The sequence below is a fragment of the Salmo trutta genome, chromosome 27, assembly GCF_901001165.1.
Source record: "Salmo trutta chromosome 27, fSalTru1.1, whole genome shotgun sequence".
In the NCBI taxonomy this organism is placed as follows: Eukaryota; Metazoa; Chordata; class Actinopteri; order Salmoniformes; family Salmonidae; genus Salmo; species Salmo trutta.
In genome coordinates this window covers 32,995,369-33,067,457 of record NC_042983.1, presented here as the reverse complement: position 1 = coordinate 33,067,457, position 72,089 = coordinate 32,995,369, and the positions used below count along the sequence as shown (strand labels likewise).

The 72,089-nt window shown below is 42.7% G+C and overlaps 3 protein-coding genes across 5 annotated transcripts in view; 1 reads left to right on the top strand and 2 right to left on the bottom strand.

Annotated features, from left to right (window-relative positions):
• The window catches only part of LOC115164918 (multiple C2 and transmembrane domain-containing protein 1-like), a 260,651-nt gene extending 253,949 nt beyond the window's left edge, over nt 1–6,702 (bottom strand). For all 3 annotated transcript variants that reach the window (XM_029717838.1, XM_029717841.1, XM_029717840.1), the window contains exon 1: nt 5,715–6,702. In XM_029717838.1, coding sequence (XP_029573698.1) covers nt 5,715–6,224 — 510 coding nt within the window. In that variant the 5' untranslated portion in view covers nt 6,225–6,702. The remainder of the gene's footprint in view (nt 1–5,714) is intronic.
• A 27,804-nt stretch (nt 6,703–34,506) lies between these two features.
• Nucleotides 34,507–36,535, top strand: gig2p (grass carp reovirus (GCRV)-induced gene 2p). Its single transcript, XM_029717837.1, has 2 exons — nt 34,507–34,755; nt 35,567–36,535. The coding sequence occupies exon 2, from the start codon at nt 35,568–35,570 to the stop codon at nt 36,246–36,248; it is 681 nt and encodes a 226-aa protein (XP_029573697.1). The 5' UTR covers nt 34,507–34,755; nt 35,567; the 3' UTR covers nt 36,249–36,535.
• A 1,776-nt stretch (nt 36,536–38,311) lies between these two features.
• On the bottom strand, nt 38,312–67,364 carry skic3 (SKI3 subunit of superkiller complex). Its single transcript, XM_029717836.1, has 41 exons — nt 67,239–67,364; nt 64,582–64,676; nt 64,307–64,450; nt 62,918–63,009; nt 62,741–62,816; nt 62,510–62,650; nt 61,017–61,115; nt 60,788–60,896; nt 60,412–60,552; nt 60,233–60,334; nt 59,875–59,999; nt 59,656–59,742; nt 59,421–59,524; nt 59,011–59,137; nt 58,491–58,670; nt 56,375–56,499; nt 56,033–56,283; nt 54,019–54,121; nt 53,456–53,638; nt 53,125–53,275; nt 52,868–52,946; nt 52,588–52,649; nt 51,897–51,953; nt 51,611–51,679; nt 51,377–51,451; nt 51,041–51,182; nt 50,782–50,875; nt 50,527–50,604; nt 50,308–50,432; nt 50,106–50,229; nt 49,770–49,994; nt 46,679–46,751; nt 46,533–46,586; nt 46,249–46,360; nt 45,977–46,105; nt 45,685–45,809; nt 42,486–42,650; nt 42,219–42,371; nt 40,735–40,865; nt 40,159–40,288; nt 38,312–39,599 (listed from the first exon to the last, which is right to left on the bottom strand). Exons 2-41 carry the CDS (start codon nt 64,669–64,671, stop codon nt 39,525–39,527), a joined length of 4,707 nt encoding a protein of 1,568 aa, XP_029573696.1. The 5' UTR covers nt 64,672–64,676; nt 67,239–67,364; the 3' UTR covers nt 38,312–39,524.
• Nucleotides 67,365–72,089: the final 4,725 nt, after the last annotated feature.

Genomic DNA, 72,089 nt, shown 5'->3' with positions numbered 1-72,089 from the left:
AGTATGTGATATCAACAGAGAAGTATATTTTCTGGGTTAATTGTCAGTCAACCTACCTGGGTAGTTACAAACAGCACAGGAATTAAAAAATGTATTGATCACATCTTTACTAACGCTGCAGATATTTGCTTTGAAGCAGTGTCCAAATCCATAGGATGTAGTGATCACAATATAATAGCCATATATAGGAAAACCAAAGTTCCAAAGGCTGGGCCTAATATAGTGTTTAAGAGGTCATACAATAAGTTTTGGAGTGATTCATCTGTTGATGATGTAAAGAATATTTGCTGGTCTGTGGTGGGTAATGAGGAGCAACCAGACGCTGCACTTGACGCATTTATGAAACTACTTATTCCAGTTACTAATAAGCATGCACCCATTAAGAAAAGGACTGTAAGAACTGTTAAATCCCCTTGGATTGATGAGGAATTGAAAAATTGTATGGTTGAGAGGGATGAGGCAAAAGGTATGGCAATTAAGTCTGGCAGCCCAACTGATTGGCAAACGTACCGCACATTAAGAAATCATGTGACTAAACTAAAAAAAACTAATCTACACTATGAAACAAAGATAAATTATATAAAGAATGATAGTAAAAAGCTTTGGGGCACCTTAAATTACATTTTGGGGGAAAAGCCAACTAGGCTCCATTATTGAATCAGATGGCTCATTCATCACAAAGCCCACTGATATTGCAAACTACTTTAATTACTTTTTCATTGACAAGATAAGCAAACTTAGGGATGACATGCCAGCAACAAATGCTGACACCGCACATCCAAGTATATCGGACCAAATTATGAAAGACAAGAATTGTACTTTTGAATTCCGTAAAATCAGTGTGGATGAAGTGAAAACATTATTGTTGTCTATCAACAATGACAAGCCACCGGGGTCTGACAATCTGGATGGAAAAATACTGAGGATAATAGCAGATGAAATTGCCACTCCTATTTGCCACATCTTCAATTTAAGCCTACTACAGAGCATGTGCCCTCAGGCCTGTAGGGGAACTAAAGTCATTCCTAGCTCTTAATATTTTAAGAGCTTTAACTGTACATTTGGTCACATGTAGAAGTGAAATGTTGTATTGGTACTCTTGAATATTATACCTACTTTTTTTGCCAGGGGGGTTTAAATCGCGTTATGTGACGCGTTATGTATCAAAAAAGTTACGATCAAGTGTAAAAAAACACAAAATAGCTGAATTTGTCATGAGCCCCTAAGACGGCTGCCTTCCACTGCAGCGCCATCTAAGCATACATGGCCTACACATATGTCCTCTGCCTCGACGACGATGGCAGTATTATCAGCATCACCTGTATTTCTACTAAAGAAATGCGTTAACTTATGTAATTTTTCTGTTTAAATGAAATCATTTCTACATTTTCTTTTCTCTGCCCCTGCTCTGAAAGCGCCTCATTGTAGCAGCTTAATTTCAATGAAAGTCATGTTTACAATCATATCGCGTGAAGCATTGCAATACAACTCTGTCAGGGTGGAACAGTCTATTATTATGAAATAGTCCATGGGTGGTTAATGACAGTAGTTTCTACGATTATAAGAAAACCATGGATTATATTCGTATGAAATATATGTACATTTATGGAAAGCAATTATCAATCTATTTTTCAGCTGTATGGTATAATTTATTTTCTTGGAGGCCTTTTTTGTCAACAGTGTGGTCTCATTAAGGCACTGCATCTCAGTACAAGAGGTGTCACTGTAGTCCCTGGTTCGAATCCAGGCTGCATCACATCCGGCTGTGATTGGGAGTCCCATAGGGCGGTGCACAATTGGCCAGGGTAAGTCATTGTAAATAAGAATTTGTTCTTAACTGACCTGCCTATTTAAATAAAGGTTAAATAAAACAAATGTAAAAAATAATTAACCTGGGCACAGTTCCCAGGCAAAACCCCCCTCCATTTCCTTTGCAACTCTGAAGCTTCAAAGGAAGCATTTCCTCAATGGCTGATGGCAATGCCATCTGATGGCTATAGTGTAGAAGGGCTGTAAGTCGCACTGGATAAGAGTGTCTACTAAATGACTAAAATGTAAATCCAGATCATTTTTCTTGAAGTACCCTTCACCCTGTCACCTGAATGCAGTGTGTCTCAAAGATTAAATGGATAAGAGGTCCTTGGCACAGGGGAAAAGTGCACTTCAGTTAGTATGTGTGCCAAACCGCTTACACAAGCACCTGGATGTCAGACTTGTATACAACAAGTCTACTGTTCTGTAGAGGCTAAAGCCAGAAACACTGGGGAGAGGTGGGAGTCTACTCTTGGCTGAATGGACCTTGTCTACAGCAGGGTTCAAAAAGTTCCTATAAAATGTAGGCATAGGACCCTCCCAAGATAAGCTTTGTTGCCCCATTAGATTTTGTGGAAGTGTAATAATGAGATGGGAATTAAAGGCAATTCATGTTCTGCCACAAGTAGCCTAACATTCACAGCCACAAAATTGAGAGTCGACAATAGGCCTACCATGATGGCGCTGACATCAAAGCAAGTTACCTGACTGGTTGTGCATCACGTCACTGAAACTTGCATTTAGTCTACCTGTCCTTACCGGCCGTTTACGGTAGAGATCCTTTGAACGAATTGGGGGCGATGAAACAATGGAGCCCCATTCATTTTCATTGAAGGGAAGCAAAGAGGGCGGGGACCATTGGGAGCTTGAACAGAGTGGAACTTAAGTTGGGGAAAGCTGAACTTTTGTCGCATACTCCACAATATCGCGTTGCAATTGACCAATCGAAGCTCACTATAGTTTCATGCCCCTACTGGATTGGCTGTTGATACCTAGCACTACCTACCCTGCTTGCTAGCACCGACATGAGGGCGAAGCTAGCATGGCTATCCGAATTAATGTGTTCAAAGGATCTCGGCCATCACATTATACAGCCGGCAATCACCTAGCCAGCTAGCCTCACCCTGATGTGGGTGCTAACAACCTAGCAAGCAAGCTAGGTAGTGATAAGTATCAACAGCCATTGTCAGACAATCCAGAAGAGGTTGGAAGCTATGGTGAGCTTTGATTGGTCACTCGTTCAGCTTTCCCCAACTTTAGTCCAGCCCTGTTCAAATATAACATTGTTCAAAGGTCCCCTGCCCAATCCGCAACTCTGAAAAGGGTGAAATTGAGGCCCACAATTCGGGGCATTCCTGCATGTGGGCATTCCTGTCAGGAACTGTTTTCCCGCAGTTCTGTTAAAGACAGCGAGAGCAAGTGTTCGGCAGGCGGGAGCGTAGGACAATGTGTGCTAGCTTAGCCAGCTAGTCCTAAAGGGGACTCCGGTACACAACAGGCGGGAGGCGGGGGCGACACCGAGTGCTAACTACCTATAAAGCTAGCTAGCACAGGGTGTCACTAACTATCAACCTGGCTAACACACAGTGTCACTTACTATCAAGCTAGCCAGTACATGGTGTCGCCCTAGCCTCCTGTCTGCTGTGCTAGCGGGAGGCGGGGACGACCGGTAGACAGTGTCCTTCGCCTCTGTCTGTCGGGCACAGTTTACTCCCTTACACAGCAGGCAGAAAGTGGGGGAGACACCGTGTGCTAGCTAGCAAGCTAGCACACGGTGTCGTTAACTTAACTAGCCAGCTATCTAGCACATGGTGTCACCCCAGCCTCCAGCCTGCTGTGCTAGTGGAAGGCGGGGGACGACCGGTAGACAGTGTCCTTCGGTCCTGCCTGTCGGTCACCGTTTTCCCGCTCCTGCCAGTCTACCGGTGTCACTCCCGCTAGCTAGCAAGGGCGTTTATGCAGGAACCAATGGGGTGCCCGACAGGGGGGTGGTCCTGCAGATGCAGGAATGCCTCAAATTGCGGGCTGCAGTTGCACACTATTGGCATCTCTAGCTTTCCTTCCATTGAAGGTGAACCGCTTCAGATGTTTCACCATGGGATGCAACTGTATCGTGTGAAATTAGCCAGTGGCGGTCAGTGCCGTTTAAGATTAGCCTTAATTCTATTACAGCATATTGGATGACTGTCATTCATATTCCATTCACCCAGCTCAATGTAACAGTGATAGGTTTAAGCTACTACATGATACTCAAAATGTTCATATACCCATCATGATGTTGCTACAACCTAGTCTACGAATGAAAGTTTATAAACAGGTGCACAGGTCAAGAGACAAATTGGAATGATCATGGTGAAAGGTTGTGGCACATTCAATGCCATCTTGCACACTCTTGCCTGCATCTAGCTGATCAAGGGTGTAATTATTAGTCCAACAGTTGCAAACAAGTGTTTCTATTGGACAAATTCAGGTGGATTTATCCCAGTTTCGTTCTGTTTGCTTCTGTTTAAGAAACGTTTTTCAACAGAATCGGCAGAATGAATACACTGCTGATCACCACCGGCACACACAGTTCACTTTCATAGCATAGCACAGCATGATCACTTTGCTTGTTGTATAATTCCCACTTGCATCTACTCGCTCTCCTCCTCTCACCTATTCTTTTTGCTTGTGGACTTCAGTGCACAACACAACAGCCGTCTGTGACCAGGCAGAAAAACCTTTCCAAGCCACAGCGGTTATGGTATGAAGGTGTGTCTTGGAAATGTTTTTCTGCCTGGTCACAGACAGCTGTCTGCCTTTCACCACAGCCTACATTGTTGTCAATATCACCATATTAGCTAGCGTCATAGTCAACATCTACTAGAACTAATGTGTTAGTAAACACGCTACAATCATGCAATACAGTTTACAGCAAGCAGTTTAGCAGTTACACCGGCAGGCCCCAGTGGCAATAAATTAATACAACCTTACCTTGACTTGGAAGAGTTCCAGTATTGGCTAGCCAGCTAGCTAACATAAATAGCATTCCTCTCTGTTTGAGCCAGGTGTTTGGGTAGGCTAAATTAGTTAGCTGCATTAGCTAGCTCAGTAAGTGAAAGTGAATAAAATACAATGAAATATAGCTAGATCTCTTTCTCACTCTGCTGCTTTTTCTTACTTTTTGAGGAAATGAATTTGTTAAAAACTGTTCAACTATTGACTTTCTCTCTTTTTGAGTCAACTACTCACCACATTTCATGCACTGCAATACTAGCTAGCTAACTAGCTAGCTTTAGCTTATGCTTTAGATTAATTCTCAGATTCTTTGATTGGGTGGACAACATGTCAGTTCATGCTGCAAAAGCTCTGATAGGTTGGAGGACGTCCTCCGGAAGTCATCATATTTACTGTGCAAGTCTATGGAAGGGGGTGAGAACCATGAACCTTCTAGATTTTGAATTGAAGTCAGTGTACCCAGAGGAGGACAGCTCCGGCTACACTGTGGTGCTACCCCAGAGAGTGCTGTTGAGGCTACTGTAGACCTTCATTGCAAAACAGTGTTTTTTAATCAGTTATTTGGTGACATGTGAATATATTTTGTATAGTTTTATCTACAAATTATACAAATTATGAAACATTAAAAAAGTTATGAAATTCACTGAGTAGGATGGTGATCCCCTTCCTCCTCTGAGGAGGCTCCACTGCTGTTAGCCTACAATAACCACCTTTTTTAGGAGCATGAATATTGTGTTTAAGCTGAGTTCAAATTGCACAATAACAAAGGTGATTATCCATAAACTGACACTTTAACTGCCTTTTCCATTTTATTAAAATGTAAATTAATATTTATTCACAAATTTCCTGAAGGTCGCTTTTGGAGATGTGTGGCACGCTGTTTATATTCATGTTAGCCTACTCACAGAAACACTGGCGTTTTTGCACAACTGTTCCTCCTCTCCAACGACCGAAGATTCTACTACCAGCTTCTCGAAGCATGCAGAGCCGAGAGAGGAGCTCTTCTGATGGGACAGGATTAAATGGGAGACGATGAGCTTCGGGCTGTCATGTCCCGTTAGATCTGGCTTGCTCGCGGACGCTCTATCAGCCCCCAGTAGCTGATGCAGAGGTTGCCCGGTGCTGCTGCTCCCAGGCGCTGTACCGCCGAGGGACTGGTCAGCCGGGAAAGATGCCGGGGTAGAGCAGCAGAGATTGGGCTGTGAGGATGAAAAGAAACGGTCTAGCTCTTTCTTTTTCCTTTTAAACATCCATAACCCGGTCTCCTTTTTACTGTCGGGACTGCGACGCCCAGAGCCCAATTTGGGGCTCAAAAACGGTTTGGTTTTGTCTTGGAAATTCTTCCACATCCTTCGTTGGTAGGAAATCGATTCCTGTCCCTTCGCTGCGCTATCATCCTTGGGGTTGTCCTCCATAGTGCTAGTACAGCAACCTGCCAGTCTGGGCGCGCAGTTTAGTGAATGTCACCGTTGGCTAATGATAGGCTACAGCAGTACTTCTACTGATCAATTTCCAGCGCCAAGGAGCAAGGAGCCGCATTGACAAAGGGTGTGTGTGTGTGTATTGTTCTTCGGGAGCGCGTCTTCCCTGAATATGTGCAGCTGAAGTGTGAATTTCGTGACAAACGTGGTGTGCAGCTGTCAAACGTTAAAATGATGGCCGTTGCGGGTGCAATAATTGAGAAGTTCACACAGGCTGCTTGGACAGAACAACCACATTGGAGACAAGTGACAACAAATAAACATACTATGGCTTTTAATAACTTGTTATGCTTTGGTTGTTACTATTTACACTTTTTTTTGTGTTTTCAATATCAATTTCCAATAGAGATAGAGCATTTCATGTAATGAAGACTGAACACATTAAAAGCTGAGATGCGCCTCCACCTGGTCAACCCATGTCAGTGGGTGTAAATTATCTACATGAGCTGATTGCATTGCATAATTGATGCCATTGATTCGTCTCCCTAGGCAGACAGGTTGCCTTCCACATTAACAATGTCCTAGCAACATATTAGTGATGTTGCCCTAGGTCTGGGATTTCTGATATGCAACAGATTATGTTTAGCATTTTGCAAGAGGTTTGGGTAATGAATATCAGCCTAATAAATTAAGCCTTTTGATGTGTTACCTAATCCTTTCCTCTCTGCTGTCTGAGAGAAAGGCACTCGGATGACCATTTTGGGTGAGCTCCAGAATCATCACATTGAACAGCTGCTGGCTCTCATTGGAAGATCGCCCTAACTTTAGCTGTGCTGAAACTCCAACCACAATGCCAGGCACCTTACAGTAAACCTCAATATTGTGTGGAATGTGATTCAATATGCTTTTAAGTTCAATTGTTAGTAGGCTTTAAGCAACTTATATTATACCTTATATTACAACTTATATTGTAACTCATTTAACAACATGTAAGTAATGCTGGTTGTGCGATAGGCATACCCAGTGGAAATATACTATGAATCTCTTTATGTTTCCATCCATTTCTAATGGTTTTGTTAATGTTATTTAAGCATTTTTTACTTCAGGTTTACCATAAATATCCGCTGGTGCAAGCAGATGTTTGACAGAGGTGCATCTGCTTTTTGTCTTCTGAAGGCCCTGAAAATTGCTAAAGACTCCAGCCACTCCAGTCATAGACTGTTCTCTCTGCTACCGCACGGCAAGCAGTACCGGAGCATCAAGTCTAGGTCCAAAAGGCTTCTTAACAGCTTCTACCCCCAAGCCATAAGCCTTCTACCCCCAAGCCATAATCAAATGGCTACCCGGACTATTTGCATTGACCCCCCCCCCTTTTTTTATGCTGCTGCTACTCGCTGTTTATTATCGATGCATAGTCACTTTACCCCTACCTACATGTACAAATCACTTTGACTAACCTGTACCCCCTAAATATAGCCTCAGTATTGTTATTTTATTGTGTTACTTTTTATTGTATTTTTTACATTATTTAGTAAATATTTTCTTAACTCTATTTCTTGAACTGCATTGTTGGTTAAGGGCTTGTAAGTAAGCATTTCACAGTAAGGTCTACACCTGTTGTATTCGGCGCATGTGACTAATACAATTTGATTTGACTTGAAAACCTGTAAGATTCCTCATTAACACTTGTCCCTAGGCCTTGTATCGTCTCAACATTGGTGTCTGTATGACCTGGATATCACTGTTCTTACCTATGTACACAAACCAAGTCAGACAGGGCCGCTCTCTCTCTGTCTGTCTGTCTGCCTGTCTGTCTGTGTTATTCTTTTTCCCTCTTATCTTTCTTACACTCTCTTTTAACACACACACTCACACATTGCTTTTACACCTAGATGGTGGCATTAAAATGGTGATTGCGAGGATGAATATTGTATCTGGTGCAATTTCACTGCCAATAAATGACGGACAGGCCAAGGACCAGGAAGTAGATTTATTGGCGAGGGAATTCAGTATCACCTGAGGACATTGGGGATATGAGGTGAGACAGGTCGATGATCTGATGAATTGCTTGTTCATTTAGTGGACCTGAAGCACATCGCCTTCAACCCCTATCACAATTGACACACTTGAAAAATAACCTAAATACTTAATCCAAACTCTGCTACAACTTCAACTCACATGTAAAGGTTGTTTCTCAGACTATGGATGGTGCAGGGACTTGGAGACAGACTGGCCTTTTCTCGATTTCATTTGCTCAACATTTGCATCCTCTGCTCCGTCAAAGTTAATCGAGGAGCGGCGGCGAGGAGAGTGAACATGGATGAAAATGTGCTTGTATGAAATGAGAAGCTCCTTTTCCATTCCGTGTTATCAGGCAAATGACATTAAGGGTAGAATCCCAAAATACATTTATAAAGTGATAAAAGCAAATGTATAAAGTCGTGCAAGACATTTTATAGATAAAAGGATAAGTAGCATATCGTTTTAAATTGTTGGCATGCTTTTCTCCTTCGAGAAAACAGCTGATTCAAAAGTGGTGCGGCAGATTTCAAAACTCTTCCATGAAGGACTCAGATAAGATACACTTGTGCTTCCTCACCAAAAGGAGAGTAACGAGGAGGGAAGGACCGTCTTCCATTTGCCTACTAACGAATTGACACACTCCTCGACCACTCAACCACTTATCGGTTTCCGGGTCACGGAGGAGAGCGGACTGAGGAAAGAAGATGCCCAAATGAGAAATCCCCCTGTCTTCTGTCCCGTTGGAAAATTAACCACCATCTTTAAAGATGGAGTCTGCAGTAGGGGAAACAGTGCCACTGTCCGCCCCATGGCCATTGTTATTGTTTTTATTTTGTTGAGGAAGCAAAGGTAAAGAGCATCACACAACGTGGTAAAATGTCCAAGGGGAAAATATAATCAAATCAAATTTTATTTGTCACGTGCCGAATACAACAGGTGTTGTACAGTGAAATGCTTACCTACAAGCCCTTAACCAACAATGCAGTTTTAAGAAAAATAAGGGTTAAGTAAAAAAAGATAAGTACAAAAATGTAAGTACAAGAAACAAATCATTAGAGAGCAGTAGTAAAATAACAATAGCAAGGCTATATACAGGGGGTACCAGTATAGAGTCAATGTGCGGTGGCACATAGTTGAGGTAATTGAGGTAATATGTACATGTAGGTAGAGTTAACGTGACTATGCATAAATAATAAACAGAGAGTAGCAGCAGCATAAAAGGGGGGGCAATGCAAATAGTCTGGGTAGCTATTTGATTAGCTGTTCAGGAGTCTTATGGCTTGGGGGTAGAAGCTGCTGGCTCTCAGGTACTGCTTGCCGTGAGATAGCAGAGGGGACAGTCCATGACTAGGGTGGCTGGAGTGTTTGACAATTTTTAGGGCCTTCCTCTGACACTGCTTGGTATAGAAGTCCTGGATGGCAGGAAGCTTGGCTACAGTGATGTACTGGGCCGTACGCACTACCCTCTGTAGTGCCTTGTGGTCGGAGGCCGAGCAGTTGTCATACCAGGCAGTGATGCAACCAGTCAGGATGCTCTCGATGGTGCAGCTGAAGAACTTTTTGAGGATCTGAGGACCCATGCCAAATCTTTTCAGTCTCCTGAGGGGGAATAGGCTTTGTCGTGCCCTCTTCATGACTGCCTTGGTGTGTTTGGACCATGATTCTTTGTTGGAGATGTGGACACCAAGGAACTTGAAGTTCTCAACCTGCTCCACTACAGCCCTGTCGATGAGAATGGGGGCGTGCTCAGTCCTCCTTTTCCTGTAGTCCACAATCATTTCCTTTGTCTTGATCACGTTGAAGGAGAGGTTGTTGTCCTGGAACCACACGGCCAGGTCTCTGACCTCCACCCTAGAGGCTGTCTCATCGATGTCAGTGATCAGGCCTACCACTGTTGTGTCATCTGCAAACTAAATGATGGTGTTGGAGTCGTGCCTGGCCATACAGTCATGAGGGAACAGGGAGTACAGGAGGGAGCTGAACACTCACCCCTGAGGGGCCCCCGTGTTGAGGATCAGCGTGGCGGGTGTGTTGTTACCTACCCTTTCATCTGGTGGCGGCCCGTCAGAAAGTCCAGGATCCAGTTACAGAGGGAGGTGTTTAGTCCCAGGGTCCTTTGCTTAGTAATGAGCTTTGAGGGCACTATGGTGTTGAACACTGAGTTGTAGTCAATGAATAGCATTCTCACATAGGTGTTCCTTTTGTACAGGTGAGAATGGGCAGTGTGGAGTGCAATAGAGATTGCATCATCTGTGGATCTGTTGGGGCGGTATGCAAATTGAAGTGGGTCTAGGGTTTCTGGGATAATGGTGTTGATGTGAGCCATGACCAGCCTTTCAAAGCACTTCATAGCTACAGACGTGAGTGCAAAGGGTCTGTAGTCATTTAGGCAGGTTACCTTAGTTGAAAGATTAGAGGAATCTGTGTGGGTAGCTGGACAGGTAGGATGACTGACAGTGAGGGTGAACAGGTGGTCACGGGTCAGGTGACAGAGGAATGGATGAGACTGAGGCAGGAATTCTTTTAACCATAAAGTGGTATATTTACTGAGTAGTCTGTGCTGCATAACAAAGGAAACAGAATAACGTGTATCCAATCAAATCCATCATCACAAAGATCTAATCATAACAATCCTTCATTATTAACATCATTTAGGGAATTCAACAATCCAGTTCATTAATAAGTCAATAGGAACCATCGGTGAGCAATTTAGGCTCGTAACTATTTATCATAAATCATGAAAGAATAATACAAACAGTGATCGGTTGGTTATTCAATCTATAATCGGCATTAGTTGGATCAGAGCCGATCAGTTCAACAAACAATGACTTTCTTATTTCACCCCTTCAAGTGTCTTCATGCGTACACGTAATTTCATTACATATTAACCATACCAATTGCATAATTGGCCTATTATGTTCCGTAGGGCCGGGATCATTGACCATTCACATTACACAAAATGTTTGAAGCGTGCGCTCCAAGCCGCGCTCCGCGATAATAAGTTCAAACAACAACTGATAGCCCACTCTCCCGATCGCAACAGATAGTTCAGATGAAAGTTCAGATGAAAGGTAACAGAGTCGGTGGACTTACGTGGATTCATGGACGCACAGAACTTCTGGATTAGACAGAGTGAAGGAAGAGAAAGCAGCGCGATCAGGCAATGGTGATTTCCTCCTTTTATGGAGTGGAGATCTGTCGGACATTTCCACCTGACCTAATTAAAGCGCCCCTGGCCCAGCTGAGTAAGTGGCAATGAATTAAAGGATTATTACACCAACTCCATGGGCTTTTCTACATTAGTGTTCTTGGGCACAGGGACTATGGTGTTCTGCTTGTTGGTATTACAGACTCAGTCAGGGAGAGGTTGAAAATGTCAGTGAAGTAACTTGCCAGTTGGTCAGTGCATGCACACGTCCTGCTAATCTATCTGGTCCTGCAACCTTGTGAATTTTAACCTGTTTAAAGGTCTTACTCACATCGGCTACGGAGAGCATTATCACACAGTCGTCCGGAACAGCTGATGCTCTCATGCATGTTTCAGTGTTACTTGCCTCGAAGCGAGCATAGAAGTGATTTAGCTCGTCTGTTAGGCTCGTGTCACTGGGCAGCTCGTGGCTGTGCCTCCCTTTGTAGTCTGTAATAGTTACACAAGACCTGCCACATCCGACGACCATCAGAGCCGGTGTAGTACGATTCAGTCTGAGTCCTGTAGGAGAGCATAGCGGGATTTCTTATAAGCTTCCAAGTTAGAGTCCCGCTCCTTGAAAACGGCAGCTCTACCATTTAGATCAGTGTGGATGTTGCCTGTAATCCATGGCTTCTGGTTGGGGTTTGTACATACAGTCACTTTGGGGACAACATCATCAATGCACATATTGATGAAGCCAGTGACTGATGTGGTGTGCTCCTCAATGCCATCGGAAGAATCCCGGAACATATTCCTGTCTGTGCAAGCAAAACAGTCCTGTAGCTTAGCATCTGCTTCATCTGACCACTTTTTTATTGACCGAGTCACTGGTGCTTCCTGCTTTAGTGTTTGCTTGTAAGCATGAATCGGGAGGATAGAATTATGGTCATATTTGCCAAATGGAGGGCGAGGGTTATATCCTACCTGTTTGGCCCTGTCCGGGGGTTTCATCGGATGGGGCCACAGTTTCTCCTGACCCCTCCTGTCTCAGCCTCCAGTATTTATGCTGCAGTAGTTTATGTGTCGGGGGGCTAGTCTGACCTACAAACTATTATGATCAATGGAAAGGGGAGACTCTCACGAACACGATGGTGTTCTCTGTTTTGTCTATTACCCCCACAAGTGTCACGGAGGTAACAGGTACCTTAGAAGTATAAAGGTAGTTTTGTGCCTACCCCGAAAAAGGGTAAAAAAAAATGGATGTATTTCCTGAGTTATTTTTATATCTCCTAGATTTAGGACATACACTTCAAAACTTTTTTTTTCACCTTTATTTAACCAGGTAGGCCAGTTGAGAACAAGTTCTAATTTATAGCTGCGACCTGGCCAAACCTGACCAAACGTACAGTCAATAACACAATAGAAAAATCTGTATACGGTGTGCAAATGAAGGAAGGAGGTAAGAAAATAAATAGGTAATTACAATTTAGCAATTTACACTGGAGTGATATATGTGCAGATGAGGATGTGCAAGTAGATATATTGGTGTGCAAAAGAGCAGAAAAAGAAAAACAAATATGGGGATGAGGTAAGTAGTTGGTTGGATGGGCTATTTACAGATGGGCTGTGTACAGCTGCAGCGACGGTATGCTGCTCTGACAGCTGACGCTTAAAGTTAGTGAGGGAGATATGTCTCCAACTTCAGTGATTTTTGCAATTCGTTCCAGTCATTGGCAGCAGAGAACTGGAAGGAAAGGCGGCCAAAGGAGGTGTGGGCTTTGGGGATGACCAGTGAAATATACCTGCTGGAGCACGTGCTACGGGTGGGTGTTGCTATGGTGACCAGTGAGCTGAGATAAGGCGGAGCTTTACCAAGCAAAGACTTAGAGATGACCTGGAGCCAGTGGGTTTGGCGATGAATATGTAGCGAGGACCAGTCAACGAGAGCATACAGGTCGCAGTGGTGGGTAGTATAAGGGGCTTTGGTGACAAAACGGATGGCACTGTGATAGACTACATCCAATTTGCTGAGTAGAGTGTTGGAGGTTATTTTGTAAATGACATCGCCGAAGTCAAGGATCGGTAGGATAGTTATTTTACGAGGGTATGTTTGGCAGCATGAGTGAAGGAGGCTTTGTTTGCGAAATAGGAAGCAAATTCTAGATTTAACTTTGAATTGGAGATGCTTAATGTGAGTCTGGAAGGAGAGTTTACAGTCTAGCCAGACACCTAGGTATTTATAGTTGTCCACATATTCGAAGTCAGAACCGCCCAGAGTAAGGATGCCAGTCGGGCGGGTGGGTGCGGGCAGCGATCGGTTGAAGAGCATGCATTTCGTTTTACTAGCATTTAAGAGCAGTTGGAGGCCAAGGAAGGAGTGTTGTATGGCATTGAAGCTCGTTTGGAGGTTTGTTAACACAGTGTCCAAAGAAGGGCCAGATTGTTTCTTATGATACATTTTTTTACTGTCTTTTTTTTGCCATTTATTAATGTGTTATTCAATGCATTTCTATGGGCTTTAGTAGTAAAGGCCAACATCTATATTTTAGAAAATCATTTGTATATAAACTCAGCAAAAAAAGAAACATCCCTTTTTCAGGACCCTGTCTTTCAAATATAATCTGTAAAAATCCAAATAACTTCACAGATCTTCATTGTAAAGGGTTTAAACACTGTTTCCCATGCTTGTGCAATGAACTATAAACGATTAATGAACATGCACCTGTGGAACGGTCGTTAAGACACTAACAGCTTACAGACGGTAGGCAATTAAGGTCACAGTTATGAAAACTTAGGACACTGAAGAGGCCTTTCTACTGACTCTGAAAAACACCGAAAGAAAGATGCCCAGGATCCCTGCTCATCTGTGTGAACATGCCTTAGGCATGCTGCAAGGAGGCATGAGGACTGCAGATGTGGCCAGGGCAAAAAATGGCAATGTCCATACTGTGAGACACCTAAGACAGCGCTACAGGGAGACAGGACGGACAGCTGATCGTCCTCGCAGTGGCAGTCCATGTGTAACAACACCTGCACAGGATCGGTACATCAGGTACACAGTTGACAGTGAGAGGATGTTTCTTTTTTAGTTGAGTTTAAAAATATTTGTTATACCTCAATAGGTCCTGAAATTCAAAATCAAATATCTAAATAATTCATAGTATGACCATCTTCAAACAATTCCAAATGTCAGTTTAGCACTGACATATCCTCTGAGTAGATATTAGCATTTAGTCTTGGAAGTGACACTTTAGCACAAGTTTGCAAATATGTCATTGGCTTGTTACAGATGCTAAGTAGGCTCTGCTACAGCAGCAGTTTTCATTGAAGGAGATGGCAAGAGTTGAATACTAGCAGACATAGTACCTAATCAAACAAACCGTTTTGAATATATATCCAGATTTAATTGCTGTGAAATTAGCACTCCAGTTCAAGCCAATACATTTTATAGTCTCGATAAAAACCCAAATTGAAAAGTGCAGATTATTATCATTATTATTATTATAATTTTGTCAACCACTACACAAATATTGTAAATTCCATTACTCTAATGTTAAATTACTATACTTTAACCACTAAGTATTAGATAAAGTTAAGTTGGTTTGCTTGATGAGCTCAGCTACTAACACGACAGCATCAATCCCTCATCATCACGTTGCCAAGTCTACATTGGCACACCCCATTCAGCTTTACTGCAGTACACAAGTGACCAGCACAAACACATTCATCACAACATATTGTGGACCAGCCATCGATGTGTAAGTATCCTGCATTTTCTCTTGTAAGTTTACTTGATGAATACCACTTAATAAAAGGGTATGCAACGGAGGAGAATGGACATCTCAGACAGGTTAATAAGTAGGATGATAAGTACGGGGTTGAAATAAGGTTTATGGGAATAGCATGACTAGTATCCTGTGCTTAAATTGAAGAGAAGCCTCCCGTGACCCCATTTCCACTTACTTTAACAGGGAATTGAATAGTCAAAACATAACTGTGCTTTAAAGGTGGAAGCTGTTCTGCGTGTTTAACATTACATTACATTTACATTTTAGTCATTTAGCAGACGCTCTTATCCAGAGCGACTTACAGTAGTGAATGCATACATTTTTTTCCTTCTTTTTTTTCTTCTTTTTTTCTGTAACAAAATGTCACATCTTCTTCTTTTCATAACAGAAGCCTGTTATTTAAAGGAACCGTGTCACATGGGTTGATGTTACAGCCGTACCAGCCTTATGACAAGTGAGTTATACCTAAGTGTTTCAAAACTGACCTTCAAAAAGTCCCTCACATTTCCTTTCTGTAGCAACCGTGATTAAATCAGTGCTGTGGAGACACAATTAGTTTGCGCCATAGTGTGTCAGTGAGCAAAAGGCCTAGTAATCGACACAGGCCTATCTCACTGCTCACTTTCACCTTGATCAAATTAATCTCTAATCCATGAAAACATCTCACAGGCACAGCCGGAAGAGGCAGCTAATCGATGGGAAATGTAGTTTGTGAAAGGCCAGAGCATATAGTAACAAGCACATTATGCAGATTCCCATAAAAAAATATAAATAAATCAAGCTTCAGACTTGGAATGCAACGCAATGTGCTTTACAGGAAAATAAATAAATAAAACTGAAAATAAAAGCTGAAATATTTACTACACCACAAACATAACATTTAAAAAAAAGAATGACACAAACTGAACAACGTAAAAGCACCCCAAGGAAAAGCAAAGCTAAGAAGATGTGTTTTAAGATCTCTTTTATATATGTCCACAGTTTCAGCCCCCTCAGCTTGACTGGCAGGTTATTCCAGAGGCTGGGGGCATAGTAACTATGTATTCGGGGTGCACAATCGTGGATGGATTTAAAAAACAATATAATAATCTTTAAATTAATTTTAAAACTCACAGGCAGCCAGTGCAGAGACCTTAAAACCAGTGTAATGTGTGCTCTCTGTCTGGTCTTGGTCAGTACCCATGCTGCAGCATTTGTTATGTTTTGCATTTGACCAATGGCTTTCTTGAGTAGACCAGACAGGAGAGTATTACAGTAATCAAGCCTGCTTATAATAAAATCATGGATGAGTCTCTCTGTATCAGCCTGAGAGAGAAATGGCTGCACCTTCGCAATGTTCCTCCGGTGGTAAAAAGCTTTTTTGGTCACATTCCTAATGTGTGATTTGAAATTTAGTTCAGAATCTAAAATAACACCAAGGTTTTTTACCTGGTGTTTTATCTTTATTGCCCGTGAATTCAAATGTGTGGCCAGATTCTCTCTCTGTGCTATGGCTCCAATAATAAGTACCTCAGTCTTTTGATTTAGCTAGAGGAAGTTGTGAGCCATCCAAGTATTTAAATCAATAATATAGTCTTATAATTTATCCATGGAGCTAAAATCCTCTGGTGAGACAGAAATGTAAAGTTGTGTATCATCTGCGTAGCAGTGAATACTCCAGGTGGATATACAGAGATATACATTGTTTCAGATCTAATAGAGGTGTTTCTAATCCTCCTGGAGGTCGAATTGAATTTTGCTTGATTTTCTCTGCCTAGGTGCAATGTCAACAAAGTCAGATATGTTGACATGCATATCTCCATGCATTGCTACAGGGTAATCTCATTGGTTGCAGCAAGCAAGCAACCTTGCAGCTTAGCTTCATCGGAAGGCAGTCAAATTCCACATGACCGTTTAGTCATGGTAATTAGTCTTCTCCAAGCTCTGATGCTCATTAGTAGCCTACCAAACTTGCTAAGTTCCTGGTACTCAGCACTCTATTGTCCCTCTAATCACTCTGACATCAATGCAAATGTATTCTAAAATCTAATTTAACACTTCATGAGAGCCCATGAGCTCATGTTGCGCAACATTTCTGTAGGCTATGCAATTGCGGGAGAAAACAGAGTGATGGCCGCTAATAAAAATAAGAGGATCCTATCAGCTTTCTATAGATTAGGCCTACTATATTTATTTCTCAACTCTCCTAATATTAAGCACATTGCTTATATTTACAACAGGAGTATAGCCTACCAACAGGAGTATAAACCATAGTTTATCAACATTTTAAGCTAAATGTTCTGATCTGTTGCATCAGCCACATTGCATAAAAAATGTTTTTTGATGCTAGTGGTTGTAGTAATTTGGGATCTATCACATCCCACAACTGTCCCAGACTATGTTTGGAATATTTATTTCTCACACAGAATAGATTGGGCTGACTTTGTACTAAGGGGGATAGTAGATTGACATAGGCTAGTGCTTTTGCTGTTCGTTAGGCCTACTCATCTTGCTGGCTGGCTGACAAAAAGTAAATGTGGACAGTTCTTCCAATATCTTCAATATGCACCTCGGAATTGGATAAGGACGCGCGCAGTTGCATCCCGGATGTGTCTGTCTTCACTTGTAGCCTGTGAGAAAGACCCAATCACGTGACGGAGAGCCATGTGAGTGAGAGGCTTTTTGGATTGCGCAGCACACTCAGGGAGAAGGGCACAACGCAGCACTCTAGGCCACTAAAGGCATGGATTTTTTTAGGGTGCCTTATGGCCACAAAGGGGATGCCACCATGAAATTCGAGGCATTATCAAGTGCTTGTCAAATTGTGAATGAGAGACTATTGGAGTGTGTACAGCCTACACAAAAAAAACAAAGCAGAGCTCATGCCTGCTTTGTTTCATGCAATTTCAAGTTACTTTTTTCAAATCATCAATAGTCTCATCATACAGCCATACAGTGGTGATTTTAGCATGTAAATCTCCCCAAAACATTTTTAGATGCATGCCAGCAATGCCACTGCACAACACAACACTAAACAATACATTAATTGCACTATAACGGTGACAAACGGTGTCCACAAACTGTTAGGGCCTACATAAAGCTGTCCCAACAGCAGTCCCAACACCTCACCACTGCTACACCTGGCTATCAGCGGAGCCTTGTCTGGCAGCAAAAGAGTTCATTCAGCCTCATTTACTGCCTTTTGAACAAACATAGCTGATATGGCTGACTTGCTTAAACAAATGTGGTTTCTACTGACAATTGAGATGTAAAAACTATGGCATAAGGGAACGACGAGCGGATAAGAGGCAATTTTGGTTAAGACATTAATGAGCAAGCTAGGACAGATGTAACTTTTTTTTTTGTAACTTTTCAAATGTACGGTGACAAAATTCAGAAAATGGGCCATTCTTACAATATTCTCTCTGTACACCAAGTCAGAACCGTAGGATAAATAAAGGGGGCATATAAGCAGACAGTGAAAGCTCTTACAATATTCAATGATGAAATTTCTCTAAAACAGGCTATAGGCTACATGTGCACCACAAAGTTATGAGGGGACCAACTTATTAGGGTGAGGCACATGGGCTACTAACAGCTTGCTACACAACATACATTTAGTATTACTTTCTTAGCTACAGTATACATATCTCCCTGGCATATTTTATTACATCAAGACATTTTTTAACTCACCTTGTTGTGCTGTGCTCACTTTAACAGGAACGTGGCGCAGCGGTCCATATTGTGGGCACATTTTGTCATCAAACTTTGTCATCAAAGTCTCGCATTCTCTAGATTTAAGGTGCTTTCAAGACAGCTGAGAACTCTGAAAAAAAACAAGGTTGAATCATGATGTCAGTGATCTTCAGGTCGGAGAGGCCCGAGTTCCCGACTTGGAATTCCAAGTTGGATGACCGTTCAAAACAAATTTCCCAGTCGGAGTTCCCAGTTGTCTTGAACTCACTGAAGTCGGAGATTTCCCAGTTCCAAGTTTCTAGTTGTTTTGAACACGGCAAAAGTCATGCTGGATTGGCAGCATGGCCAATGTATTCAACCTTTCTGGCCCATGGCATGTGAATGTTTATCCTTTTAAGCTAGGAAAAGAGGCCCTTAGACAACACACCCACGCCACGGAACAGCAGGCTAGTGATTGCTTTGCAACGCTTGAAGGCTCAAGGTCATTGGCCACAGATAAAATGCCGTAAGATTTTGAAAGTATGATGTTTATATCAGTCCAATCAAATCTACGGTAGATATAACGTGATTTGACATCATTTTTCTACAGGGAAGTTAATTGCACTCACTTGGCGTCCCAGGTCTGAATTAGTCCTTTATTAGAAGGAGAGGGTGAGGATCAAAACCAGGAGTGTTTCGGCCCTCCAGGACCGACATTGAAAAGCTCTGGACTAAATCATTGTAGAATCATTATTTGTCAATGGGCTGTGGTCCAGACCTTGATCAATCATCTGCAGTGGTAGTCCAGCAACATGAGAGTGGGGAGTATAGGAGAGTGAGGTCAGAGACAAAAGAGTGTTAAGTGTCTCTACGTGAGTCTATCTATCTATCTATCTATCTATCTATCTATCTATCTATCTATCTATCTATCTATCTCTCTATCTCTCTCTCTCTCTCTCTCTCTCTCTCTCTCTCTCTCTCTCTCTCTCTCTCTCTCTCTCTCTCTCTCTCTCTCTCTCTCTCTCTCTCTCTCTCTCTCTCTCTCTCTCTCTCTCCCTCCCTCCCTCCCTCCACCGGATCAGGCTGATTTGATTATACTGCACTGAGCAAAGCCTCACTGAATCTCATTCAGAGCTTATGGCTTATTCTTCATAAGTAAGCAGACGTGTTTATGACATTCGATAAACATCAATGAGTTCTGGAACGGTTGCCAATCGTGCTGCACAGAAGAAGAACTGGCGTAATAACTGAGTTGTGTGTATGAAATAGATAGCTCCAACAGATCAAAACAGAATAATGCCCTCATGAACACAGGGGACATTGCAAAATTAGTTCAATTTTATTTTGACAAAATATTTGGCATGATGGTATCTGAAATTAAAACTATAAATGATCACCTAATTGGTATGTGTGTAAGAGAGAGCGAGAGAAGCAATAGGCCAGAACCAGGAATTGACTCCTCTACATGTAACAAGAGAGGTGATAAGAGGTGATAAAGTTAATCAAACTGGCATACTGTCATACTCAATATTCCCTGAGTTTATCTGCAAGGGCGCAGCCGTGTGATATGGAGTGAGTGCAGCTTGACTCATTTGAATGGTTCAACGAGTGATTGTTAATGCAAATGTTAGATAGTACAACAAATCTGCTTGCACTGATGTCGGTTGAGGGATGACCACTGCAGAGAAGTGACACCACGTGTTGGAAGAAAATCGGAGAAATATATGTATTTCAAATAGATTAATAATGACTGTTTATTGCAATATAGCCATTATGACACACATTTCCTAGAAAAATCTTAAAATGTAAAAAGTATCCTTAAACCTCTCATCACTGCTCTCCACAAAGTGCTTCATAACCAGCACAATGGGAAAGCTAGGTGATGACACAATACATTTAGCTCAAGCACGGTTTGTGTTGTTAAAAGTTTATGTGAACAATTCAATGAATTTGCATATCCCTAGTGGAGTGTTTTCCTCCGCATTGCTGATTATTATCTCATGCATGGTGAATACACATTTGGGTTATTCATATGAACTGTGTATTTATTTAGGCAACTATAATTGCCTTGCTTGTATAACATTCTAATCTGTCTAAACCAGGGATGGGCAACTTTGATGGGGGTGAGGGCCACAAAAAATATGAACTCATTATGAGTGTCCCTAGCCTCTTTCTTTAAAGTGGACAGAAATATTTGTAGTGTTAGCTATTTTCCTGCAATTCTACACATTTTGCCATGGGGCGTAGAATTATTTTTTCCGTTATAAGCAAGATTCATGCAATTCTACATATTATCCATGGGGTGGAGAGAAAATGTTGAAATTGTATAACTAATTTCATGCAATTCTACACATTTTGCCATAGGGTGGAGAGAAATGTTTGCAATTTTTAACATGATATCTGAGTGAGAGTGACTAACAAAATCAATTCGACCATGATTACTACATGTTTAGACAGCTGGCTAGACTCATTTAGCAATCTAAAAAATGTTAGCTGACATGGGCTAATTGTTGACTCCATGAAATGTTCTGCATGGTTGCCAGATATAGTCAGGCCAGGTGCCTCATTTATAACCATTGTGTAAATTTAACACTAACGCCCGGACACACCTACAGTGTCATAGAGCTAAATGGTATGCAGCATCATCTGGATGTGCTGCCTTGCAGCATTGCGTTGCAGAGGCAGTTGCAGTGCGTTCTGTGTGGTGCATACGTTGGATTTATCGAACATATGCGTCAAACTGTGTGCGTAGATGGCTTGACAGAAATGGTAGCAGATGGTGAATGTTGAACTTTGGTTGCACACATATCCAGATGATGCGGCGTACTGTTTTGCACAATGACTCTGTCGGTGGGATCAAGGCGTGATCGAGGCCGTAAATACGGTATCTGCGTGGGCCATTTCTGAAAAGACTGCTCACGCACAAATATATTGAGATTTATAAACTTGGACCACACCATACATATGCATGTTTGTCATTATAAATCAGACCTGTCGCGAAACTGTGCGTGCGTGAACGAGCATTATAACTCCGTCTGAAAAACGCCCAACATTCACTTTTTATGGTAACAAAAATGCCCTTAATTTCTGTTTACTTTGGAAGTATTGGAATTAGGCTGAGGCAGGAAAGAGCAATGCATGGCGAATTGGATCAAATGTCTATGGAGGGGTTGGCAGAACGTTTTCTTTTGCAGTGACATTAGCTGTATCTAAATGTGTCTGAAAGACAAAAACAATTGCACATTGTTGTGGACCTGTAAACAGATCGTTTGTATTCAGTAATGTTTTGCATTTACTTTTTCCCGAACCTAAATAGGCTATGCTGCATTGCCTGCGAATTCTGAAACATTGTCTACTCTAAAGTAGGCCTACTTACAGTCAGTGGTGGAAAAAGTACCCAATCGTCATACTTGAGTAAAAGTTAAGATATCTTGATTGAAAATTACTCAAGTAAAAGTCACGCAGTAAAATATTACTTGAGTAAAAATATTACTTGAGTAAATTTACTTGAGTATCAAAGTAAATGTAATTGTTAAAATATACTTAAGTATCAAAAGTAAAAGTATAAATCAGTAAAAATTCTTTATATTAAGCAAACCAGACTCCACCATTTTCTTGTTTTTCAGCCAGACATAATTTGCAAATGAAGCTTGTGTGTTTAGTGAGTCCAAAAGATGAAGAACATACATACATCCAGGTACTTTCCGTAAGGTGCTGGAGTTGTAGGCAAGCTGGACATCCTATTAGTTCTCTGAGATATATTGGAATAGAAATGGTCAAGATGTCCTGCAGGGGAGGGGACATTGAGAGGAAACTTCTTCAAAGGGAATCTTTCCGCAGGCTCAACACACTGTCTCCTCTTGGCCTTATAGTTTCAATATGTCTAAATTGTGTTTTTTTAATCCTAATTAAATATGTGTATGTATATTACTGTAAATATTGATCACATTCCCTGTGTATGATCATATATTTTGATTAATTGAATGTTAATATTGTGAAACTATGTTATACATTTTTTACCTCCTGTTTCAGGAAGTGATGTCACTGAGTACTGCCCCTATATATATAGGACCTTCCACCTACACCTGGGATATGGATCCCTGATGAAGACCTAAGGGTCGAAACGTTGTTGTAAATAAATATCACCTGAGAGCATGTTTAGTGAGTCCGCCAGATCAGAAGCAGTAGGGTTGACCAGGAATGTTCTCTTGATAAGTATGTGAATTTAACCATTTTCCTGTTCTGCTAAGCATCCTTAATGTAACGAGTATTTTTGGGTGTTAGGGAAAATGTATGGAGTAAAAAGTACATGATTTTCTTTAGGAATGTAGTGAAGTAAAAGTAAAAGTTGGCAAAAATATAAATAGTAAAGTCAAGTGCGGATACCCCAAAATACGACTTACGTAGTACTTTAAAGTATTTTGAATTAAGAACTTTACACCACTGCTTACAGTGGTAGCCTACACACTTCAATGCAAAAGATGACCTGTCTGTTCACCAGTTAAATTCTACTGTATGTTATAAACTGTGTTCCCTTTCGGATGCCAAAACTTGAAATGATGATGTCTAATAGGCACAATGACAGATGCGCATGGTAATTTGTTGTATGGCTACTTCAGGAAGTTGAACAATTCATGGCCAGAAAAGGTGAGGAATTTATTCTGCAATGGTTAGGAATGGATATACAGTATGTATTATGTTTATAAAATAAATATTGTCTACTCGAGAAATTTGACATTACAGTATTCAGATGTAATAGCCTACAAACGTCAATGGAAACGGTGAACTGCCTTCGGATCGTACCAAATAGAGCTGAATACTTGAACTAGCTTATCCATTTACTACTGTGAAGTGGGTCCAATTAAATGACAGATGGGATGAATGGTAGCCTATCTTAACTTGTTGTAGGCCTATAGGCTATTTAGCTAAAATGAAACCATCACAGTCAGAAAAGGTGAGGAATTTATTCTGCAACGATCATGGACATGAAATACATAATAGGAAATATATGCATATTACTAATTATTTTAGAATGCAAAGATAAAGTAAATCGATTTTCGCTCTTCACACTAACAGCAAATGATTGCATCTTGTTATTATATTTAGCTACCTGTTTTTTTGTTATGAATAACAGTGTCATCATACACTGCTCAAAAAAATAAAGGGAACACTTAAACAACACAATGTAACTCCAAGTCAATCACACTTCTGTGAAATCAAACTGTCCACTTAGGAAGCTCACTGATTGACAATAAATTTCACATGCTGTTGTGCAAATGGAATAGACAACAGGTGGAAATTATAGGCAATTAGCAAGACACCCCCAATAAAGGAGTGGTTCTGCAGGTGGACCACAGACCACTGCTCAGTTCCTATGCTTCCTGGCTGATGTTTTGGTCACTTTTGAATGCTGTCGGTGCTTTCACTCTAGGGGTAGCATGAGACGGAGTCTACAACCCACACAAGTGGCTCAGGTAGTGCAGGAGGAGCAGGAGGAGCACTGCCAGAGCCCTGCAAAATGACCTCCAGCAGGCCACAAATGTGCATGTGTCTGCTCAAACGGTCAGAAACAGACTCCATGAGGGTGGTATGAGGGCCCGACATCCACAGGTGAGGACGTTTGGCATTTGCCAGAGAACACCAAGATTGGCAAATTCGCCACTGGCGCCCTGTGCTCTTCACAGATGGAAGCAGGTTCACACTGAGCACATGTGACAGACGTGACAGAGTCTGGAGACGCCGTGGAGAACGTTCTGCTGCCTGCAACATCCTCCAGCATGACCGGTTTGGTGGTGGGTCAGTCATGGTGTGGGGTGGCATTTCTTTGGGGGGCCGCACAGCCCTCCATGTGCTCACCAGAGGTAGCCTGACTGCCATTCGGTACCGAGATGAGATCCTCAGACCCCTTGTGAGACCATATGCTGGTGCGGTTGGCCCTGGGTTCCTCCTAATGCAAGACAATGCTAGACCTCATGTGGCTGGAGTGTGTCAGCAGTTCCTGCAAGAGGAAGGCATTGATGCTATGGACTGGCCCGCCCGTTCCCCAGACCTGAATCCAATTGAGCACATCTGGGACATCAAGTCTCGCTCCATCCACCAACGCCACGTTGCACCACAGACTGTCCAGGAGTTGGCGGATGCTTTAGTCCTGGTCTGGGAGGAGATCCCTCAGGAGACCATCCGCCACCTCATCAGGAGCATGCCCAGGCGTTGTAGGGAGGTCATACAGGCACGTGGAGGCCACACACACTACTGAGCCTCATTTTGACTTGTTTTAAGGACATTACATCAAAGTTGGATCAGCCTGTAGTGTGGTTTTCCACTTTAATTTTGAGTGTGACTCCAAATCCAGACCTCCATGGGTTGATAAATTGGATTTCCATTGATTATTTTTGTGTGATTTTGTTGTCAGCACATTCAACTATGTAAAGAAAAAAATATTTAATAAGATTATTTCATTCATTCAGATCTAGGATGTGTTACTTTAGTGTTCCCTTTATTTTTTTGAGCAGTATATATTCCTGCACATTCTCGTGTCAAGTTCAGTTTTTATAAATTCCAACTTTTGCTTGAAAACTGGAGCACGGATATTTTGGGGCCTATTTTGTGCATATGCAACGTTTATAAATGGGCCCCAGGTGGGAGTGCGCTGTATTGTAATGGTAAAGACAGCTGTCTTTCCTGTCTCATTCCAGCACTCTCAGGTGTGTTGCCAGCATTGCCAAGCTGTCTGGTGATGTGAGCGCCAGGGCGCAGCAGATCATCAGGCTCCAACAGGAGGTGTCAGAGGTCAAGTCAGGCCTGGGAGAGAGATTGGGAGAGATGGACACCAAGGTGAGAGACTCTGAACAACCGGACTGCTTGTAGGTCACACTCAACCTGACCAAGCACGTCACAAGAAGATGCATGAAGGTATCTCCCTTTCATTTTATCTTCCTTTACTGAAGGAATCAACGTTTTCGCTCGCTGAATACATACAGTATATTATAGGGATGAAGACTGCAGTAAAAACTGACTTGTTGTGCTGGACAAACAGTGAAAGGGGATTTTAGCCTAGTCCACCACTTGGGAGCCAGGCCCAGCCAGTCAGAAGGAGTTTTTCCCCACAAAAGGGCTTTATTACAGACAGAAATGCTCTAAAACGATGTTGGAGGCAGCTTATGGTAGAGGAATTAACATTAAATTATCTGGCAACAGCTCTGGTGGACATTCCTGCAGTCAGCATGCCATCAAAACGTGAGACATCTGTGGCATTGTGTCGTGTGACAAAACTGCACATTTTAGAGTGGACTTTTATTGTCCCCAGCATAAGGTGCACCTATGTAATGATCATGCTGTTTAATCAGCTTCTTGATAACACACCTGTCAAGGGAATGGATTATCGTGACAAAATATAAAATGCTCACAAACAGCGATGTAAATAAATTTGTGCACAAAAATTGAGAGAAATAAGCTTTTTGTAATAAGCTTTTTTGGAACATTAAGTAGTGATGTAGTCAGTGACGTAGTTGCTCTGTGCCAAAAGAGTCCATCATTGGAACCAGACCCTAGTCACTGTTTTGTCTAGGTTCAGGTTTTCCAGACTAGTCCCTGCATGCCCTACTCTCTGGGCAGTAGAGCCGGGCGGTAAATCACTGGGATTGCGGCACATTAACTCTAGAGGAGTGGTCCAGAGCGGCCATAAAAATGATTGAAAACTGGAGGAAAGTGGGTCGCCAACAGCAAAGGCAAGAGCACAAAACCACAACAACACTGACTCAAAAAATGCTTGAGGTCACAGGCGAATCGACACATTATGCCATTCTAATCATGCACACATGCAGGTCACTATACAGAGCACACAGCACAAACAACATGTACAGGTCATGCAGGGGCCGGGTTTGAAGTCGCAGTTGTCTGTCTGGACTCTAATTTGGCTCACAAGTGTTGCTGAATATGTTTTCATCCTTGTGTTTGTGTGTGTTTGTGTGTGTATGGAGAAGGCCCAGGGCCAGAGAAACAGCTGACCTGCACAGCCACATGACAGCTCCTGGAGGCCCAGCAGGCCTTGTCTAGTGCTCTTACAGTAACTCCTCTTAACACACATAACACGGACACTAACCGTTACAATCCTTTAGAGAAACAACTGAATCATAATGTTTATGGGCAGATGAAGGTAACATCCTCTGGCTCCACTGAGTGTGAGGGGTACTACGTTGTGGTGTATGAGCTTTGTCTGAAGGTTATTTCATTTAATGCCTCTGTGGTTTCTGTCTGTCTCAGCAGCAGCTGAAACTCAGTGAGAGGGACTGAGCTATTCTGATAGATGCCCTACTTGAGACTGTAACCTAAACCATGAATGAATGATGAATGAATGGTACAGCTATAGTTCACAGATGCAGAATTACAAAAAGTATAATGCTGTTTTCTACGCAACAGAATATAACAGTAATACATACTGTATTCCACCTGAGACGTTGACCTGTTGATAACTCCAAGGCTCTAGGCCAAAACCCCTACATCAAGGAGGCTTGGTCCAAGCAATATAAGACATACAGTAGCTCTCTCCTTGGGAAATGGTAAATGTAAGCCATTATAAGTGATTAGGCAAGATCATTATTTTATGTTTAAGCCCTCTTGTTTTTTACAATGGAAACACGAAGATCTTGTCACTTTACCCCTACCCATATGTACATATCTTTCCTTTATTTAACTCATACTGCTGCACATTGACTCGGTACTGGTACACCGTGTATATAGCCAAGTTATCGTTACTCTCTGTGTATTTATTGTACATAGCCAAGTTATCGTTATTCCTCGTGTTAACCTTCTATTGTATTATTTTTGTTGGGAAGGGCCCGTAAGTAAGCATTTCGCTGTCAGTCAAATAAAAATATTTGATCAGGCCCAAGCAGGTAATCCATCTGTGTCTATTCCGCCATGGCATGGCTCTGGGAACAGGTCATGAATGAGGCAGAGACTTAGACAAATACTTCCAGGGTGAGGATCATTGGTAGCTTGAGCACGTCCTGTTGCACAGACCAGCCCCTTCAAACCACTCACTCACTCACACGCACGCAAACAGACAGACACAGATATATACAAACACACACACCCTAGAGGCTTCTTCATTGCCTCTTTGTCTAGAGGAAACACTCAATGAGAGTAATGAGGAATTCTGTATTTGAGAAGCTATGGGTTAAGACATAACATTGCACCATTGAGGCATTCTGTATTTGAGAAGCTATGGGTTAAGACACAACATCGCACCATTGAGGCATTCTGTATTTGAGAAGCTATGGGTTAAGACACAACATCGCACCATTGAGGCATTCTGTATTTGAGAAGCTATGGGTTAAGACACAACATCGCACCATTGAGGCATTCTGTATTTGAGAAGCTATGGGTTAAGACACAACATCGCACCATTGAGGCATTCTGTATTTGAGAAGCTATGGGTTAAGACACAACATCGCACCATTGAGGCATTCTGTATTTGAGAAGCTATGGGTTAAGACATAACATCGCACCATTGAGGCATTCTGTATTTGAGAAGCTATGGGTTAAGACATAACATCGCACCATTGAGGCATTCTGTATTTGAGAAGCTATGGGTTAAGACATAACATTGCACCATTGAGGCATTCTGTATTTGAGAAGCTATGGGTTAAGACACAACATCGCACCGTTGAGGCATTGAGTCATTGAGTCATTGAGTCATATTGAGTCATTGAGAATATTGTGCCACTACTCACAGAAAGCCTTTGTGGGAAGCTAACTCTGCATATCCAAGGTGACAGCTTTCACTGATCCCGTTTTTTGGGGGACTTTGCTCTGCAACCAACTTTTGGTTTAGTGTGAATGCAGTGGACAGATGGCTGTCTCTCTCCTCTCCAGTGGACAAAGTCTGGCAAAGGATTTCTGTTGAGGAGGCAGTATCTGAGTGCAGCTGAATGAAGTGCTGGCATGCAGACCAATCAAAACAGTGTGTGTGAAAGGCTGTTACTGAGATGGTCACTGGCATAATTACCCAAGAGAGCCCACTTGGAGTGCCTCCTCCCATCCAAGTGAAGGGCCTGCTAGAAAAACACACTCATGAAATGCTGAAAATCCTTGACACCCAGAACCTTAATTAACAAATGAAGCTGTAACAGGCCCTTCCATAGAGCCTTCAAGCACGGAGTTGTTGGAGGCAGATGGTAGGCTCTGTGGCAGACTTACCATTAGACTTACCACTGCCCCAGGCCTAACATCCAGTGGTGTGATTTCATGGATTACAAGGGAACCCAGGCTTCTCCAAATATTTGACCAATAAAAAAATAACAATTATAAAATAATTTATCTTTCGTCTCTCTGTGTTTTCATAAGAATCTCCCTGGAGAAATCATCAGAGCGAGGGAAACAGCTCCCCTCTGTCTCAGTATGTATAGCCCATGTATCTGATGCTGTCTGGACCGAAAGAGTATGACATTGTGCCGCCCTAGTATTTGATTGATTGATGCCAGCAAGCATTTGGCATGCCTTGATAAAAAAATAATAAAATAATTAGCCAATCAGCGTTGAGCTGAGCTCAACTATGGATTGTCCTGGTGCAGCAAAACGCCCCCCAAGGGAGGCCAGTTTGGATTTGGCTTCACACCAGTCAAATCACATCCAAAGCAAAACGTCATTGTCAGAAAAAGGTGTCTGTTTCTGGTCTGCTTGTGTTGTTGTCCTGCAGTAGCTAGCTTGCTAAATTGGCCCTTTCCTAAGCCATGGATAGAGATGGGGATTTGGACATTTGGTTTTGACCTAATTCCCTGTACAAGCAGATGGTTATGATGGTGATTCTGATCTAACCATAAATTCATATGTTGTGCCACTGTCCTGAGATTATTGTAGTTCAATGTAGACACTGTAGACTCATATTAACTAGCTAGCTAACTTAGCTGGTTCATTGTTGCCCATGCGAGGAAGTTAGGCTAGCAAGCAATTTAGCTAGGTATCCTAGCAATTTAGCTAGGTATCCTAGCAATTTAGCTAGGTATCCTAGCAATTTAGCTAGGTATTTTGCCAACATAGTTTTTTTATTTGTGCACGCTCACACACACATTTTACATTTTAGTCATTTAGCAGACACTCTTATCCAGAGCGACTTACAGTAGTGAATACATACATTTCATTCATTTAATTTCATGCATTTTCTTTTTTTTTTTGTACTGGCCCCCCGTGGGAATTGAACCCACAACCCTGGAATTGCAAACACCATGCTCTACCAACTGAGCCACACACACACAGAAACCAGTACCATGGATAGCCACATGATATTTACATTGATTGGACTAAATTGTTTTTGGTATCTTTAAGTTTGTTTTCAGTGTATTAAACTGAGTATATATAGCCTAGTTGATTTGATAATGTTTAAATGTTTAAGTTAAATGGTGCTGGAATAGTGGAGGCAGGGCTCCTGTTGTCTTTGTGCTGACTTGCGGTAACTCTGTGGTTCTAAATCAGTAGTTGTTCAGTAAACTGTATAAAACATTAACTTGCTGGACCATGCTGTAGGTCATGTAACTGTTTGTTACATGCAATATTGGCTTTGTGGACTTTTCTGGTTTTGTGTAGTTTAATTTATTCCGCCTGTGCGACTGTTGTCTTTTTGCTATCTCTGCCTTATTGTATATCACGGTGGTGTATGAAAAATGTGGTATGGGGCAAACAACGCAATTATCACAACATAGGTTGTAATAAGGCTTTTTACTGGCTTGGCTCGGCTTCCCCAGTGATTTTACCCACACCCTGCTACTGCTCACATCATCAAGGGGCCTCATGAGCTGAGCATAAACATTTAATAAATACATCTCTGCTTGAGGCCCCCTCGATGCATATGAAAAAAAAAAAAAAAATCCACATCAAAATCCATCTGTTTAAGCTAAAAATATGTGGTGTTTTTTGTTGCATGTGCTGCGTCTCAATCCACCGCATCCGCCGATGTCGGCCTTCCGCATCTGCAGTGGAAGGTGGCTGAGCTACTGCGGTGTTTGTCAGACCAGGAGACATCTCTAAACTTTTTCTTCCCACAAAAACATACACTACCATTCAAAAGTTTGGGGTCACCTAGAAATGTCCTTGTTTTTGAAAGAAAAACACATTTTTTGTCCATTAAAATAACATCAAATTGATCAGAAATACAGTGTAGACATTCTTAATGTTGGAAACGACTATTGTAGCTGGAAACGGCAGATTTTTTATGGAATATCTACATAGGCGTACAGAGGCCCATCGTCAGCAACCATCACTCCTGTTTTCCAATGGCACGTTGTGTTAGCTAATCCAAGTTGATCATTTTAAAAGGATAATTGATCATTAGAAAACCCTTTTTCAATTATGTTAGCACAGCTGAAAACTTTTGTGCTGATTAAGGAAGCAATACAACTGGCCTTCTTTAGACTAGTTGAGTATCTGGAGCATCAGCATTTGTGGGTTCGATTAGAGGCTAAAAATGTCCAGAAACAAAGAACTTTCTTCTGAAACTCTTCAGTTTATTCTTGTTCTTAGAAATGAAGGCTATTCCAAGTGAGAAATTGCCAAGAAACTGAAGATCTCGTACAACGCTGTGTACTACTCCCTTCACAAAACAGCTCTAACCAGAATAGAAAGAGAAGTGGGAGGCCCCAGTGCACAACTGAGCAAGAGGACAAGTACGTTAGAGTGTCTAGTTTGAGAAACAGATGCCTCACAAGTCCTCAACTGGCAGCTTCATTAAATAGTACCCGCAAAACACCAGCCTCAATGTCAACAATGAAGAGGCGACTCCGGGATGCTGGCCTTCTAGGCAGAGTTCCTCTGTCCAGTGTCTGTGTTCTTTTGCCCATCTTAATCTTTTCTTTTTATTGGCCAGTCTGAGATATGGCTTTTTCTTTGCAACTCTGCCTAGAAGTCCAGCATCCCGTAGTCGCCTCTTCACTGTTGACGTTGAGACTGGTGTTTTGCTATTTTAATGGACAAAACAAATGTGCTTTTCTTACAAAAACAAGGACATTTCTAAGTAACCCCAAACTTTTGAACGGTAGTGTATGTATTGTCCGAACGGTTTGGAATACACACTAATATGACCCCTACACAATTGTCAATGGGACTCGTCTGAAGGTAGCCCAATACTGGTCTGGAAAATACATTTCAATGGTATACTGGTTGTGAATTCTTTTTTAAAATATTGTAATAGCAGTAAGGACAAATTCAATATTTCATCAAATAATTATATATATATATATTTTACCTACAGGGGTCTTAAATTCAAAATCAAATAGCTAAATGGTCCTTGTATGACCATCTTAAAACAATTGTATATCTTAGCTTAGTAGAAACCCAGACCTGGGTCTATAGACACTCGGGCAGGGATCCCCAACTGGCGGCCCACGGGTGGTTTTATTATGGCATGCCATACTCTTTTTTGGCCAGGCAGCATCAGATACATGGGCTACATATAGTAAGACAGAGGGGCGCTGTTTCGTTCGCGCAGATGCTTTTTTTTGCGAATTGAAGGAAAGTTGGCGGGTGCACAGCGCACTGTTCGGATGATGGAATTATTTTGGATGAATGTACATTACAGTTAAAATACATTTCTTTACTATAAATCCCATAAAAAAGATTAACCTCTGCCTGGGTTTGGTCCTTATGCCAATTTCCTGATGTCGATTTCTAGCTCATTGCTCCAAGGAGCTGGCACTAGCTCTACCCAGCTAGCACATAACATTCTGAAAAGCATATATGTTTCTTAGAGCTTGGTGAGAGCGTGATTGTCTCATGGTTATTTTGCATACAACCTTCCCATAACGTTTCCTACAGGTTTCCTCGTGGTTCTATTTACAGTAATGTTCTCACATTGTTCAGAGAACATTAAGAAACAATGTACTTCTGTGGGAATTTCAGTACTTCAGCATTATGTTTTCTACAGGTGTCCTCGTGGTTCTATTTAAAGCAATGTTCTCAAATTGTTCAGAGAACGTTAAGAAATAACGTTCTTCTGTGGGAATTCCAGTACTTCAGAATAACGTTTTTCTGCAGGTTTCCTCATGGTTTTATTTGTCATGTTCTCAGCACATTAAGTAAACTTTCCATAAAAAAAACACAAGAAAACTTTATTAATGTTCTAAGAAGGTTATTTAAAAACATATACATAATGTTCTCAGCTCAACAAAACTCCCTCTGCCCTCTATCTTGTTAACTGTGTTCAGGTGTGTTGGCCACACCCACTACTTGGCCACACCTGATCTTAATGAGTGCTTGTTTCCTGTTTGAATAGACTTAAATGAACAGCTTTGTATGAGTAAAAAAACAAGGCCATCCTGGTGGACAGTGGACTAATTCCATGGATAGAGTGCAGAAAATCAATGGTTTGAATCTCACTGATGCCATGCCACAATAAAAAAGACATGTGTTTGCATGATTAATACCTAATTAAATTCTATCAGTGTTCTATCTGTGCTTGGAGTTCAAAACAGTTAACCTAAGCTAGCAGAATTATTGAAACATGTTCTCAGAACGTTATTTAATTACCTTCAAATAACCTATAATTGCCATTCTCAGAACGTTAATAAAACCAAAATAATTACTTTATGGGAACCATAGAAAAACATTTGCGAACCTACCTGCAACCTAAAAAGTATTGTTCCCAGAACAGGTGCAATTTTCACTTCTATTCTCAGAATGTCTAAAAAACGTTCAGTTTTAACAGTCAGGTAACTTATGGCTTCGTTCCTAGAACCAATGGGAAACAAAAAACGTACATTCCCACAACTTCTAAGGAACCAAATGTGCTAACTGGTATGGCAATCCCTCTGCAGGGATTCTGAAGCCCTTGACAAAAAGCGAAGGGACAGATCAGTAAATAAAACAAGCAATAAACCCAGCCATGAATCCCACCCCAGTCTCAGCTTTATACAGCTGTGAAGCTAGCTCTTCAGACCCTTCAACCCTTCATGCTGTCTTTGGAGAAGGGAAGGGGGAAGTAGGGGGAGGACATGGCATAATTGACGAGGTTCTGAATGTTCTACACAGCAGCATCCAGCAGAGCCTATAGAGAAGTCTATGAAGGCTGTATATCATGTTGCAGGGACTGACTCTCCCTATCCAGAATATCTTTAGTGACTTCGTCAAGAGGTTTGGACCTTTTGGCATAACAGTTAAGTTGCTGCCTTGTTAGTCACTGGACCAGGGTGGTTAAAGTCACGGTTGGGGCTACCCCTTGAATTCGCTACATTGGTGTCGGAAGTGGCGGGTGAGGCTATCGGAGAGCTGTGTACATGTGAGGGACTTGGTATAGAGAAGCATGGGGACACGCTCTCCCAAAGGAAGGGGGTAATGGTAATGTAGCAACTTTAACCCAACATGTAACAACCTTATCAAGAGGCTTGTACCTCTTGGCATAAATGGTTAAGGTGTTGGCTTGACAGTCGCAGGACTGGGTCAGGGCTACCCCTGGATTTGCTATATTATACTCCAGCACCTTATTTCATGAATATACACATACCACCGCACAAAACTAGTCTACTTTAGGCCTTTCATATTACAGCACAATATTATGGTAACAACAAAATTGTATTCACTATTTACATTTGATTTAACCATATATTAAGGTGAGGAGGAGTGGAAAATAGTTCCACTGTTGATACGCAGCCCAAAAGTGTCCTCCAAGTTGTTAGTTGCCGAGTTGAACTTGGAACTGTTGCAATAATTAATTCTAGAGGAATTCTCTATGGGTATCGTATGCATTAGGAGTTCTAAGATATAGGCCCAATTATTTGGTCTGTACGGCGTCTAGCTCTATTAATGCGGCACGTTCCCGTTTTCGCTGTTTTTAGAACGTAGTGCCAATTAATTAGCCTAGGCTACTTTCAATTTTGTTATACAGAAAGCGAAAGTAGAATTGCTCAGATCGAACGATTCACTTCGTCGACGCATTGCTGTACAGGTAAGAAAAACACTAATATACATGTAATACTAATTTGGAAACCTTTTTGATAGGACTTGGCTGAAACTAAAGTAATATTTATTTTGTTTCTGTCTGTTATGGTTATGCCATTGTCTGTGGTCCATACAGTTTCATGTTTAGCAGCTGTGTATAATGTATAAGACATAAATTAAATGACATTCTAGCGTAATTTAAATGTAGGCTATATCTGTTAGGGTCCACTGTAGGGATAGACAGGGATGATGAGATCAGGATGCAGTGTTGAAAAAAATACCCAATTGTCATAATTGAGTAATAGTAGAGATACCTTAAAATTGCACTATGCGGATTTCGCTCCGCCATTTCCTGGTTGCTAAAACTCTAGTTTGCCTAATTTCAGTTTATGCGACAAAATAAGCTAGTATAGTGTAGATAATAATTGTACCATCCAAACCGCTGTGAAATATATTTTCCATAACCAAACATATTGCTGTTTCAGCTGTTTGAAGCTGGTGTACAAAACCGAAAAACAAAGACCCCAAAACGAAACTTAAGAACGGAAGGCATAGAAATAACAGAGTGACCACTTTAGACTTGTTTTCAAGTAACATTATAGATCTATGACTCACATTTGTATGTGAATTTGGTCGGTTGCCCAAAAAGTTACATATTGCCACTTTAAAGCACTTTACACCAATGCCAGGAAGTAGGCCTACACTTAGCAGCCAACTCAAATCATTTTACACCGTTCCATTCATTTGAAGTTCTATTTGGCTCCCATATACACCATGAAGAATATTTTGTTTTGACTATCCATTTAATTTCATTCTAGGATGTCGGTGACGTTCTTTGGCTGGGACGTGGTGTACGATGACGGATCCCTGGTGTCGGAACTGGGGGCAGAGCAGGAGCCTCAAAAGGGGGATGCTTACACTATGTACCATGGCACCAGTGTCCAGACTGCTCGGCTCATCATCACCAATGGCTTCCGCCAGTCCCCTGATGGCATGCTGGGCCCCGGTGTGTACGTGAGCCGCAACCAGCACAAGGCACAGCGCTACCCGCTAAAAGCCCCCCCCTCCGACCGTGTGGTGCTGCAGCTGCGTGTTAATACTGGCCGCGTGAAACGCATCGACAAAGACAACCACCCTATGCAGAAGAGCTGGAACGCAGCAGGGTACGACACCGCGTGGGTTCCCCCCAACTGTGGCATGCAATCCGTGCCCAGCGGCCTGGAGGAGGACTGTGTGTTTGACCCCCAGCGTGTTGTGGTCACTAGCATCGCCAAGGCGCCCAACCCCACCATCCTGGCTGAGCTAACGCAGCTGGTATCACAGAAGCGGGCTGGGACTGGAAGGGGTGGAGACATGAAGGTTGCGGTGGCTGGGGGTGTGTGTACCCTGTGCAGGAGGAAAACCACCCCAGATCACACACATACGCTGCACCCGTGCTGGGGCTGCGGACAGAACATCTGCACCCTCATGACCAAACACACCTGCTCTGCCAGTGCCTGACGGGGGGGGTTAGAAGACAAGGGGTAGCATTGATCAGCAATTTTTCATAGGGCTGTGTGTGTCATGGTCTAATAGTCTTCGGTGGTGTGTTATTGCATACACGTATCTCAGGGACCTAATATTTTTTATCCCGTAAAATATATGATGTACATCATGTGGCCAGAATGTATCTCCTGAACAAACCTTTTATCTCCACATGTAGGCTTATGTTGCATGTGGATGATTATGGTGTGCCAGAGGGGATCAATGAAGACACATAGCATGTTCTTGTACTGTACCAGTCAAAAGTTTGGACACACCTACTCATTCAAGGGTTTTTCTTTATTTTTACTATTTTCTACATTGCAGAATAATATTGAAGAGTGTTAAATCAAAATATAGTTTTATGAAATTCTTCAAAGTAGCTACCATTTGCCTTGATGACAGCTTTGCACATTCTTGGCATTCTCTCAACCAGCTTGATGAGGTAGTCACCTGGAATGCATTTCAATTAACAGGTGTGCCTTGTTAAAAGTTAATTTGTGGAGTTTCTTTCCTTCTTAATGCGTTTGAGCCAATCAGTTGTGTACCACCACTGTATATAGAAGATAGCCCCTATAAGGTCATATTATGGCAAGAACAGCTCAAATATGCAGAGAAACTACAGTCCATCATTACTTTAAGACTTGAAGGTCAGTCAATCCGGGAAATGTCAAGAACATAAACATTTTCTTCAAGTGCAGTCACAAAAACCATCAAGCACTATGATGAAACTGGCTCTCATGAGGACCGCCACAGGAAAGGAAGACCCAGAGATACCTCTGCCACAGAGGATAAGTTCATTAGAGTTACCAGCCTCAGAAATTGCAGCCCAAATAAATGCTTCACAGAGTTCAAGTAACAGACATCTCAGCATCAACTGTTCAGAGGAGACTGTGTGAATCAGGCCTTCGTGGTTGAGTTGCTGCAAAGAAACCACTACTTAAGGACACCAATAATAAGATGAGACTTGCTTGGGCAAAGAAACATGATCAATGGACATGAGACCGGTGGAAATCTGTCCTTTGGTCTGATGAGTCCAAATTTGAGATTTTTATTTCCAACCGCCATGTCTTTGTGAGACGCAGAGTAGGTGAACGGATGATCTCTGCATGTGTGGTTCCCACTGTGAAGCATGGAGGTGCTTTGCTGGTGACACTGTCAGTGATTTATTTAGAATTCAAGGCACACGTAACCAGCGTGGCTACCACAGCATTCTGCAGCGATACACCATCCCATATAATTTGCGCTTAGTGGGACTATAATTTGATTTTCAACAGGACAATGAACCCCAAACACACCTCCAGGCTGTGTAAGGGCTATGTGACCAAGGAGAGTGATGGCATCGGATGACCTGGTCTCCACAATCACCCGACCTCAACCCAATTGAGATCTTTTGGGATGAGTTGGACCACAGAGTGAAGGAAAAGCAGCCAACAAGTGCTCAGCATATGTGGGAACTCCTTCAAGACTGTTGGAAAAGCATTCCAGGTGAAGCTGGTTGAGAGAATACCAAGACTGCACAAAGCTGTCATCAAGGCAAAGGGTGGCTACTTCAAAGAATGTAAAATATATTTTGATTTGTTTAACAATTTTTTGGTTACTACATGATTCCATATATGTTATTTCATAGTTTTGATGTCTTCACTATTCTACAATGTAGAAAATAGTCAAAATAAAGAAAAACCTTTGAATGAGTAGGTGTGACCAAACTTGACTGGTACTGTATATCGGCCTTTCTATTCCTGCAGTATCACTATGCATATTTTCACTATGTAATATTGTCTTCTTCTTGAACTGCCCTGTTGGTTAAGGGCTTGTAAGTAAGTCTACACTTGTTGTGTTCGGCGCATGTGGCAAATAAAGTTTGATTTGATCCATTTCATATGAAATACATGAGCTCCAAAGTAAAAATGCTTTTTCCTCATAGCTATATGTAAGAAAACCACAAACGCTATGGCAGTGGTTACATTATATCATTTGGCTGTGTTGCAATGTGTGACAGCATTCACATGAAATAAAGAAGCGACAATTGTAAAAGCAGGTTTAGGACGGCAGCTTAATTTCCTTCAAATATATTTATTGCTGATGCGTTTTCAGAGAAAGCGCCTTGTTTTAAACACAATTTCCTCAGTATGCACAGTGCAAACGACACTGGAATCTAAGGAGTTTGAGACTCAGTGGCGTGTGATGTGATTTCAACCATCTTTACTCTTCAGTCCTGACTCATGGGCAGGTTTAGAGCATATACATCAAGGGTGGCCTTCCGCACCAGTGGGTTGGCTTTCAGCGCAAATTAAAAATGTTATTAAGTGATACATCTTTTGTCTTAAGGCGACACCCAAAAGCAGATATGTTAATATAGCTCATGCTCTGAAGGCACTTTCCTACATGATAAACAGCATAGTGCAATAACAAGATGACAAAGCTTACATTCTTAATTAGCCAACTACAGAATTGAAACACTATCTTGTTTGTCTGTCAATATCACAAGTGTTAGTCAAGGCATTTAGTAACTGATCAGTTAAATATGGGTTAACTAGTGAGCATTCACCAGAAGCTGTAGGGAGACCATACATATGTTTTGGAATTTAGTTATTTTTTTCTGGTCAAAAGTGCTGAATCTGAAGGTGTAGGTTTGGGTGCAATCAAATGTATCCATTTGTTTGTTGGCTGAATGCGTTTGTAGTACTGTGAGTTGCCACTGGAGAAATTAACTTAAAGCTACAGAATGCACCTCTAAGGATTTGAAGTTAAACTGTTAAACCCTGGAAGTAAAACATTGTGACAGGAATGTGTTCACTGCTTACCACTACCTTGCCTCCCTTCTACCTACATAAAGAATACCCTTTGAACATCATGGCAAGATATACAGGAGTGGTCATCTCATGCATACGATCATCCATAGGCGACAACATAACCTATGCATGATATGACCACTCCTCTACATCCTGCCGCGCTGCTCAAAAAGTTTCAAGATACCATTTTCAGAGGCTAGTGTTTGACCCTCAGTGCCTCCTGTTGGTGTTATTCCCAAATCTCAATATCCCATAGTAAGAACTGATTGCCTAAACTAATCTATTGCATACAAATACCATAAGTACAGTAAACGTTTGACATGATTGTGAAAGACAGAGACAGCACAAGAGTCAGGCAGTGAAGGAGATACATTGTTGACTTCAGGTCATGCAGAGTGAGTGGCTGGCTGTGGATGGAGCTGTGCTGTCCCCTGGTAGTCAGTCAGTCTATAGTGGGCAGTCAGCAAGAGGTGAGCCGTGTGTGGAACTCCAGCAGTCTGCCATCTCCACTGGCTTTGGCGTCATCCACCAGGGTCTAAAGACACACAAAGTAAAACTGCTGAATAGGAACACGTTTTAAGGGATGTATTCACTGCGTACCACTACCTTCTACCTACATGCAGCATACCCTTTGAACAGCGTAGCAGGACATAGTGGTCATCTCACGCATACGATCGTACATAGACAACACACCCTATGCATGATATGACCACTGCCACGCTGTTCAAAAAGTTTGAAGATACAATCTTCAGAGGCTAGTGTTTTGACCACCTGACCCTCATCCTCTGAGACATTAGGCTAATGATCTTCTGTTACCTGATTGGCAGTCCCTAGCTAACTGCTGCTACCTCAGTGCATCCCACCTGGCTGGCCTGCTCCTTATTGAAACAGTACACCTGACCTCAACTGTGCTCCCTGCTTTGACAGACCAAGCAATCAATACACAGTAAATATACTACCTTCTCCTGTATTAAATATGGCATCTCATTTTAACCACAAATACTGTTACGTTAGTCTTTCTAAACCAATCACACATGAATACTTGTATACTTCTTGGAAATCTTTTGGCTGTAATTGGTTCATTCTGTACTCACGTCCATCAGCTCCAGGTCGTCTTTGGCATGCAGGTGGCGTAGGAGGTACCAGCGAGCCACACACGCCACCGTCTCTGGGTAACCCTGGGAGGGGAAGTACACCAGCCTCTCCAACAGACGCCTCGTCTCCCTGGACCACAACAACAATCAGAGCAATCCGACTCAGACGACAGGAGAATTGTTTGCACCGGATATGCACAGGCTTTTACTATTGTGAATGTGTTATGAAGTTGTATCACACAAGAATAAGCTGTCTGGTAATATCAACTGTACTGTTGAACACATTCATTGAAGATTTGCTGTCATGGTTCGAGGGGCAAGAATATGAAATTGAGATTATGGGTGCATCCCAATAATATCTCCTTTATCCTGAAGTGTACACTCATTCACTACTTCCCATAAGTCCAAAAGCATTGGCTTGGTGGAGACATTGGCTAGTGGGAGTTTTCATCATATTCCTGATTCCTAACTTGAAAGGAAGCTACTGGTAAAGAAGTGAATAAGTCCACACTTTGGGAGGAAGGAGATAATTGGGACATCACCAGCCACTCTGATGAGTGTAGCAGGGGTTCCCACCTGGCGGCCATCTTGGTGGCAAAGTGTAGCAGGGCCTGGACAAGGAGGGCTACAGGGGAGGGGCCCAGCTTCAGAGCCTCAGTGGTCGCCTCCAGAACCAGCTCCTTCCATTCATCACCAGGGACTTTCGCCTGAAACACACAAGAAAAAAAAAAAACACATTTCATACCTCCATATAGGTGAGCGGAAGGTGAATGTCCCTTGAAGCTTTATAACTACATTGACGAAAAAGACAATGCAATGTTCCACTGTTTAATCAAGGAATTGTCTAATCTGGAAGGGTTTGTCTGCAATCTAATTTGGGCTCAGCAGGTACTGAGACAGATAATTACCACCCCACAGGAAGAGAAACGTTCATACCCCTCTCTCACCAAGGTTCACTATGCCTCTTAAAATGCCTCACAGCCATAGCCGTGGGAAGATGTTTGGTTTATTGTTTTCTTCCCTACGCTACAGACTGCTATATTGGTCCACTAATACAGGCCTAGTAAAGGCCCATTGAACTACTTTAATGGGACATTTGTTTCCTTTTTTAATTTTTAGGGGGTGCTGCAGCACCCTCAGCACCCCTACTTCTCACGGCTATGCTCACAGGCCCGATACATAACCCAAACCTCCCATTTTAGAGCTGTACATACACTGGGGCTGTTGAAAGGGACAATGAATACCCTTGGTGCTGTTTGCATTTCTACTTGGCTTTGATCAGTGGTCCCATCATTGTGTGTGTGTCACTCCTCACTAACCTGCCGTCTGTTTGTGTTCTGTTGGTCTCTGTATTTGGAGGATGGGCCCCTGTGCGAGTGTGTTAGCAACTGACTCAATACACCGGCTACCTTGGTTTAACCACATTTCAGACTTTTTTAGGACTAAGGGTTCACATGTCAAGGATCACTTGTGTAATTTACTGGAATACAAAACAAACTCTGCATTCTTGACTCGTCATGGATGTGTAAATAACTGTACTGCTCCATGACATTTAACATCCCATGGTATTCCAGAAACGCCATCAACAAAATCCTATAATAAGTTCAATATTAAATATTACAGTAAGACACCACCATGTTGAATCAATCATCCCCACCATGCCCAGTAGGGCTAGTCCCAGAGGGACTCACCATGCCCAGTAGGGCTAGTCCCAGAGGGAGACCCACCATGCCCAGTAGGGCTAGTCCCAGAGGGAGACCCAGTAGGGCTAGTCCCAGAGGGAGACCCAGTAGGGCTAGTCCCAGAGGGAGACTCACCATGCCCAGTAGGGCTAGTCCCAGAGGGAGACCCAGTAGGGCTAGTCCCAGAGGGAGACTCACCATGCCCAGTAGGGCTAGTCCCAGAGGGAGACTCACCATGCCCAGTAGGGCTAGTCCCAGAGGGAGACTCACCATGCCCAGTAGGGCTAGTCCCAGAGGGAGACTCACCATGCCCAGTAGGGCTAGTCCCAGAGGGAGACTCACCATGCCCAGTAGGGCTAGTCCCAGAGGGAGACTCACCATGCAGGGGCTGAGGGCCAGCAGGGCTAGGCGCAGAAGACATGCCATTTTCCCACTGTGGAGGTCAAGCTGGGAGGCCAGCTGCAGGCTTTGTCTGTAGGCCATTACTGCCTGTACCAGCAGACCCTGGGTACGATACACCTCCGCCAGCCACTGAGAGAGGAGGGGGGAGACAAGTGAGGGAAGAAGGCTGCGAACATACAATACTTTACAGACATCCAGGCCAATATCTTAAACCCCCCCCAGACAGCAGTGTGTGTGACTCACGTGCCAGGCGGCCACTGAGGTGTGATTGGCTAGGACGGCACTGCTGAGCTGCTCCAGGACGGAAGCTGGCAGGGCAGTACCGGCACTGGACAGGAGGAGGTGTTCACACTGCACCTGCCTCAACAGCAGGACTACAGCGGGGTGCTCAGGAGACACACTCAGGACCTGGGAGAGAGGGAGGAGAGACGGGGTTAGAGGATGACACTTCAGAATTGTCGACCATGAAGAGCATTTCCAAACGACTTGGGCCAGATGGAGAGAGGGAGAATTGCAGGAGAGGAGGAACACCTTCAGGAGATCAAACATGAAAACTCCTTCACTTTCAAATTAGACTCAAGAGCTCAGAGAGATGTATGACGGATGTGGTTTGAAAGTGCTGAGCGTATAGGGGACGTATGACTGTTGCATGTACAGGGTGTATTTGTATTTCTTACGGATCCCCATTAGTTCCTGCCAATGCAGCAGCTACTCTTCCTAGGGTTTATTATGGGATCCCCATTAGTTCCTGACAATGCAGCAGCTACTCTTCCTGGGGTCCAGAAAAATTAAGGCAGTTTATAACATTTTAAAAACATTACAATACATTTCACAACACTGTGTGCTCTCAGGCCCCTACTACTACATATCTACAGTACTAACTCCATGTGTATGTGTGTGTATAGTGCGTATGTTATCGTGTGTGTGTGCCTATGTTTGTGTTGCTTCACAGTCCTGCTGTTCCATAAGGTGTTTTTTAATCTGTTTTTTAAATCTAATTTTACTGCTTGCATCAGTTACTTGATGTGGAATAGAGTTCCATGTAGTCATGGCTCTATGTAGTACTGTGCACCTCCCATAGTCTGTTCTGGACTTGGGGACTATGAAGAGACCTCTGGTGGCATGTCTTGTGGGGTATGCATGGGTGTCCGAACTGTGTGCCAGTAGTTCAGACAGACCGCTCGGTGCATTCAACATGTCAATACCTCTCATAAATACAAGTAGTGATGAAGTCACTAAAATCTCTCCTCCACTTTGAGCCAGGAGAGATTGACATGCATATTATTAATATTAGCTCTCTGTGTACATCCAAGGGCGAGACGTGCTGCCCTGTTCTGAGCCAATTGGAATTTTCCTAAGTCCTTATTTGTGGCACCTGACCACATGACTGAACAGTAGTCCAGGTGTGACAAAACCAGGGCCTGTAGGACCTGCCTTGTTGATAGTGTTGTTAAGAAGGCAGAGTAACACTTTATTATGGACAGACTTCTCCCCATCTTAGCTACTGTTGTATCAATATATTTTGACCATGACAGTTTACAATCCAGGGTTACTCCAAGCAGTTTAGTCACCTCAACTTGCTCAATTTCCACATTATTCATTATGAGGCATAGTTGAGGTTGAAGGTTTGGTGAATGATTTTCCCCAAACACAATGCTTTTAGTTTAGAAAATATTTAGGATTAGCTTATTCCTTGCCACCCACTCTGAAACTAACTACAGCTCTTTGTTAAGTGTTGCAGTCACTTCAGTCGCTGTAGTAGCTGACATGTATAGTGTTGAGTCATCCGCATACATACACACTCTGGCTTTACTCAACGCTACCCTGGGGAATTCCTGATTCTACCTGGATTATGTCTGAGAGGATTCCATTAAAGAACACCCTCTGTGTTCTGTTAGAGAAGTAACTCTTTATCCACAATATAGCAGGGCGTGTAAAGCCATAATACATGCGGTTTTCCAGCAGCAGACTATGATCGATAATGTCAAAACGTGCACTGAAGTCTAACAAGACAGCCTAACAAGACAATCATTTGATCATCAATTTCTATCAGCCAATCATCAGTCATTTGTGTAAATGCTGTGCATGTTGAATGTCCTTCCCTATAGGCATGCTGGCATGCTGAAAGTCTTGTCAATTTGTTTACTGTGAAATAGCATTGTATCTGGTCAAACAATTTTTTCCAGAAGTTTACTAAGGGTTGGTAACAGGCTGATTGGTTGGCTATTTGAGCCAGTAAAGGAGGCTTTACTATTCTTGGGTAGAGGAATGACTTTAGTTTCCCTCCAGGCCTGAGGGCACATGCTCTGTAGTAGGCTTAAATTGAAGATGTGGCAAATAGGAGTGGCAATTTCATCTGCTATTATCCTCAGTCATTTTCCATCCAGATTGTCAGATCCCGGTGGCTTGTCATTGTTGATAGACAACAATAATTTTTTCACCTCTTCCACACTCACTTTACGGAATTAAAAAAGTACAATTCTTGTCTTTCATAATTTGGTCCGATGTACTTGGATGTGTAGTGTCAGCATTTGTTGCTGGCATGTCATTCCTAAGTTTGCTTATCTTGCCATTGAAAAAGTAATTAAAGTAGTTGGCAATATCGGTGGGCTTTGTGATGAATGAGCCATCTGATTCAATGAATGAAGGAAACGAGTTGGCTTTTTTCCAACATTTCATTTAAGGTGCCCCAAAGCTTTTTACTATCATTCTTTATGTAATTTATCTTTGTTTCAAAGTGTAGTTTATTTTTCTTTAGTTTAGTCACATGATTTCTTAATTTGCTGAACGTTTGCCAATCAGTTGGGCTGCCAGACTTAATTGCCATATCTTTAGCCTCATCCCTCTCAACCATACAATTTTTAAATTCCTCACCAATCCAAGGGGATTCAACAGTTTTTACAGTCATTTTCTTAAATGGGTACATGCTTATTAGTAACTGGAACAAGCAATTTCATAAATGTGTATAGTGCAGTGTCTGGTAGCTCCTCATTACACACCACAGACCAGCAAATATTCTTTACATCAACATATGAATCACTACAAAACTTATTGTATGACCTCTTATACACTATATTAGGCCCAGCCTTTGGAACAGTGGTTTTCCTAGATATGGCTATTATATTTGTTTGTAAATACCCTGGTAGGTTGACTGACAACCTGAACCAGGTTGCAGGCACTGGTTACAGTTTAAAAAATGTTCTTGAGTGGGTAGCTTGAGGGCCAGTCAATATTTAAATCACCCAGAAAATATACCTCTCTGTTGATATCACATACATTATCAAGCATTTCACACATATTATCCAGATACTGACTGTATCTGCCTGTACTCACCTAAAGCCCACAAGAATGGGCTTTAGGTGAGGCAGATGAACCTGTAGACATATTACTTCAACAGTATTTAACGTGTGTGTGTGTGTGAGGGTTTTGACGGTGTGTGTACCTGAGAGCAGAGGGCCTCAGCCTGCTCTAGCTGGCCTCCACTTGTCAGTCCTGTCACAGCCTGCTGCAGCACCCAACCCTCCAGAGCCTGGGCCAGAGGCTGTTCCACCTCCTCCACATTCTGCACTGCACACACACAGAGAGAAAAAGGTTAAAGAAAAGGTAAACACACGGAGTGATAGAAAAAGTCTCACATTTTAATACTTTTCGGTCCAAAACTTAAACAATGCTACACGTCTTTGCTACACATGTACACATAGTCACACACACACCTCAGACCAGTGCTGACCTACCTTTCTCTGACACCACGGCCATGAGCACCTGCTCCAAGCCTCGTCTGCCAGGCGTGGAGCCAGAGAGGGAGCAAGCTGTGTTCTCTGTGTGACAAGCAGCCATTAGCCCCGCCCACATCGCCGGGTCATCTGAGAGACAGACAGGGAGAAGAGAGGAACATGTTACATCAGGGAATCCATACACAGTGTCCATACACAGTCTTAAAGGGATTGAGGCTTTGTGTGTAGATGTTTATGTTGGAAAAGGCTGTGTGTGATCCTCATGGCCTTACCGGGGCAGAGCAGCACAGCCCTCTGCATGGTCTTCAGGGCGTTCCTGCTGCGGTCTTCTCCAGAGTGCCTGCCACAAGCCAGCTGGTTCACTCCACTGTACAGCAGTGCCCTCTGCAGCCACACACAGGTAGTGGCAGGCAGCACACCCACACACAGGGACAGAATAGACACAGTGAGAAGGAGGGGATTAAACCGTACCGAGAAGATCAGTGGTGACATTTGGGGGGTGTCAAGTAGAGACGAATGGTAGTGTTGAGGCGTGGGGGCAGGGGTGCACACATACCTTTCCTTGGGTCATGCTGGAGAGACACGCCACGTGGCCTGCCACTGCACCTCCCTGGAACACACAACACAAGCAGATCAAGTACCAGCTCAGTGTGTGTGTGATGAGCGATATAGATAGATAGAGATGGCTGAGAGGTGACATACCTTGGCCTTCCTGGGGTAATACTGTGGCACCAGTCTGGAAAGCAGGGCCCAGAGGGAAGGGTTGCCAGGGTTACTGCACCAACACGACAAGAAAACGTGTTACTATCTGTATCTACAAACCTACTCATATGGAAGAGATTCTAGCGCTTTCTTTAATCCTAAACTACAGGACCAGTCAAAAGTTTGGAGACACCTACTCATTCAAGGGTTTTTCTTTATTTTTACTATTTTCTACATTGCAGAACAATAGTGAAGACATCAAAACTATGAAATAACACATATGGAATCACATAGTAACCATAAAAGTGTGAAACAAATCAAAATACATTTTATATTTGAGATTCTTCAAAGTAGCCACCCTTTGCCTTGATGACAGCTTTGCACACTCTTGGCATTCTCTCAACCAGCTTCATGAGGTAGTCACCTGGAATGCATTTCAATTAACAGGTGTGCCTTGTTAAAAGTTCATTTGTGGAATTTCTTTCCTTCTTAATGCATTTGAGTCAATCAGTTGTTGTTGTTGTGACAAGGTAGGGGTGGTATACAGAAGATACATCCTTGCCAAATAGGGCTGTCTGTTACAGAGTTCAAGTAACAGACATCTCAACGTCAACTGTTCAGAGGAGACTGTGTGAATCAGACCTTCAAATTACTGCAAAGAAACCACTACTCAAGGTCACCAATAAGAAGAAGAGACTTGCTTGGGCCAAGAAACACGAGCAATGGGTATTAGACCGGTGGAAATCTGTCCTTTGGTCTAATGAGTCCAAATTTGAGATTTCTGGTTCCAAACGCAGAGTAGGTGAACGGATGATCTCCGCATGTGTGGTTCCCACCGTGAAGCATGAAGGAGGTGATGTGATGGTGCTTTGCTGGTGACAGTGTCTGATTTATTTAGAATTCAAGGCACACTTAACCAGCATGGCTACCACAGCATTCTGCAGCGATACGCCATCCCATCTAGTTTGCACTTAGTGGGACTATCATTTGTTTTTTAACAGGACAATGACCCAAAACATGCCTTCAGGCTGTGTAAGGGCTATTTGACTAAGAAGGAGAGTGATGGAGTGCTGCATCAGATGACCTGGCCTCCACAATCACCCGACCTCAACCCAATTGAGATGGTTTGGGAAGAGTTGGACCGCAGAGTTAAGGAAAAGCAGCCAACAAGCGATCAGCATATGTGGGAACTCTTTCAAGACTGTTGGAAAAGCATTCCAGGTGAAGTTGGTTGAGAGAATGCCAAGAGTACAAAGCTGTCATCAAGGCAAAGGGTGGCTACTTTTAAGAATCTAAAATATGATTTGATTTGTTTAACACTTTTTTGGTGACTACATGATTCCATATGTTTTATTTCAATGTAGAAAATAGTCAAAATAAAGAAAAACCCTTGAATGAGTAGGTGTCTCCAAACTTGACTGGTACTGTATAACTTCTTATGGATGGGTGGCAGTATTGAGTAGCTTGGATGAAGAAGGTGCCCAGAGTAAACTGCCTACTACTCAGTCCCAGAAGCTAAGATATGCATATTATTAGTAGATTTGGATAGAAAACACTCTGAAGTTTCTAAAACTGTTTGAATGATGTCTGAGTATAACAGAACTCATATGGCAGGCAAAAACCTGAGAAAAAAAATCCAACCAGGAAGTGTGGAAATCTGAGGTTTGTAGTTTTTCAAGTGATTGCCTATCCAGTATACAGTATCTGTGGGGTCATTTTGCACTTCTTAAGGTTTCCACTAGATGTCAACAGTCTTTAGAATGTTGTTTCATGCTTCTACTGTGAATGGGGAGAGAATAAGAGCCATTGGAATCAGATGACTGAGAAAATGACATGAGCTCAATCGTGCGCGCTCCTTTGAGAGTTAGGTGTGTTCCTTTTCATTTCTGAAGACAAAGGAATCGTCCGGTTGGAATATTATGGAAGATTTATGATAAAAAAACATCCTAAAGATTGATTCTATACATCGTTTGACATGTTTCTACGAACTGTAATATAACTTTTTTGACTTTTCGTCTGAACTTACTGCGCGAGCACAGTGCATTTGGACATAAAGGATGGACTTTATTGAACAAAACAAACATTTATTGTGGTACTGGGATTCCTGGGAGTGCATTCTGATGAAGATCATCAAAGGTAAGTGAATATTTATAATGGTATTTGTGACTTCTGTTGACTCCAAAATAGCAGGTATCTGTATGGATTGTTTTGATGTCTGAGCGCTGTACTCAGATTATTGCAAAAGTTTGCTTTCGCCGTAAAGCTTTTTTGAAATCTGACATAACGGTTGCATTAAGGAGAAGTGTATCTTTAATTCTGTGCATAACACTTTTATATTTTATCAAAGTTCATGATAAGTATTTCTGCAAACTGATGTGGCTCTCTGCAAAGTCACCGGTGGTTTTGGAGGCAAAACATTACTGAACATAACGCGCGAATGTAAACTGAGATTTTGGGATATAAATATGAACTTTATCGAACAAAACATACATGTATTGTGTAACATGAAGTCCTATGAGTGCCATCTGATGAAGATCATTAAAGGTTAGTGATTCATTTTATCTCTATTTCTGCTTTTTGTGACTCCTCTATTTGGCTGGAAAATGGCTGTATGTTTTTTTGTGACTAGGCGCTGACCTAACATAATTGTTTGGTGTGCTTTCACTGTAAAGCCTTTTCGAAATCGGACACTGTGGTTGGATTAATGAGAATCGTATCTTTAAAAATGGTGTATAATACTTGTATGTTTGAGGAATTTTAATTGTGAGATTTCTGCTGTTTTGAATTTGGCGCTCTGCACTGTCGCTGGCTGTTGTCATATCGATCCCGTTAACGGGATTTCAGCCGTAAGAAGATAAGAAAGGGACCTTGATGCTACTCAAGGGAAGGGGGATGGAATAGTTTTGTAGTACAGGCCGGGATTAGGGGTCAACATTGAGACTTGGGTTGCATACACTAGGAACCAAATGGAGCCAAGTGGGCTGAAACGTGGAGGTAACTACCTGGACCTACCTAGTATTTGGTCCAATAAGAAACTAGTTTTCATTGCAAAATGTTTTCCTACACCCTTGGCAGTGGTGTTGAGGTGTACCTGTGGACGGCCCTGGAGGCCTCTCGCTGCACAGCGCTGTAGTTGCCCTGCAGGGCCAGCAGGGTGCAGGTGAGCAGGCAGCGTTGCTCCACAGCAGCCCCAGCGGCCCTGCCCTGCTTCAGCAGCTCAGTGAGGGCCGCGCTGGCCAGTGTGCTGTCCCCATGGACCAGCCCCAGAGCACACAGGCACAGCAGAGACTCTGGCACAGGTTCCTTCAGCATGGAGCTACGGACACCACACACAAAGAGACAGAAACACACAGGTTTAGTCATTTAGGTCTTCATTCAGTGTCTTTGGGAGAAGTGTGGAAGCAGTGGTGCGTCAGGGGGAACTGACCATTTGAAAAGCAGTGTTTTAGCGGAGTCCATGTTCCCCAGTCTGTGCTGCAGCAGAGCCAGAGAAGTCAGAATGTAGGCCTTCTCTTTCTCAGTGGTGGCCACCATCAGAGCCTTCTCATAGGCTAGGAGACAGGGCAATGTTGAAAGGCATCCAAACATATAAAAATACAACCCCCCCCGACACTGAATGAGCCACTCACCACTGATGCTCTCTGGGATGAGTCCTGCTCTGCAGTAGGCCAGCGCCAGGCCTGCCAAGTCATGGAGCACCTCTAGAGATGTGGAAGAGTAAACGCGCACCGCCTCCTCCCATTGGCCTGTGTTGCTGAGGGGTAGAAACACCACACACTACAAAACCTGTTTTTTGAGATCTTTCAATCATTTCAGAACGTCTGTACGAGGACAAAGTGTTGTGGTACCAGAGGGCCCGGCCATAGCTTCCCAGGGAGAAGGCCAGTAACTCCACAGAAGGCATCGTCTGCAGCAACTCCACAGCTCTGAGGAGAAGAGGAAGAAGTCGAAACATATGGCATTAGTGAATTACTTCATGAAAAACAGAAGTTATTCATTTCCTATTTAAGACATTCATTTTCTATTTAACCTTTCATTTAAATAGCAAGTAGAGGCGCACTGTAACACACAGACACACACAATCCATTTCCAGACAGACACACCTCTGGTAAGCTAGCACTGCCTGCTTCTTTAGCTGCAGGTGCTCGTTGAGGAAACCCAGCATGACGAAGGCATCAGGGTCTGTCTGGATACGCTCTGACAAGACAGAAAGAAATTAACCATTTCCCTTTAGGCTCTTACAGCTAACTTCTACATTTTCACAATCAAAGACAGAAGATGCACAAGGTACAACAATCTCAAGTTTAGCCAATTATGGCATAAGAAGGCCATTGTAAGAAAGCTTGATTGATGACCACACACCTGTGTACTTGCTCAAAGCCACCTGAGCAGCAGACACCGCGTTCATCTGGACGATGTTATAGCGATAGAGCTCAGAGTCCCTGTTACTCTTATCCAGCAGAGTGGCACAAACCCAGTAAGCATAGCCCTTTACCCCCTCCGTCTAGGTGTGTATGTGGGGGGGGGGTCGAGAAAGAAAGGAGAGAGAGCGAGGAAAGAGTAGAGAGCACAAGAGCGAGAGAATAAAACAAGACAGGATAACAGAATAGCAGACAATGAGATGCTATAACATCATTCCAATAGGTCTCAGCTGAGGACCACCAACAGTAGCCTAAATGGAGGAATGAATTGACATACGTGTGTACTGAGCTCTGTGGTGTGTCTGAACAGGTCCATGGTATCATAACTGCCCACCATCTCTGCAATAAGGGCCTGGTACAAAGAAGTAGAAAACGGGATATGGGGAGCAAAGTGATCGACAAGAGGAGAAAAAGAAAGGGATAGGAGGTTAGAACATGTCTGTATAACATTGAGCAACACTGGCTTGCATGGTTACGGTCTCTGGTGCCTTGTAGGCATGTCACAAGATACCTGTCCAATCCAGCAGTTGACATACAGTGGTTCCAAAGACTGGGCGATCTTAAAGGCTTCATGGGAGAGCTGGGAAAGCAATGGAGCAGGATTGTTAACTAACAGGGGAATGAAGCGAATAATAAATAACACACACTATGGAAGTTGATGCTTTCAATAAACATCAGTAGATAGAGTCACAATCAAGTTAATTTACCAGAAATTAGACATTCCTAATACAATGAACCTGACAGTAATAAAGACAGAGCATAGACATAGGAATTTACACGGTCTAGAGGACACATACCTCAACACTGTCTTTCTTCAGATACAAAGCACCCAGGTTTGTCCAAGCAACAACATTCTAGATTGGGAGGACATTTATTTTTAATAGACACACACATAACTACACTGGGGACCAGTATGTTTAAAGAGACTGGCCTTTCAGCAATCTCAACGTTCAATATGCAGCTCGATTTATGGCAGAGTTGCTGATTGGTTGTTAAACATAACAAATAATTCCATGACAACGTATGGACTCTGGAAGATATAATAAAAAATTCTAACAAAGTTGTTGTAATTTTGAGACTTAAAACCAGAGCCGAGACGTTTTGTGGTCGGAATTGCAGGATGTATTTACTTAGAGAATTTTGACATGAGCTAGCAGCTTTTCACAGACTGGTCTGGAGAAACAAAAAACTATACCAACATGTTCTGTGGAGGAAAAAAGTGATGAGTTCCAATATGTGCCTAATCGTTGTGATTGGATGATAGTTTTGAGGGTTATCGAATCAGGATCAATTCCTCTGTTCTACTCAAGCTCATTAATGATAGAATGTTAATATTTGAAGATGGCAGAAAGGTCAGTCTGTTCAGTGTGACAAGGAGTGGCAATGAGTGGAATGAAAGCAGCTAAACAGACTGGTACCCAGACTAAGACATAAGAGATGATTCAATGAAAAGTGAGTACCCAATAGTGTGTGATGTGTTGTACTTACATTGGGTTCCACTTGCACTGACTTAATGAAGCTGTGTTGGGCAAGGGCATAGTTCTCAAGTCCTGAAAAGGAAGAGTAAACAGCCATTCTTATGTTATAAACAGACCTAAAGACATGGCAACATCCCATAGCTCCACCACCAACGAAAGCTCCCATCAACCAGACAAAGGTAAAAAAAAAAAACTTGGGTTCTGCCAATTACAGAAATGTCAAAAAAAAATTGTGCCAAGGAGTGTAATGATAGCAGAAACAGACTGGTACCCAGGCTACATCTTTCTACCTTTGCTCATGGCGACCACTCCCAGGGCGTTCCAGTAGCTATGGTTACTACTGTTCAACATGATGGCCTTCTTCACACACTGAGGAGAAGAGAAAGAGTGTGTTACATTGATATTGTATGTTAACTATGAAAGGTGTTGGTGTTTAACTCCAAGAATTGGGCTAAATACATCTCTTCCAACTCTTTCTCCCCAGACAATTGAGTGTTCTGCCCCATCCTGCCATCCATCCTGCCATCCAGCCAGGTGAGTTTTGTACCTGCAGGGCCTTCTCCAGCAGCAGTAGCAGGGTGTTGTGCTCCATCTCCTGAAGGCAGCGGGGCAGACAGGCCTGGTGGTAGTAGTTGAGACCCAGGTCATACCACAGGCTGGAGCTCTCAGGCATCAGCTTCAGAGCACGCCCATAGCATCTGTACACAAAGACATTATTCCTGATTCATCTTACAGTGTAGACCAAACCTAAAAATCATGACACCAGATTGGGTTCCTCCTACCCAGTATCCATTAGCCTTGAGATAGCGTTGTCCTGTGTATTCAAATCACGTGGCTTCTATCAGAACACTAGCGACTAGCCGGTGTTGACGCCTCACCTCTCCCCCACTCGGAGGGTGTGTCCCTGGTTGAGAAGGTGGCCCTGGTCTGGGGGTTGTAACCCGGCCAGGGGTCCTGGCACCACAACGCGGGCCCTGTTGGGGGCCACAGTGCTGACTGAGGTGCAGGCATCTCCCAGTAACTTCCACAGACAGGACAGGTCTGGACGCAGCTCTACAGCCCTGGGAGTGGACAGACACAGGCGAAGGGGTTGTTAAGTACAGTCAAGTGTTTTTTTGTAAACATTTTCACAACAAAATCATTTTTAATAGTGAAAAACAAATCATGTGTTGAGGCCCTTGACTTTTGTTTCATGAGCAACTTGAGAAACGATGTACGTTTAAAGTCCTCACATTACATGAAAGCAACAAGGCATTTATCAAATGTAATACTGGTAGCCCAAGTCATTCTCATGAGCAAAGTGCCCTTTGATACCATAGTGTAATTTTATGATGGACCCAATTAATTCCAATTCTCTCTGATCGCCGATGGTGAGTTCAAGTAATCCTATTCAATGAGCTGCCTCTCTGGGCTCCTGGGAACGCTGAGTGAAGTGTCTAACCTGAAGAGGTACTGGATGGCCTGCTGGATGACGTCTATGGCTCCTCCATCTCTATAGTCCTCCATCAGGCCTCTGGCCAAAGACAGCAGACACTCCCCAAGGCCTGGGGGCAGCACGCACACACATGGAAATGATCGCAATGCTTGGGGCTGGTGGTACAATTGAAGTCGGAATTTTACATACAGCTTAGCGAAATACATTTAAACTCTGTTTCACAATTCCTGACATTTAATCCGAGTAAAAATTCCCTGTCTTAGGTCAGTTAGGATCACCACTTTATTTTAAGAATGTGAAATGTCAGAATAATAATAGAGAATGATTTCTTTCAGCTTTTATTTCTTTCATCACATTTCCAGTGGGTCAGAAGTTTACATACACTCAATTAGAATTTGTTAGCATTGTCTTTAAATTGTTTAACTTGGGTCAAACGTTTTGGGTAGCCTTCCACAAGCTTCCCACAATAAGTAGGGTGAATTTTGGCCCATTCCTCCTGACAAAGCTGGTGTATCTGAGTCAGGTTGCTAGGCCTCCTTGCTCGCACACGCTTTTTCAGTTCTGCCCACACATTTTCTATGGGATTGAGGTCAGGGCTTTGTGATGGCCACTCTAATACCTTGACTTTGTTGTACTTAAGCCATTTTGCCGTAACTTTGGAAGTATGCTTGGGGTCATTGTCCATTTGGAAGACTCATTTGCGACCAAGATTTAACTTCCTGACTGGTGTCTTGAGATGTTGCTTCAATATATCCACATAATTTCCCTTCCTTCATGATGCCATCTATTTTGTGAAGTGCATCAGTCCCTCCTGCAGCAAAACACCCCCACAACATGATGCTGCCACCGCCGTGCTTCACGGGTGGGATGGTGTTCTTTGGCTTGCAAGCTTCCCCCTTTTTCTTCCAAACATAACGATGGTCATTATGGCCAAACAGTTCTATTTTTGTTTCATCAGACCAGAGAACATTTCTCCAAAAAGTACAATCTTTGTCCCCATGTGCAGTTGCAAACAACAGTCTGGCTTTTCTATGGTGGTTTTGGAGCAGTGGCTTCTTCCTTGCTGAGCGGCCTTTCAGGTTATGTTGATATAGGACTCGTTTTACTGCGGATATAGATACTTTTGTACCTGTTTCCTCCAGCATCTTCACAAGGTCCTTTGCTGTTGTTCTGGAATTGATTTGCACTTTTCGCACCAAAGTACATTCATCTCTAGGAGACAGAACGCGTCTCCTTCCTGAGCGGTATGACGGCTGCGTGGTCCCATGGTGTTTATACTTGCGTACTATTGTTTGTACAGATGAACGTGGTACCTTCAGGCGTTTGGAATTTGCTCCCATGGATGAACCAGACTTGCGGAGGTCTACAATTTTTTCTGAGGTCTTGGCTGATTTCTTTTGATTTTCCCATGATGTCAAGCAAAGAGGCACTGAGTTTGAAGGTAGGCCTTGAAATACATCCACAGGTACACCTCCAATTGACTCAAATGATGTCAATTAGCCTATCAGAAACTTCTAAAGCCATGATATCATTTTCTGGAATTTTCAAAGCTGTTTAAAGGCACAGTCAACTTAGTGTATGTAAACTTCTGACCCACTGGAATTGTGATACAGTGAATTATAAGTGAAATAATCTGTCTGTAAACAATTGTTGGAAAAATTACTTGTGTCATGCAAAGTAGATGTCCTAACCGACTTGCCAAAACTCTAGTTTGTTAACAAGAAATTTGTGGAGTGGTTGAAAAATTTGATTGAATGACTCCAACCTAAGTGTATGTAAACTTCCGACTTCAACTGTATGTGATGGCTGGGATTCAAGGAAAGGTCATCCTCCACCATGATCCATTCAGAGCTTCTGGACATACTGTAATTAGTGTATGCTGTTAGACTGTCACAGTTGCAACAGAACTGAGAACAAAATGGTCTCCCAATAAGGTCCTGCCAGGGACCTATTCACCTTGGAATAGACACCAAACAAGGACAGGAGGCACACACGTGTGCACGTTCAGACACACCCCTACCTTTGAGTGCAGGCACATAGTCTTCCCGGGCTATGATCTGCAGGTACTCTGCAGCAGCCTCTTTGAACTTGCCCAGGGTCTGTTTGATGGCAGCAGTCTGGTAGAGGCTGTATATGGAGGAGGGGTTGAGCAGCTGGGCCTTGGCAAAGGCCTTCAGGGCCGACGTGAAGCTCCGGCGGTTCAGGTAGGCCTCGCCCAGACATTCCCAGCACACCCAGTCCTGGGGGTCAGCCCTCAGAGCAGCCTGCAGACTGACACAACAAATCAATGAGTGTGTGTATGTATGTTCGTATGTGGTGTCAGAGACTATGTTGAAATGAGTGGTCGCGTCAGGGGTCTTACTCTGCACAGGCCTGGGGGTGCTGGCCCACCTTCAGGTGGTAGAGGCCTCGTCTCATCCAGGCCCACTTTGCTGAACCAGGGGTGGCTCTCTGGATCACTGACTGGAGCACAGCCAGGGCAGTGTCCTGGGGAAGGCAGATCGAGGGAACAGGGACAGATGCTTGACACAGCAGCATAGATTATAGTGCAATCCAATGTCCGTAGTCTACACTAGCAAGAGAAACATTTCATCCAGGCACAAAATCAATTGAATCAAACCGTTAGGTAGGCCTAAGTGACATTGACATTATATCAAACAGTTAGGTAGGCCTAAGTGATATTGATATTACAGTTGAAGTCGGAAGTCTACATAGACTTAGGTTGGAGTCATTAAAACTCATTTTTTCAACCACTCCACAAATTTCTAATTAACAAACTATAGTTTTGGAAAGTCGGGTAGGACATCTACTTTGTGCATGACACAAGTAATTTTCCAACAATTGTTTACAGACATTATTTCACTTATAATTCACTGTATCACAAAACCAGTGGGTCAGAAGTTTACATACACTAAGTTGACTGTGCCTTTAAACAGCTTTGAAAATTCCAGAAAATGATGTCATGGCTTTAGAAGCTTCTGATAGGCTAATTGACATCATTTGAGTCAATTGGAGGTGTACCTGTGGATGTATTTCAAGGCCTACCTTCAAACTCAGTGGCTCTTTGCTTGACATCATGGGAAATCAAAAGAAATCAGCCAAGACCTCAGAAAAAAAATTGTAGACCTCCACAAGTCTGGTTCATCCTTGGGAGCAAATTCCAAACGCCTGAAGGTACCACGTTCATCTGTACAAACAATAGTACGCAAGTATAAACACCATTGGACCACGCAGCAGTCATACTGCTCAGGAAGGAGATGCGTTCTGTCTCCTAGAGATGAACGTACTTTGGTGCAAAAAGTGCAAATCAATTCCAGAACAACAGCAAAGGACCTTGTGAAGATGTTGGAGGAAACAAGTACAAAAGTATCTATATCCACAGTAAAATGAGTCCTATATCGACATAACCTGAAAGGCTGCTCAGCAAGGAAGAAGCCACTGCTCCAAAACCGCCATAAAGAAGCCAGACTATTGTTTGCAACTGCACATTGGGAAAATTATTGTACTTTTTGGAGAAATGTCCTTTGGTCTGATGAAACAAAAATATAACTTTTTGGCCATAATGACCATCGTTATGTTTGGAAGAAAAAGGGGGAGGCTTGCAAGCCAAAGAACACCATCCCAACCGTGAAGCACGGGGGTGGCAGCATCATGTTGTGGGGGCGCTTTGCTGCAGGTGGGACTGGTGCACTTCACAAAATAGATGGCATCATGAGGAAAGGACATTATGTGGATATATTGAAGCAACATCTCAAGACATCAATCAGGAAGTTAAATATTGATTGCAAATGGATCTTCGAAATGGACAATGACCCAAAGCATACTTCCAAAGTTGTGGCAAAATGGCTTAAGGACAACAAAGTCAAGGTATTGGTGTCGCCATCACAAAGCCCTGACCTCAATCCCATAGAAAATGTGTGGGCAGAACTGAAAAAGCATGTGCGAGCAAGGAGGCCTTGCAACCTGATTCAGTTACACCAGCTCTGTCAGGAGGAATGGGCCAAAATTCACCCAACTTATTGTGGGAAGCTTGTGGAAGGCTACCCAAAACATTTGACCCAAATTAAACAATTTAAAGGCAATGCTACCAAATACTAATTGAGTGTATGTAAACTTCTGACCCACTGGGAATGTGATGAAAGAAATAAAAGCTGAAATAAATCACTCTACTATTATTCTGACATTTCACATTCTTAAAATAAAGTGGTTATCCTAACTGACCTAAGATAGGGAATTTATACTTGGATTAAATGTCAGGAATTGTGAAAAACTGAGTTTACATACACCTTAGCCAAATATATTTAAACTTCCGACTTCAACTGTATATCAAACAGTTAGGTAGGCCTAAGTGACATTTAGGTTTTATCCAAATGTATTGAATCGGGTGGATGGACTACTAGAGTCACTTCCACAGGGGGAAAGTCTTCTGTTATCGGCTGCAGCCCTCCAGGACCAGAACAAATCAACAGACAACTCACCATGTCCCCCTCCTTCATGCTCAGATCCACAGAGGCAGCCCCGGACTCTGCGTCGTTGCTGTCCAGCTCAAAGGCTCTCTTGTAGCAGCCCCTGGCTCGACCCTGGTCCTTGGCCACCTCCCGGTAGTAATGGCCCAGGTAGCAGAACACAGAGCCCAGGTATGGATCCAGTTTGGCAGCCTGACACAAAACACACCAGCTGTCAGTAATGGCAGTGAGCCAATCACCAAACTAATGTCATACCGTACAGCTGGATGTGAGAAGCACTGTAGTTTAACTGTACGAAAGCCTGAAATGTGCCCACAGACCATCCCACCCACTGTTAAAGCCTCTTGATCATCCTATGACATTTAGAAGCCATAAGAGTAACAATGCACAGGAACCTCTCATCAATGAGTGTGCATTTCAAAATGGCAGGGAGTTGCTTGGTTGTGGATGTGACAGTCATGCATTCTCCCCATACTATGAATCTCCATCTATACAGTGTTCCCCAGACAGAGGCCCCGCTGGCAACACTGACCTTCAGTAGATGGGTGTGGGCCTTGCTCCTGTCCCTGCGACTCTCCTCCCCCATGTCCCAGTACAGCCGCCCCAACAGGAAGTAGTACTCTCCACAGGCTGGGTTTTGGGCTGCAGCCTGCAGGAGGCTACAACAGGGACAGGAGACGACAAGACGAAGGTTGATCTAACTACATGGTCTACTTCAGTCACGCTGTCTCTTAGGATCAGTGATGAGTTGTTGATTAAAACGGTAATAATAGAGACAGTTATCAATACAGAAGAAGTGGGTTGAATGGGGGATGGGTGCGCACACACACACTTACTTTATTACATTTAGTTTTACAGCTACAGTGCACGTTAATCAACATTATAGTAAAAGTGCCAGTTTTAGCCAGCGGGCAGATTTTCAACTGAAGTCCCTGAACACACCTTTGTTCTGCTAGTTGGTGATGGCCCTGTGCAATGTGTGCCAGTCCCCTCAGCGCCAGTCCCTCAGCCAGGTCAGGGTGAGAGTTCAGCAGCTCCGTGGACACCTGTTGGGTACAAGTCCAGAGATTAGCAGACACACGGGAAATCAACAAAATAGGCACAAAATATATTTGATACCCATTCACCTGAGGTTACTAAAGAGATATGTTAGCGGAACCAATAATTGTGAAGTTACCTGGAGCACTTGGTCAACTTGGCCTTTTTGCAAATACCCTCTTCCTTTTAAGGCTACCAGGACAGGGTCATTGTTAGCATCTAAAAGCTATAAAATAAATATTTTGATGAGCAAACAAACAAATCCCCATACATATCAGTAGATAGTAGTAGAGAACTGGAGCATATTGGTGGTGAGCCGTTGGGGAGCAGCCGGTGAGATGGAGTATGAATGCTGTACCTGTGAGAGGCTCTCCAGGGCTTGGTCTGCAGTGTGCTCATCCCCAGTCCTCACAAGGGCCTCTAGTCTCAGCCTCAGGAGCTTTTGTCGCAGTGCTTCTTCTCCAGCCCCACCCAGCTTCAGACCTGAAAGAACACAGCAAGGCCTGTCAACGCACTGAATGCCACATCTCAATACACATCTTTGACTTCGGGTGATAAGGTCTTCAACTAATCAAGTCACTATAACCTTCAAACAAGGATGAATAGGCGTACAGTAAGGTCGTAGCCAAGCCCTGATTATGTGAAAGTACGGTGGGTTTTCAGAGAAAAGGTTTAGGTTAGGATTATAAAACACTGGCCAGATGTGTTAGATGTACCTTGGGAGCAGGATGTTGCGCAGTCGGAATATCGGTGCATTTTCAGCTGGGCCTGAGCAAGGCTGAACCAGCCTACCAAGCTGGAGCGCATTCGCTTCAGTCCTGAGAGCACAACAGACAGTGAGGTGGTGGAGAACACCACAGACCAACAGCCAAACCAAAGCCCCCAAATTGCTCACCTTGGGCCAGGTACTTAATGGAGTCGTCACATTTTCCCTCCTCTAGAGCTCTGATGCCCAAACCCAGATGGCCTAAGCCACTGTCTGGGTCCAACTCCAAGAGACGGGAGAAACAACGGCCCGCGTCCTCACTGCAGACCCCTAGGAGACAAATACACACACGCTGACTACTTAAAAGGTGCAATCTGTCACTTCTTTGTCCATAGAACAAAAGGCTCAATCAAATAATACATACTAATCATTGCACAGTACACTTGACCTTCCCCAGTCCTGCAAGGTCAATATTTTGTTTTTATTTCACCTAGAGTGAAACTATACACTGCCAATGACTGCACCAGTTCTTTACCTATAGTTTGCTAAGTCAGTGATTTCTTACCTGACTTGAGATGATGTGCACCGAGGATCTCCAAAGGGAATGTTTGTGAGGGATAGAGGGCCAATATGGACTCACAGGCCTCTCTCATTTTACACTCTTCATGCGAAAGCTAGAGAGAGGAACGTTTTTCTGGTCAGTTGACAGCGCAAGATTCTGGCCCTAGTCTTAACCCATAGTCCCAGCACTCATAACTGTGTGTGAGTGAGTGAGTGAAAAACGGCGAACTTACTTGTGAAAGGCATTTGAGGTAGTCAGCTGAGAGCTTCCGATGGTCCTCGCCAGGCACATTGTCGGAGAGAACCATGGCCTTCTCAAAGGCTGCAATTAACTGGCAACATAAATATAACATCAACAGTGGGAATGAGCACAAAGCATAGGGGAGAAAAACCTTTTGTAATGACTAGCAATAACACCGAGACGGCATACCACACCCCCCTGTAGGTCCCCTTGGAATGGTCTCTAACGATCTTCAAATGGTAAAAGTCCCAAACATTCAATATATAGAGTATTGTAATGGTGTTGGGTCTTATGGTAAATCACTAATCACAATATATATAGAGAGAGATAGAGGTTTCTTGATAATTGTATTGAGAAACTGACCGCCAAGAAATTCATTATTTTATTAGCATTGTCACAACATTTTAACCCATTTCTCCATTAAAGTTTTGAGCCTGTAGTCTTCATATGAGAATTGCATAGGGAAATGATAGCCCTTTCAGAGAAAGGAGAATTGGGTTCAAGGAGAGTTGGGCTGAAGCTTTAGGTTGCTATTAGGACAAACTGAATTGCTTTCATGGCGGACTGGCTTGAATTGTGAGGATGACCACACAATAAATGTTCATCAGCCAAATATATTGGTTTTCTACTCAAAGTTGAAAAGAAAACAGACCAGCAAAATGTATAAAAGAGTGTGGTCGTATAGCCGGACCAACAGCTTCTAGTGGTCAAACCCTGTTACTTTCACACTACTTTAAAGGTAAATAATGCAAGCAACTTAAATTACTAATTTCTCTGTACAGGAGAAAAAAATTCACAGGCAATACATTACATAGTATGGAGAAGTAATACTCCAAGCTGCAGCTTCATACTACTTGTCAAACATAGAGAACTGATATTGTTTACTAGTTGTTGGATTGAGATTGGCATGGGCTGTGATGGTTCTGTGGGTAGCTTTTTAAAAAACAGATTTGGATGGAAAAGTTTGGTCCAAATCAGATGTAGGGTACTATATTTATTGAATATTATCTGAATCCTATACATTTAAAATGGCCAATTTGTGTGCAACCAATTAGCTTAATTTCTCCAGATAAAATTACAATTCAACCAAACAATGTTTCAGGAATGCCAATCTTACCTGATTGTAACTTTTATTTTATTTTTTATTTCACTTCACCTTTATTTAACCAGGTAGGCTAGTTGAGAACAAGTTCTCATTTACAACTGACCTGGTCAAGATAAAGCAAAGCAGTGCGACACAAACAACAACACAGAGTTACACATGGAATAAACAAACATGCAGTCAATAATACAATAGAAAAAGTCTATATACAGTGTGTGCAAATGAGGTAGGATAAGGGAGGTAAGGCAATAAATAGGCCATAACTACAGAAACAATCTGAGATGGTGGGTGTCGAAATCCTCTTTCCTTTTGCTTTTAGAGGTGGAACGTCCCAGACAACGCTTATTAAGGGGATTATTTGAGTATATTATCTTTGCTCTTACGTGCTGCTGAGTCTCATTGTCGTGTTCCTCCATGCTGTCTGAGAGAAGGCAGGTCATCTGTTGCCATAGCTGCAGCAGCTCTGCCTTGTCAGCACCTTCTCCTTCCTTCAGCTGAATCAGCCTTCGCCACACCCTGGCCACCTAAACACACACATGCATATGTCCACCCTGTGCCACAACAATTAACATATATCCTTTTTCATTTAAAGGGCAACTACTATCTTTACAGACCTGTAAATAGTCCTTCTCCATGTGGAAGATGTCTGCCAGTTTTCTGATCACCTCATAACATTTTGTTTTGTCTGAACTGTGTATGCAGAACAAGACAGTTAAACACAATATTCCAAGAGCTAATCACAGGGGGGAAATTATTGATGTAGAAGAGGTATTAAGATTTTCATGGCTTACCTTTCATAAAGCTCAATGAGTTTCAGGTAGACTTTGGGTAGTTCTGCTTTGAAATCCATCTGGTCACTTTTCTCATACAGGTTTGCTAATCCCTAAAACAGCAACAATCACAGATCACATTCTAATCAGCATGTTGACATAGTGATATGCCCCAAAACACTGCTCTGGAATACTCTGTAAGACAGATGGATAATGTGTAGATAATGTGACTTTTGGGTAGAGCTGGGAGATATGGAATAAAAATCTGTGACGAGAGATTGCCTGAATTGATGAGATAATGATAAATAGAACGATACATTTATAACATTAATGTGCACCAAAGTTTATTTGTTATTATCCTTTAATAAATCCTCTTAGATGTAAAGTCCCCTGTTTAGGGGACCTGCATGGTTCTGGTACCAGTTACGACCGACATTTTTGATTGTAGGACACCATAGATGGAAATGGCTTGTATTTAGCGGTAGCCCTGATTCTCACAGACACAGGAGTATGTCTCTTTTGCCTGTGTCAAGCAGGATGTGAAATCTGACACCACATGAAGCTGGGATGTCCCTCTTAACATTTCATTATCTCTTCCGACTTTCCATCAACTCCTAGCTGAACCCTACAGCACAGCCACTAACATATGCCTGGAATCCTTACATCATAATATGCCACTCATATGCCTGGAATCCTTACATCGTAATATGCCACTCATATGCCTGGAATCCTTACATCATAATATGCCACTCATATGCCTGGAATCCTTACATCGTAATATGCCACTCATATGCCTGGAATCCTTACATCGTAATATGCCACTCATATGCCTGCAATCCTTACATCGTAGCGCAGCAGGAGCTATAGTTTTCTGTGGCTGTAGCACAGTCAGAGATTGATTTATAGCCAGTAATCTAAAATTATTGGCTATAAATCGATCTCTGAATGTGCTACATTATTGTATTTGAGCTTGTTATCTCAAAAGTGACTACACCTCAGCAACTATTTTTACCAGAAAGGTGAGATTTCAACCAGAGTATGCAGCATTACTAGTTACTGTTTATGTTACTGACCCTCTCATGAAAAATAATTACTTTTGGGGATTACGTAGATCACATTTAACAGGTTTTAAACTACTACCATTAATTTCATTAACAGTCACCCATATTAGCAAATGTATTTCACTTCAAACGTCACATTTCTCTGGTATAGGTTACTTATCATAATGAACGATACCAGTGAAACGCCGGCTATAAGTGATTGTGTGTATGGTCAATGTCGATAATTTATGGTTTATTGTCACAGCTCTACTTTTGGGACACTCTTCACTTGATTGTCCAATATAGAAGCCTATGTCTAGCGAGGGCCTATATTAGTTCAGTTGATCTAGGTGTGATGTATCTCCAGTACCTGCCAGGCCAGCAGCTGCTCTGGCTCCAGCTCCAGAGCCTTCCTGTAGGCTGTCTGGGCCTGGTCTGGTTGCTCCAGCTCGCTCGCGGCCACACCAATGAACACCCAGGCATTGTAATTGTTCTTCTCTAGCTTCAGGGCAGCCTGGTGGGGGAATTTGGTTTGATTTGAGACAGAATAACTTTTTCAAAACAGAAAATCCTACATATCACCCAGTTTCCCTTCACACTATTTGTGTGTGTAGAAAGAACATAGAGAAATGGGCAAGGACTTACCTTGCAGTGTTTTAGCACCTCTTTAAATTCCTTGTTCTTTATGGCATCTCTGGCATTTTTTAGAGCTGATTTAACTTCTTTGTTTGACATTGTCTCTATAAATCCAAGTCAGTGAGAAGTCAATTAAGATACCAGTCAAAGTTGTCACCAAAATTAAGCAATTGGGCTAAAATGAATAGCAACAGGAGTGGAGTACAATTATCCAGTTAGCCCAGACATGCAGTGCTTTCAGAAAGTATTCAAACTCCTTGACTTTTTCCAAATGTTGTTACATTACAGCCTTATTCTAAAATTGATTAAATAAATACAAATCCTCAGCAATCAACATACAATACCCCATAATGACAAAGCGAAAAGTTTTTTGCAAATGTGTTAAAAATAAAGAACTGAAATAACTTAGACATAAGTAGTCAGACCCTTTGCTATGAGACTTGAAATTGAGCTCAGATGCATCATGTTTCCATTGATCATTCTTGAGATGTTTCTACATCTTGATTGGAGTCCACCTGTGGTAAATTCAATTGATTGGACTTGAGTTGGAAAGGAACACACCTATCTATATAAGGTCTCACCGTTGACAGTGCATGTCAGAGGAAAAACCAAACCATGAGGTTGAAGGAATTGGCCGTAGATCTCCGAGACAGGATTGTGTCGAGGCACAGATCTGGGGAAGGGTACCTAAACGGTTCTGCAGCATTGAATATTCCAAAGAACACAGTAGCCTCCATCATTCTTAAATGGAAGAAGTTTGGAACCACCAAGACTCTTCCTAGAGCTGGCTGCCCGGCCAAACTGAGCAACCGGCGAGAAGGGCCTTGGTCAAGCACCAATTGTCAGTGACCGAGCTCTAGAGTTCCTCTGGAGATAGGAGAAACTTTGAGAAGAACAATCTCTGCAGCACTTCACCAATCAGGCATTTATGGTAGAATGGCCAGATTGAAACCACTCCTCAGTAAAAGGCACATGACAGCCCGCTTGGAGTTTACCAAAAGGCACCTAAAGACTCTGACCATGAGAAACAAGATTCTCTGGTCTGATAACCAAGATTTAACACTTTGGCCTGAATGGCAAGCGTCATGTCTGGCGGAAACCTAGCACCATCCCTATGGTGACACGTGGTGGCAGCATCATGCCGTGGGGATGTTTTTCAGCAGTAGGGACTGGGAGACTAGTCAGGATTGAGGCAAAGATGAACAGAGCAAAGTACAGAGATCGTTCCTGAAATCCTGCTCTGGGCCTTAAGACTGGGTCGAAGGTTCACCTTCCAACATGACAACGACCCTAAACACACAGCCAAGACAATGCAGGAGTGGTTTTGGGACAAGTCTCTGAATGTCCTTGTGTGGCCCAGCAAGAGCTGAACCCGATCGAACATCTCTGGAGAGGCCTGAAAAATAGCTGTGCAGCAACGTTCCCATCCAACCTGGCAGTGCTCGAGAGGATCTGCAGAAAAGAATGGAAACTCCCCAAATACAGCTGTGCCAAGCTTGTAGCGTCATACCCAAGAAGACTTGATGCTGTAATTGCTGCCAAAGGTGCTTCAAAGTACTGAGTAAAGGGTTTGAACACTTATGTAAATGTGATATTTCAGTTGTTTGCAGAAATGTATAAACCTGTTTTTGCTTTGTCATGGGGTGTGTAGATGGAGGTAAAAACAATTTAATGAATTTTATAATAAGGCTGTAACAATGTGGAAAAAGTCAAGGGGACTGAGTACTTTCAGAAGGGACTGTACATACCCCATTCATAGACGCTAACTGCTTTAATGCATATTGACTATCTTCTGATCGGGATACTTAAAAGCTCCGATGACAGTCAAAACATTATTTAACTAGGCAAGTCAGTTAAGAACAAATTCTTATTTACAATGACGGCCGAGGAACAGTGGGTTAAATACCTAGTTCAGGGGCAGAACATTAACACGCATCGTTTGCAATACGTTTTTTGGAACATACCTTTCATATATGCGAGAAATAACAGAAGTTAAATGTCTACACTTTTTACAGGGTTAGCGTTACATCGCTTGTTAAAAGACCACCTGTGCTAATTAGCTATCTAGGGTGCTCCAAACACCTGTGTAAGCATAACTCGGGAAGTGTAGTTTCGTCAGCTCAGGTGGAGGCACCCATAAATATGGTTCTGTACCAAACTGCAACAGTAAGTGTGTTTTATTTGAAGGATTATTTATCGCTGAAAGATACGGCTATATGTTACGAAAGCGCTTTATTGACGTTTCTAAACGTTAGAACACAGCGTCGGTATTATAGTTCACACGAGCCAGTCGTGGGCGAAGGTAATCGTTGAAAACGAATTCCGCCAAGTCTTACAGCTAGCCCAGATAGCTTAGACACAGATGAAAGGGGAAACCTTAGTTATATTATTTGGCTTAGATCTCGTTGTTTGGATTACCAGCTAGCAAGGTAGCTTGTCATCAACCTAACTACTAACGTTACTAAGTAGAGCTAGCAATAGCCTTATTAAAACTAGTTTGCACTACATCTAGCTACTGTAGTTAACTAAATCAAAATAGCTTTGGTAACGTTAGCTAACAGTACTGTTAGACGGTTGTTTACACTCGTTTTTAGGTAGCCTTAGCTTGCTTGGCTCGTTACAACACGTAAAGATGACCAGCAATAAAACATAAGCGTTAACTTTACCTGTAGCTTATCTAGATGTTTGTATTCAGTAATTAAAACGTATGTTATAGCTAATTCAGCAACGAGCAACCACAGGTCTTTACTAAAAGGTGTTAACCAAGGAGTTTGTCCCGGAAGTGAATTCAATTTCAAGCGTTGATTTTTTATTTTTTATTATTTTAAATTTTTTAATCGAATGCCATGATTGTCTCAATTAAATAAAGCCTTTATATATATATAAAAAAAAAGTGACATAAAAAAATATATATATATTTTTCCGGGTAAATTTGACTCGGAAGTACAACTTGTGAGTTTCACTTGTGAAACTATTTAATGTCCAATGAAGCCGTTTTTATATCAAATAACTTCTGCGTAACAATGACGTACCTTACTGTAATATATTTCCAATGGGCAAAATATATTTTTAACAAAATATTTCTCAAACAAGTGTTTGGCTAGGACTGGGAGTAACCTAACAGGCGTAAATGAAACTCCTGACAATTCGCTACCTTTACCACATTAACTGACGCATTCCTTCCTATTTTATTGTGATTCAGATTAAATTATGGTAATTCAGAGACTAGAGTTGTGTAATAGTATAAAATATAAACGCAACAATTTTAAAGGATTTTACTGAGTTACAGTTCATATATGGAAATCAGTCAATTTGAACCAAATAATTTGGCCCTAATCTTTTTCATATGACTGGGCAGGGACGCAGCCATGGTGGGACTGGGAGGGCATAGGCCCACCCACTGGGGAGCCAGGCCCAGCCAATCAGAATTATTGTATTCCCCCCCCCCACAAAAGGGCTTTATTACATAAATAGTTCTAAGTTTCATCAGCTGTCCGGGTGGTAGGTCTCTAGATGATTCCACAGGTGAAGTAGCCGGATGTGTAGGTCCTGGGCTGGCGTGGTTACACAGGTCTGCGGTTCTGAGGCTTGTTGGACATACTGCTAAATTCTCAAAAATGACGTTGAAGGCGGCTTATGGTAGAGAAATGAACATGAAATTATCTGGCCACAGCTCTGGTGGACATTCCTGCAGCCAGCATGCCAATTGCACACTCCCTCAAAACTTGAGACATCTGTGGCATTGTGTTGTGACAAAACTGCACATTTTAGTGTGGCCTTTTATTGTCCCAAGCACAAGTTTCACCTGTGTAATGATCATGCTATTTAATCAGCGTCTTGATACTGTATGCCACACCTGTCAAGTGGATAGATTATCTTGGCAAAGGAGAAATGCTCACTAACAGGGATGTGAACAAAATCTGAGAGAAATAAGCTTTTCATGCGTATGGAACATTTCTGGGATCTTTTATTTCAGCTCATGAAACCAACACTTTACATGCTGCATTTATATATTTTTTCAGTATAGCATCAGGTGTTTTTCTCTTTTCAAAGGGTAGCAGATAAAGAGTTTTACATCTTGACAGAATAAAACATGATTGCACAGAGCCCCTTAGGGGTCAGGGTGGAGAAGAAAAAAACCCATCCTGGCTAATCAGTTACCACTTTTCTAGATTTTGTTATCCTTTCCCTCTGATTTTTGTATTGGTCCATGCTATCCGGGACCCTTGGGACGTCCCTAACCCATTGCAGTTGAAATGTAAAATGGTTAAGGTAACGGTATGGGTTAAGTTTAGGGTAGTGACATCCCAAGGGTCCTGGATAGTATGGAAGGAGAAGATGGTGGACCGGGATAAAAAAGGAGAAGTGGAACATGTTTTGAGTGAATATGGAGGAGTGGATCACACAGAACTTTTGGAAGAGCTACTGTACAAGCATGACGAGTGAGGAAGAATTAACTGCGGTGGCAGGTACGGTGTAGACCGCCATGTTTGAGCCTTGTCCAGATGATTACAAAGATGATTCTGGTGAGGTGGGAGTGAGATCTTTGGAGAATGGATCCTGAGAGCTTTTGTCCCGACTCCATTACAGTGTTTTAGGTGTCAAGCTTATGTTCATGTGGCCGAAGTGCGCATAAGGGAGATTCCTAGATGTGAGAAGTGTGCAGGAGGACATGAGACAAAATAATGTGTTGCATCGGTGGAAAAAGTTGTGTGTGTAAACATAGCCGTGGAAAATACGGGTGCTCAAGGTGCTGCAAATTTTTTTAAATATATTTTTTCACACAAAAGTTGTGCACTGGACCTTTACTAGTCCTGTATTAGAGGACCTATATAATCCCTCTGTAGTGCGGGCAAAAAACAATAGCACAGAGGATAGCTGTTGTGTTGGCAGCTACAGAATACTTGGGTGTTCAAGTATTTATTGTAGACGAGTTACAAGACGTTTTGAATGATAGTGTCCCGTTCTCCCAGGCTACTGGCCTGGACCAGGATCAGATAGGGCCAAAGTAGTGGAATAGTGGTGAGGTTTTACATAATGGGTGCAGGGTTTGTTGGTCTGGCAATTTTTCACAAAGTGTAATGAATTCATACAATAGTAGGCTGATACACAGCCAATACAGTAGGCGGCAGCATGCACCTATAATATGTTTGCGGGCTGCCATAATACAGAAGAAAAAGAAGCAGCAAGATCAATTCGACACTCTCGTTGACCTCCATACAAAAACTCTTGGTGAGCGCTTGCACTTCAAAAAGGCTTTACAAGTGGGATGCACTGTTGAGCGCTATGTCCCGATGGGTTATTGCTGATTGTTCAGAGATTGTGACAGTCAAATGGCGTCCCTTGACAAGGCAAGAACAAGATGTACAGTACCAGTGAAAAGTTTGGACACACCTACTCATTCCATGGCTTTTTTTATTTACAATGTAGAATAATAGAGAATACATCAAAACTATGACATAACACCTATGGAATCATGTAGTAACCAAAAAAGTGCTTAACAAATCAAAATATGTTATATTTGAGATTCTTTAAAGTAGCCACACTTTTGACATTCTCTCAACCAGCTTCATGAGCTAGTCACCTGGAATGCATTTCAATTAACAGGTGTGCCTTGCTAAAAGTTAATTTGTGGAATTTCTTCCTTCTTAATGCGTTTGAGCCAATCAGTTGTGTACCACCCTTTTACAAAAGATAGCCCTTATAAGTCCATAGTATGGCAAGAACAGCTCAAATAAGCAAAGTTAAACTACAGTCCATCATACGTTAAGACTTGAAGGTCAGTCAATCCAGAAAATGTCAAGAACTTTGAAAGTTTCTTCAAGAGCAGTCGCAAAACCCATCAAGCGCTATGATGAAACTGGCTCTCATGAGGACCTCCACAGGAAAGGAAGACCTAGAGTTACATCTGCTGCAGAGGATAAGTTCATTAGAGTTACCAGCCTCAGAAATTGCAGCCCAAATCAAAATAAATATACACTGCTCAAAAAAATAAAGGGAACACTTAAACAACACAATGTAACTCCAAGTCAATCACACTTCTGTGAAATCAAACTGTCCACTTAGGAAGCAACACTGATTGACAATACATTTCACATGCTGTTGTGCAAATGGAATAGACAACAGGTGGAAATTATAGGCAAGTAGCAAGACACCCCCAATAAAGGAGTGGTTCTGTAGGTGGGGACCACAGACCACTTCTCAGTTCCTATGCTTCCTGGCTGATGTTTTGGTCACTTTTGAATGCTGTCGGTGCTTTCACTCTAGTGGTAGCATGAGACGGAGTCTACAACCCACACAAGGGGCTCAGGTAGTGCAGCTCATCCAGGATGGCACATCAATGTGAGCTCTGGCAAGAAGGTTTGCTGTGTCTGTCAGCGTAGTGTCCAGAGCATGGAGGCGCTACCAGGAGACAGGCCAGTACATCAGGAGACGTGGAGGAGGCCGTAGGAGAGCAACAACCCAGCAGCAGGACCGCTACCTCCGCCTTTGTGCAAGGAGGAGCAGGAGAAGCACTGCCAGAGCCCTGCAAAATGACCTCCAGCAGGCCACAAATGTGCATGTGTCTGCTCAAACGGTCAGAAACAGACTCCATGAGGGTGGTATGAGGGCCCGACGTCCACAGGTGGGGGTTGTGCTTACAGCCCAACACCGTGCAGGACGTTTGGCATTTGCCAGAGAACACCAAGATTGGCAAATTTGCCACTGGAGCCCTGTGCTCTTCACAGATGAAAGCAGGTTCACACTGAGCACGTGACAGACGTGACAGTCTGGAGACGCCGTGGAGAACGTTCTGCTGCTTGCAACATCCTCCAGCATGACCGGTTTGGCGGTGGGTCAGTCATGGTGTGGGGTGGCATTTCTTTGGGGGGACGCACATCCCTCCATGTGCTCGCCAGAGGTAGCCTGACTGCCATTAGGTACCGAGATGAGATCCTCAGACCCCTTGTGAGACCATATGCTGGTGCGGTTGGCCCTGGGTTCCTCCTAATGCAAGACAATGCTAGACCTCATGTGGCTGGAGTGTGTCAGCAGTTCCTGCAAGAGGAAGGCATTGATGCTATGGACTGGCCCGCCCGTTCCCCAGACCTGAATCCAATTGAGCAGATCTGGGACATCATGTCTCGCTCCATCCACCAACGCCACGTTGCACCACAGACTGTCCAGGAGTTGGCGGATGCTTTAGTCCGGGTCTGGGAGGAGATCTCTCAGGAGACCATCCGCCACCTCATCAGGAGCATGCCTAGGCGTTGTAGGGAGGTCATACAGGCACGTGTAGGCCACACACACACTACTGAGCCTCATTTTGACTTGTTTTAAGGACATTACATCAAAGTTGGTTCAGCCTGTAGTGTGGTTTTCCACTTTAATTTTGAGTGTGACTCCAAATCCAGACCTCCATGGGTTGATAAATTGGATTTCCATTGACAACTATGTAAAGAAAAAAGTATTTAATAAGATTATTTCTTTCATTCAGATCTAGAATGTGTTGTTTAAGTGTTCCCTTTTTTTTGAGC

Bases quoted from the DNA above. Each gene is read 5' to 3' on its own strand.
- gig2p (XM_029717837.1), top strand. From the start codon at position 35,568: ATGTCGGTGACGTTCTTTGGCTGGGACGTGGTGTACGATGACGGATCC.
- skic3 (XM_029717836.1), bottom strand. From the start codon at position 64,671: ATGTCAAACAAAGAAGTTAAATCAGCTCTAAAAAATGCCAGAGATGCC. The intron at 51,680-51,896 runs GTATGTGTCCTC...TTGCTTTCCCAG, and splicing joins TGAAGAAAGACAGTGTTGAG to CTCTCCCATGAAGCCTTTAA. The intron at 51,452-51,610 runs GTATCTTGTGAC...TCTTTGTACCAG, and splicing joins TCAACTGCTGGATTGGACAG to GCCCTTATTGCAGAGATGGT.